Raw genomic sequence first — 72,089 nt, forward strand, 5'->3', positions numbered from 1 at the left:
GCTCACTCAGCTGCAGTCTCGCCATCCTTGCTTGGGGAGGAAGGGAGAGGAGGAGTTTGGATTTAATATCCCGCTTTATCACTACCCTAAGGAATCTCAAAGCAGCTAACGCTTCCCATTGGCATGTCTTGTTGGCCACTGTGAGAACAGAATGCAAGACTAGACAGGCCATTGGCCTGATGCAACGGGCTCTTCTTAAGATAGGTTTAGATAGATACTGTATTGGCCTGAATATAAGCCACACTTCCCCCCCAAATTCCGACCGCGAAAAGTCAAAATGCAGCTTAAATTCACGTACTTACAAAAAATGGCTTTTATGATATTGTTGCTGAAACAGGCATATGGTAAAATGGAACAAAGAAAAAAGTTTTCTTGCCAATTTGCAATTTTAGCGATTGTACATACTGTAACTTTTCCGGGTTTGCAAGATCAAAGGCTTATATGGTAAATGTTAAAATAAAATCACTATTTTATTCCCTGAATCTAATTTTTTTTCTTTTTCTCTCCAATTTTAAGGGAGCGGCTTATATTTGGAGATTGTCTTTTTCTTTTTCTCTCCTTGAATTTTAAAGGTATAGCTTATTTGCAGGTATGGCTTATATTCGGGCCAATATGGTAGATGATAGATAGATGATAGATCTTATAGAATTATTCAGAAACTGACCTAAAAGAATGGGACCACTTGAGATTCAGGGGCTTAAATATTTCCATTTGTTTACTGAATGTGTTTACAGACCTTAAAGAGGAGAACCAGGGGCAGGGATGTGTCTCCAATAACGAAGTCTCGCCTTTTGGGTTTGGTTGATTACTATTATTATTATTATGTTGCTGCCTATTATTTCCTGCTGTTAAATGGGCTGCAGAGACTTGGTTTGCAATGTTGAGAAAGAAATCAGGTCAGCTGCCACCAGTCAAATCAGGGAACCTCCAGTCTGTCCCTATTTCCAGGTGGTTTTCAATCGCAAGTGTCGGCAGATTCAGGTTACGCCATTATAATGGATAATTAGGCATCTTGCACAACAAACCTGCTTCCCCAACAGACAGCGACTTCTTGCTATCAGGAAAATGATAGGGAAATGCCCCAGAACATATGGGGAGATGCTTGCTTGATGCAAATGCAGTTTCACCTTCATGCAAACAAATGACGATGAATGCTGATTAAACAGTGAATGTTGTCTGATCTCTCAGTGAATAAATCAGAGTGGATGCTCACCTGTTTCTCTCAAGGTGATGGTGGCGGCGCTAGGTAAGCCTTAAACACATACAGTCCCATAATAGTGCGCTCTGATGGATGAGTGCCAATCATTTTGGAAGCAAGAAAGGGCTATCCAAAAATAAGGGAGTTATTTATGCAAACTTAGGAGTAGGGTACCCGTAGATACACAGTATATATGTTTGCAAATTTATTTGACAAGCACCTGTCAGGGGTAGACTTGCTAATCTTTCATAATATGGTGCCCTGGGTGAGCCCAAAATTTGAGGGCACAGAAATTTTTATATACATATATATCGTGGCGAGTTCCCGCCTTCCCCCGGTGTAAATAAAGACACATGACACAATTATTTAGGTTAATGGGCAAAAAATGGCCACAACTTTATTGGTTACAGGTGATGAGTGGTATTGGCTTAGGCATTGGTCCTAACCGATTATCTGGCTTCAGCCTGATTGCTTGAAGTCCGGGAAGGGTTAATCACCAGTAGGGGGAGTCCTGCTGATGCACATCAACTAGGAACTCCCCCGGGGTCACCGCTCCTGGGCGTGCCTTAGGCCCTCACCTCCATAGGCTTCGGACAGGGCCACGCCTCCTGGAATCCTTTATCGGACTACCCTTCTATATGCGGGGGAGGTGATGGCTCTTCCACCCCTCTTCCATCTACATAACAATACTAATACCAATGCCTAACTACCAATCCAAGGAAGTTGTGGCGATTTGCTACGAGGTAGGCGAAAAACCAAGTGGCTGTTGCCAATTTGCCAAGTGGAAAAAATCCTACCAGGCCCCTTAATGGTGACCAGCCGAGGTCCATAGCAAGGTCAAAGGAAAACCTTAAAGGGCGGGAGGGTGGGAAACCAGAGAAGCTGAAGTGGCAAAAGAGGGAGATCCCCGGTTGCGCCAGAGCTAAATAGCCCAGGCCACTCCCCCAGGCCAGCCGATTGGCTGGCCAGGGGATGACGCGACCGGGGATTCCCTCAATCATGCGGAGGTTGAGGGCCAGCCCCCATGCACGTGGAGGGGGCGTGAAGCCCGCAACTCCACCTCCTCTCTAGTTCGGAAGTGGCTTTATTAAATTTTCTGTTTTACAAGTTAAAATGCTCATTTTACAACCTTAAGATATCAGTGACTTCCCTTCTTCTCTTTCCATGCTTCATATCATAAATCACTGCATATTCACAAAAACTATACCATTCAGTATTCCATTATTGCATTCATCAAAACTTGTTTACACTGTCGAATTTATCTTAAAGCTGCCAGCGTTTTCAGCTGTACACAATTTCCCTCCTATATATTCAATAGACGTTTTCCAATCTTCTTTAAAGGTTAAGTTCTTCTTGTTGTCTTATTCTACATATTAAGTCTGCAAGCTGTGCATATTCTGTCAACTTAAGTTCCCATTCTTCTTTAGTTGGGACCTCGCTCGTTTTCCATTTTTGGGCTAACAGAACACGGGCTGCAGTAGCGGCATGCATAAATAACCTTTTTTGACCCCTGGGAATTTCTGTCTGAATTATCCCCAACAAAAAGGACTCTGTTTGTTGTTGTTGTTTGGAAAGTACTTTTAAACACACCCCCTCAAGTCATTATGGATCATTTCCCAGAACACAGGAGAGGTGTTGCTGTCATTTGCATATATTGAACTATGGAAGGAGGGAGTGATGGCCAGCAACTTTAATGGTTTTAAAAGAGGATTTGACAAATTCAAATAAGGCTACCCTTGACTACCAGCCACAATGGCTGTCCTCTGCCTCTACAGTCCAAGGCATAATGCGTCTGAGCACCAGTTGCTGGAAATCACAGTTGGGGAGAATATGAAAGTTCCAGTTTGTGATTGAATCTCTCCTGAAAAATACTCACAGTCTGCAGTAGGGTTTGGTGAGAAATTCAATTCAGATCACGTCTAAAGATGAGCTGTTAAATTTGCATTTTCCACAACAACATGAGAACCAAAATACAATCTTCCTCCAAATGGCCCAATTTTTCAAATTTTGCAGCGGAGTTCTCCAACCAACCCATCTTTTCAGAAATGTTTATGTATGTTTAAGTTAATGTTACCAGACGTTTCCTGGGGACAGTCCCAGGATTTACAAATCAGTCCCCTGACAAAATCCTATCATCCCTACTGAAGTTGAAAAATGTCCCCGGATTCACTGGAAAAAATCTGGTAACCTTAGTTTAAGTATGTTTATTATGTGAAATTTGCTGGTGAATTTTCACGAGGATTAACAATTACATCTCAAATAGCTTCAGAACTGAATTGAAGATTGGAAAAATGAGAATTGACAGAATTGACAGATCCTTCTTATCCCTAGCCTGGAGGCACCCTGGACTCCAAACCGTTCACAGGATTTGGAGAAGGCTCTGGGCCTCAGAGCTGGACAGAGCTGGTCTCTGGAGTTTTTGAAAGAAGTCTCAGAGCCAGGTCTTTGTGTGGTGGTACTTGCTTTGCTGATAATGCAAAAATGTGTTCTCAAGTAATTTAGTAAACACACCTGTAAGAAAAGGGAGTAGGTTGGGATGATTATGGAAATCACCCAGCAAAAGGAGGCCCAACCCATACTCTGAAGCTCACCTAAGCAACGTATTGGAAAAATGAAATTACACCTACAAAATCAAGAATGGCAGGTTAAACTGTTAGAATATCTGCAAAGGGCAAAAAATGACAGGGAGGGTAAGAGGGTATTCGACACAAAAAGTAAACCAAGAATGGATTATATTTAAGGAATATCTGAAAAATTACTATGACAGCAAAAACCTCCTGGCAGATCTTGAATGAGTCTTGCAATGTAAAGATAATTTAATGTAAATTTAATGTTTCTATTTAATTTCTCTCTTTTTTTTCTTTTTCCAAAAGACTTAAGAAGATAATATGATAATATGATACGGTGTAATATAACAAGTGTAATTTGGTTTTTTTGAGAACAATTGGAAGTCTATTTTAGGTCTTGTATTTTAAATTTTTTGCTATATGGGATGGGATACAAATTGTAATGTAGTATATTGTCGTATAATTTTGTGAAATATGTTTAATAAAGATTGTTGTGGTTTTTTTTATAAAAAGTGTTCTCAAGTATTTTGGTAAACACAGCTGTAAGAAAAGGGAGTAGATTGGGATTATTATGGAACTCGCCCAGCAAAAGGGGGCCCAACCCAGACTCTCACCTAAGCCAGAAATGAGAACCAGATGGGTGGTGACTTTCCTTACACTAATTGCCAAGTGATAAGCTCACAAAGGTCAACTCCCTTCCCTATCATCAGGGCTGGTCCCCACCCAACCAACGTTCATTCCCTGCCTCAGCACCTCCGTGACTTACATTAATATGTTCCCTTTTCATACTCCTCCCAAAGAGAACAGATTTCCTCATTTTAGGAGTGCTGATCCACTGTTCTGCAATGCCTTGGAGAGTGGGCGGGGCAGCAGGGATATGCCAATTTCAGTTTCTGACAAGTTCCTCAGTTTTCCATGCTTAAATTAAGTCATCTACATTTCAACACCAGTTTGCATTAAAAAAAGAGTCCTCATGAAAAATTAATCAACATTTTATCACAAATTTCTCCTAAACACAAATCTTTGTATACAGTTTTGTCACATATCTGTAACTATATTTACCGTATCTATATCCAGTGCTTTTTTTCCTGGGGGTACGCAGGGGTACGCATACCCCCAAACATTTTTTTGTTTCTTCTCTAGCACAGTGAATCATCAGTTCTGCTGCTACCCCCAATGGCGGCCTCATTTCCTGAGTCTCAGACAGAAGCTAGCGTTTAATGTGTGAAGCAGTGTGGAATGTGGATGTGTGGTGTTTTACAGAGGAATCGGGAAGATGTTAGTGCACACAACCTTGTGCCAATGTGGAAGTTACTGTGAGCTGTCAACTGTGTAATATGAGGTAAGGCATGTTCTTTGTATTTTTTTCCATATACTGTATTTATTTTCCCCGATTTGAACTATAAAATGGTGGTTTTCTTGAGTCAAAATGAGAGTACCCCTAAACATTTTTTAAAGAAAAAAAGCACTGCTATATCTATCTATAAAAAAATTGTCCAGTAGCACCTTATAGACCAGGGGTGGCCAGCTCTCACGAGGCTGCGATCTACTTTCAGAATTAAAAACTGGCAGTGATCTACTCCCATTTCTCGGGGGTTCAAAGTGTCTGAGCTTTTTTGAGGAAAGGAAAGCCCTTCACAAAAAGATCGCTGTGGATGAAAACAGCAGCACAGAGAAAGCTCTGTCTTCCCTTCCAGAGATCAAACAACAATGGAGGGCAGGGCGAGGGGTTAGTTTTAGTCAGTTTTAGTGACACTAGGGAAAGGGAGCCAGAGATCAACCATGATCTACCAAAACCTTGCAGTTGACCTGTTGGACATCCCTGTTATAGACCAACTAAGTTTGTTCTGATATCAGCTTTCGTGTGGGTGCATGCACACAGAAGCTTATACCAGAACAAACTTAGTTGGTCTATAAGGTGCTACCGGACAATTTATTTATTTGTTTGTTTATTTATTATTTCGACTGTGTCAGACCAACATGGCTACCTACCTGAATCAATATCTATCATTATCATCTATATCTAGCCTTCTGAGTTGGGGGGATTCAATTGTTGAAGTATCTAGACCAGCTTATTGGTGATTGCTCTTTGGGTGGGGGGTATTGTTTTTATTTTGATTTTATATATTGTGATCTTTTCTGTGAACCACCCTGAGACCTCCAGGTATAGGGCAGTATATAAATTCAATAAATAATAAAATAAAATAAATATCTGATTGGCCACTGTGAGAACAGGATGCTGGACTGAAGGGGCCATTGAGCTGACTTCCGGGTTGGCGCCATCGCCGAATGGCGGACTCCCTCCGAGCTCCGGAGGGAGTCTGCTCGGCAGGGGCTGGGTCCTACCGTGCCGGCGACGCGGGGACCCTTAAAAACCACGGGCACGGAGTCCGTGGACATGGGTGACTTGGCTTGCACCATTAGCGCCCTCCCGACTCGTGAAGGAGCCTTTTTAAAGGCTTCGGATCGGGTGCCGGGGAGCGGCGTGGTGCTTTGAGTCTTCTGCTTTCCCTGCCGAGCGCAGCCGCATGCCATTCGATGGAGAGCGCTGACTTCTTCCATTGAAAATTTGGACTATTAACAACAACCCGTGAGTAATTGGGAAATCGGGTTTAAAATTTCGGATTTGGCACGAGCGGGGGCGATTTAAAAAGGAAGTCAATCCCCCCCCCCTACTGTAAGCATTCCAAACAAGGACTGAGCAACCAAGGTCCAAAGGGAAGTATATTTCTGATAAAAATCATTAATTCCACGATGGGAAATTATAAGAACTGTGCTGGAGGAGAAGAGTGGAGGGGTAGAAGGAGAATGCAACCCCCCCCCGGGAACCGGGGCGATCCGCGGAGCCTGGTGAAGAGAGACGGAGACTTTGACAGCTGTCAAAGTAGCTGTCAAAGCTGGAGAATTTAAAGAGGACTTTGTTACAAGGACTTTGCTGGTTAATTTTGTTACATTTTGCTATAATATGGATACAAACTGTTGGAAAATAAGGAACAACAATTTGACTTTTGGATCAGAGGATACAAAGTTATTATAATCCCCCTAGAGGGGTATTGGGACATTACAAGAACGGTCGTAAGTGGAAAAATACTCCGGGATTTGCACAGGACTTGTTATCTTCTGGGAAAGCTGCAAAACTGAAATAGTATTTTGTCTACAGAGGTATTTACATTAAAGGAGACAATAGAATTTTCTATTGAAGAAAGGAAGGGACTGGACGTAAGTTTTTGTTCCTGAATAACAAACTTCTGTAGAGATACCAGATTTCTGAATAAGAAAGTTTTAGCAGCTGAACAGGACAAGAAACCTGAGAAAGTGAGGAATAAGAAGAACAAAGGACTGATTACGACACGGAAAGAACAATGGGAGGAGTGGTAAAGATCAAGGAAATTAAAGGCCTTTGTTAGATTGGACACTTGAAGTTAAATATCATCAAAATTAATAAATTAAAAGAAAACCGGCAAGATGGAATTGGGGAGAAATTTGGCCATGAATTGAGACTTCCAGGCTGATAATGTATAGACTGATGGACATGGGGAATTCAAACCGGGGAAGGGGGGGGGGAGATTTGGAATCCAAAGGCTGTGTAACAATCTTTTGAATTTTTTTTATATCTCTTATTTTCTATTTCTTTATATAACTTACGTATGTGTCAGAGTTGCCCTGACATCCATCCCCCCCTCGAAGCCCCCTCTTCCCCCCTCCCCTCCTTCCGGTGCGGGATCTGGGTGCTGCCGTGTCAGGGGGACGAATGTCGGATACAGTTCGCTTCCCGTGGCGGGCCGCCATCTGAAGTCTTCCGGTTCTTCCTCCCTGCTCTCGTTGACGACGGTCACCTCCGCTTCCATCTCTGTGCCGCCATGCTCGAAACCCGGGTCGTCCCCGAAAACGTCCATGTCCGTCTCTCCCTCGTTGCCTTCTGGAGACGTTGCTCGTCCTGGACCCTCCAGCCACTTTCTGCGGAACTGCTCCTCTGGTCGATCATCCCACCAATACGAGGGTTCTGAAGCAGATCCCGAGGGTGACCCCTCCGGGGAACGGGCGTCTCGTGTCAGTTCCTCGTCCGAGTCGAACCCCTGGAACGTGCTGGCTGAAAGCGTGGGCGTGAAAAGCCAGTCGTCGAAAAAGTCTGCTGGCATTGGCCTATGTGGGAAGAGGGCATGAAACTCTTCTTTGAGCAGAGGTTCGTCTAAAGCGTAGCCCGGCACCCAGCTGTTGGCACTGGCCGGGGTGCCCTCCTTGGCGAGAAGGTATTCTACCCCCTCTTCCCCCCATCTGGAGTCCAAAATCTCCGTGACTTCGTTGATGCGCTCCTCCCGTGCCACTCCCCCCTGCCCGGTTCTCTCTCGGAGCGGACCCGGTGCCGTTCCTGGTTCCTGAAACCTGTGAGGTGCCTTGTAGGGAGTGAGCACCGATCTGTGGAACACCGGATGCATTCTGGAACCCTCCGGAAGAGCCAGCCTGAAAGCCACCGGGTTGACCTGTTCTTCGACTTGGTAGGGCCCCAGTTGTTTATGCCCTAGTTTCTTCTTCGCCAACGACCTGGCCGGCACTGCGTGGGCTGCTAACCAGACCCAGTCTCCCACATGGATCTCTTCGCCAACCCTTCTGTGTTTGTCCGCTTGTACCTTGTATGCGTGTTTAGCCAGCTCCAGGTGCCGCCGCAGCTGATCGTGGACCTCCTGCAACTCCGACGCGAATGCATCTGCTGTCTGCGGCTCCCCCTCCCCCATTCTTTCCAGTCCCGGGAAGGTTCTGGGGTGCCTCCCGTTGTTGGCGAAGAACGGCGTGACCCCCGTGGACACGTGCTTCGTGTTGTTGTAGGCGAACTCGGCGAGAGGCAGGTAATCCACCCACGTCGCAGGCTGTTGATTCGCATAACATCTCAGGTACTGCTGCATGATGGCATTGACCCGCTCCGCTTGCCCGTTGGTCTGCGGGTGTCTAGCCGACGCCAGGTTGATCTTGACGTTCAGGAAGCCCATCAGCCTCTGCCAGAAGTTCGAGATGAACTGTCGCCCTCGGTCGGACAGAATAGACCGCGGCAGACCGTGAACCTTGAACACGTGGTCTATGAACAGTTTGGCGGTTTGTTCCGCCGTGGCCACCTTCGCACACGGAATGAAATGTGCCATCTTGGAGAACAAGTCCACCACCACCAGCACAGCCGTCTTGCCCCTCGAGCTGGGCAGATCCGTGACAAAGTCCAGGGCCACTCTCTCCCATGGTTCGAACGGAGTTTGCAGCGGTTCCAGCAGTCCGGCCGGCGGTCTGTGCACTGGTTTGGCCCTCTGGCAGGTGTCACACCTCGCCACGTAGTCCGCGACTTCCCCTCTCATTCCAGGCCACCAGAAGTCTCTGGCTACTAATTCCACCGTCTTCTCCTTGCCAAAGTGCCTGGCAGTGGGCGCGTCGTGCAGCTGCTGCAGTACCTTGGCGCGAAGTTCGTCTCCCGGCACATAGATGGCCCCTTTACGGATGAGCAAACCATCTCGCAGCTGGAACTCGTCGGTCGCTGCCGTGCCCCTGTGCACCTCTGCCATCTTTGCTTGCGCGAAGGAGTCATCCTGCAACGCTCGTCGCACCGCATCCAGGTCAACTGTTGCCGCCGCGCACGCCCACACTGTCGGTGCGAAGATGTGCATGGCGGCCGCTGGCGTTGCCTCCTCCAGATACTGTGGCTTACGGGAGAGAGCATCCACCATGATGTTGGTGTCCCCCGGGACATACTCTATTCGGAAGTCGAAATTCGCAAAGAACTCAGCCCAACGTATCTGCCTCTGGTTCAGGAACTGTGCCGTGCGCCAGTGCTCTAGATTCTTGTGGTCCGTGCAGACCTGCACCGTGTGCTTGGCACCGATCAGGAAGTGCCTCCACGCTTTGAACGCTGCATGAATGGCCAGCAACTCCCTGTCCCAGATGGTGTAGTTCTGTTCGGACTTGCTGAGCTTCCTTGAGTAAAACGCTCCCGGCCTCCAAACCCCCTGCGGGTCTTTCTGCAGCAGGACTGCTCCCACGGCTCTGTCCGAAGCGTCTGTCTCCACCCTCATCGGCCTGCTGGGGTTGACATGAAGCAGCTGCTCTTCCGACGCGAAGAGACGCTTGAGTGCCTGAAAGGACTGCTCCGCCTGCTCTGTCCAGATGAACTTCTTTTTCTTGGAGCTGAGCGTGTCCGTGATGGCCGCTGTCTGCATCGCAAAGCCTTTGATAAACTTGCGATAGAAGTTCGCGAAGCCGACAAACCGTTGGACCTCCTTCCGGTTGCGTGGGCTTTTCCAATCCAACACTGCTCGGACCTTGGCGCTGTCCATGGCGAGCCCTTTATCAGACAACTTGTAGCCCAGGAAATCCACCTCCGTCACGTCGAATTGGCACTTCTCCAGCTTGGCGTAAAGCCTATGTTGCTGTAGCCTGCTCAGCACTTCCTTGACGTGTCTGTCATGCTCCTGCTGCGATTCCGAAAAGATCAGGATGTCATCCAAGAAACAGACGCACGTCTTGTAGAGGAGCCCCGCCAACACGTGATGCATGAAAGCTTGAAAAACGTGGGAGCCATTTTGCAATCCAAAAGGCATAACTCTATATTCGTAGGTGCCCAGGGGCGTGAACATGGCTGTCTTCCACTCATCTCCTTCCCGCATGCGAATGAGGTTGTATGCCCCTCGCAGGTCCAACTTGGTGAACACTCTGCCCTTCCGTACCTTTGCGAGGAGGTCGTCGATTCGGGGCATGGGGAAGTTCGATGGCTTGGTCACACTGTTCAAGATGCGATAGTCCACTACAAGTCTTTTTTGGGGCGTGTCCCGCTTCTTAACAAAGAATACCGGACTGCCCCCCGCTGCCTTGGACTCTCGGATGAAACCGCGCTCCAAATTATGATCTATGAACTCTTTGAGTTCCTGCAGTTCGTCCTCAGACATGGAATACAGCTTCTCCTTGGGCAGCGCCGCCCCCGGCAGCAGGTCAATTTTGCAGTCATATGGTCTGTGGGGGGGTAGCCTGTCTGCCTCCTTCTCGCAGAAAACCTCCAAAAATTCTGCGTACTTGTGGGGAACCGCTTGCAGCGTGCCTAGCTGCAGCTGTGACTCCTCTTCCTCTCCTTCCTGCCGGGGCACGATGCAGTGTTCAGCGCAAAAGGAAGAGCCGAAGGTCAGCTGCCTCTGGTACCAAGCCAGCGTCGGGCTGTGCTTGTCCAGCCAACTCATGCCCAATACAATGGGCGTGTCCGATAGTTGAGTGACATTGAAGCTGATGATTTCCCTGTGATTCCCAAGTCGCATCACCATTGGTGGCGTCTGCTTCACCACTTGCCCCCCTAGCAGCTCCCTGCCATCCACCGTGACAACCTGCAGGGGCAGCATGGCAGGCAGCAACTGCATAGCGTGCCGGTCGACAAAGTCCTGCCCTATAAAGTCCGCATTGCTTCCTGAGTCAATGGTGATTGGCACGTCCATGGTGATTCCATTGGGCAGCTGGAGAGATGCGGTGAGCCTTACTACTGGTTTGGGCGGGAGGGGGTCCATGGGCTGTAAAATCTCTGGGGACTGCTTCACTGAGACGTCTGGCTGGCCCCCAGTGCCTCTTCCTCCAGCCAGACTCCGTCGTTTCCCTGCTGTGGTTCTCCTTGCTGCGTTGCTGCAGTTACCATTGCTGAGGCTGCAGTGTGCTTGTGGAGCCTCCGGGGACACTCTTTCGCCATATGCTGTGGATCATCGCAGATGTAACATTTCCTGTTCCCTCTAGGAGGCTTCGCTTTCACTGTTGCCGGTGCTAGGGCTCTGGCTGCTGACTGAGCCCTTGCACCTCCAACCTCCATAGGTTCCGCCCCTCCTCCTGGCGGAGGCGTGGATTGCGCACGCGCTGCTTCTCTGGGAAGGAAGGAGGAGCCCCTGGCTGGTTCGCGCCCTCCGCGCCCTTCGTCCCTGCTCCACGGACGTTCTTCCAGCCTCACCCCCACCGCCAACGCCCTCTGAACGATCTCCTGCGTGGTCCGGGGTCCCTCCCCCCTCGCAATTTCATCTTTAACCGAGCCGTGCAATCCCTCCCAAAACAGGTCTCTTACAGGAGCCGAATCTCTGTCCCATTCCAGGGCACTGACCAAAGCGAAAAAGCGGGCATGGTACTGCCTTACGCTGGCCCTCCCTTGCTTCAGTCCATGTATCTGCTGCCGAGCAAGATCCACGTCAATGCTTGATAAAAAGCACCCATCCATCGCTTTAATAAAGGCATCCGCATTTTGGAGCGCCGGATCCTTATCTCTCCACAAATTGCGCAGCCATGCTTTAGCATCTCCATGCAAATGGGACATGATGAATCCCACCTTCTCTTGCTCATCTCTAAAGTCATTGTTCAGCAGTTGCAGTGCACACATTACATCTGCTCTAAAGTTGGGGTACTGTTGCAAATTCCCATCGAAGTGAGAGACCAGACCGCCTGTTCGTCTCCCCAACCCAATCCCCTCCGGTTTGGGTGTCAGTTGCCCATGCTTCGTAAGCACTTCCAACCTGACCTGGAGATCCCTGTAGGCGGCAGCTGCATCCTCCTCTCTCTTCCTGGATGCAAGAGCCTCGGCATTCAGTCGTGACACTGCTTCTCTGAGTTCCGCTATCTGCTGTTCGGTCGTCATTTTGTCTGCCGTTCGTGAGCTCGCTAGTAGGCACCCGCTTTCTCTCCTCTCCGCGAGGCTGTAGATGCCCACAATTTAGGGGACGGAGCTTACTGTCAGAGTTGCTTCCAGATCCTAGCTCACAGAGGATCACGCTAGCCAGCGATCATTAAATAAAAGTCTTTATTGAGTTACAGTTTCCATTCTCAAGCTGCTGCGTGCAACCCTACGTCTAATGGTTAGATCGGCGAAGCTCCGTCTGAGTCTCCGCCCCTTGTACACCAACTTAATATCCTAGCCCTGCTCCACCTTTTCCGCCTGACTGTTCTTCTCTGGGTCCCTCTGCCCCCCGGGGTCTCTTCCTTCCGGGATTCCTCTGACGCTGACCCCCCTGACTCTTCTCCCTCCTTTCGGCGGGCTTTAGGACCTGGCTCCCTTTCCGGGCTGCCTACTGCGCCACCTTCCTGTGCATTTGACCTTGGCGCGCGCGCCCAACCTTCCACCTTCCGTCTGACCGTTTCTTCGCTCCCCGATGGAGGTGTGGCCACTCCTGACTCGTGCCCTCCCCCCTGTTGTGAGCTGCCAGCGCTTGATCCCTGGCGCCCTTCCTCTTCCCTGCTCTCTGGCGGTGACGCTGGTCCCGATTTCCAACTGCTCCCCTCTGAGTCCCCTCTGGCTCTATCTTCCTGGGGTGTCCCCCTAGGCTCCCCCCTTGCCCTGGCCACTGGTGCTCCTTTTTGTGAATCTTCTGATTCACTGGAAAGACTCGGAGATCTCGGGTCGTCGTCATCACTCATCTTTTCTTCTGCCTCCTCCCCCTCGCTCTCTGTTTCCTCCCTTGCCCTTGCCTCTGCTCCTGAACCCCTGACAGTATGTCATCTTATTTTGATTGGACGTGTTTAAAAAAAGGGAATTCGTGGAAGGAACTGGGGTGGATCTTGGGGAAAATCTTTTTTCTTTTTTTGTTAATGATGTGGGACGGTGTAAGATTTGTACAATTCAATTTGGATAGTGGGTTAAACAAATTAAGCTTCAAATTGGGAGTGAGAGCTTGTAGAACCAAATTAAGGAAAGGGGAATACAGTCGGGGGGGGAGGGGGGGAGTCCATGAAAGTAGGCAATGAAAGTAAGGTTTTAAATATTTTTTTTTTTCCTTTTCTTTTTTCTTTGTATTTCTATATCTTTGGAAACTTTAATAAATATGATTTTAAAAAAAAAAATGAAGGGGCCATTGAGCTGATCCAGCAGAATCTTCTTATGTTCTTATGTAGAAGAAGAAGAAGAGTTTGAATTTAATATCCCGCTTTATCACTACCTGAAGGAGTCTCAAAGCGGCTAACATTCTCCTTTCCCTTCCTCCCCCACAACAAACACTCTGTGAGGTGAGTGGGGCTGAGAGACATCAGAGAAGTGTGACTGGCCCAAGGTCACCCAGCAGCTGCATGTGGACGAGCAGGGAAGCGAACCTAGTTCACCAGATTACAAGTCTACCACTCTTAATCACTACACCACTTTGGCAGAAATTTGCTTATGGTCACAAGCAAGCAGAATTTAAATTAGTTTTATACATCAATGATTTATTTTTTTACTGTTTATTAGTACACCTGCAGCACCAATACTCAAATTAATAAAAATAACTAATACTTTAGGTAGAATTTCAAGCCATACGATTAATTGGACAAAATCTGGAATAATGGCACTGGGCAATTGTTTACCACCTAACTGTAACAAGCAACTTTTTTTGTACCTACAGGTCATATTCATATATTTTGGTTCTGAGATACATTTCTCAAATGCTTAAAATGAATTTGAATAGGCTGGTACTGGGGATTTCTTGTGGCTTGGAAAGATGGGCGCTACTTAAATATGTCCAGTCCAGAAGAGAATGGCTCCTGTCTTTCCCCAAAAAATTAACCACAAGAGGGCAGTGTTTGTTCTCACTTGGAACTTCTTGTTCAGGGTTGGGGAACCTGCGGCACTCCAAATGTTCGTGGACTCCCAAAATTGGTCACTTTGGCTGGGGATGATGAGTAATGTAATTCAACGACATCAGAAGGACCATCCATCATTGCTGTTTTGACCATCTCACCCTTTGTTTCCTATGGTAGCAACAATTTATATATTATAGAAATTCATTTCGCATCACTTTCACATAAACCAGCTTCAAAATTTGACCTTTGCTCAGTGAATCTGTTCTTTAAATCCTTTTTATAGATTGCATTTGATCGATGATTTTGAAACTGGTTGCCTACTAGGTTTTGTATTTTGCCATATATTTTAAAGCTTACATTCATTTTCATGGAAACTCCATATGTCTCTGTATAAAGCCCATTTAGATTGCATATTTGTTCCTTTATGTGCACAAGCCTCTATCAGTCATAGCAGGGTTTTGTATTTCAGGAGGTTTTGATTCCTCCTCCACACACACACCCAACAAACTCCTTATCTAATGATTAAGAAAATGTTTATGAACTTGGTCTTTGTCATACGACAGATATGAGTGCCACCAGCGCTGGATTTAGGTTTGATGAAGCCCTAAGCTGCTGAAGGTAATGGGACCCTTTATATGTCCAGCTGTCCTTTGTCAACAATAAATTGTCACTGTTTTTTGTGTTGAATATATGCTATATGGTAATTTATGGACCTAACAGATATCTAAAGCCATTTATTTACACGTAACAAATAGGAGCCTACACAACACGAAACACTGTTGCTGTATGTAGGTTTTATTTTATTTGTTTTTCATCTTATATTTTGGAAATGTACAACCAGTTTTTCCCCTCTTTTTTTTTTTTTTTTTTTTTTGGAGGGGGGGGGGACAAAAGAGTGGGTTTCTAAGCTATAGCTTGTTTAGCTTATATGTAAATCTGGCACTGAGTGCCACCCATATCTTCTGTCAAATCCTTCCAAATTGTATATGGTTCTTGTCCTTATTAGCCATGGTAGGAACAGAATCTCCATTCATGGAGAGAGTATATCTCGGATGTTGGGGGTAGGCAAAGAGGACGCCTGTTGACATTGTGCTCTGCTTATGGGCTTTCTTAAGGAATCTGGTAAGCTGATGCTGGTCACTAGATCCCCTTTGGCTTGATCCAGTAGGGCTCTCCTGATCCAATGTGTTGAGCCCTAAGTTGTACAAAGTTCTGACTCTGCATACACACACCTGAATAAATCCTATATGCAAACACCCCTACATTCATTATACTCCACCCTCTTGGCAACGATACCTGATTGCGAGGGCTGCAAACTCAGGGTGTAACAAAAAGAACAGCAGCTAGCAGTGTTGCAATGGGGGACGCACAATTAAATAATCGTTGGTATCCACCCAGTACAGAAAGGGCTGATATATAATAATTTTTACTTGGATTACTTTATTCCCCTCACCCTCTTTTGTACTGTGTCTATTAGACTGTAAACTATTATTTTAAATTAGAACATGTATTTTTAAAAACAACAATGTTGTAGCAAATAAAAAAAAGGTAAAGGTAAAGGACCCCTGGCAGTTAAGTCCAGTTTCAGATGACTCTGGGGTTGCGGCGCTCATCTCGCTTTACAGGCCGAGGGAGCCAGTGTTTGTCCGCAGACAGTTTTTCTGGGTCATGTGGCCAACATGACTAAGCTGCTTCTGGCGAAACCAGAGCAGCGCATGGAAATGCCATTTACCTTCCCGACGCAGTGATACCTATTTATCTACTTTCACTTTGATGTGCTTTCAAACTGCTAGGTTGGCAGGACATGGGACTGAGCAACAGGAGCTTACCATGTCGCAGGGATTCAAACCACCGACCTTTCGATCGGCAAGCCCAAGAGGCTCAGTGGCTGAGACCACAGCGCCACCCGCATCCCTGTTGTAGCAAATAAAAACTCTTAAAAATAAATCAACAAAACATTTAACCAATGCGTGCAATCCCTGCTTTGCAGCTGGTTCCATTACATCCCTGACCACTGGCCATGCTGGATGCTGAGTCCAACATCCTCTGTTGGGCAACAAGCTCTTCACCCCTGAGCTAAGGATCCCAACACTCAGGCTCCAGCACAGAGATCAGCACTTCTGAAATATTCCTCTGCAGCAGGAATAGGAAATCTCCGTTCCTCCAAGACGTTTCTGGGCCTGAACTCACATCATCCTTGACCATTGGCCAACACTGGCTAGGGGGATCTGGAGTCCAAGAACATTCTCAGACTACAACTCCCAACATCCCTGGACCAGGTGTGGCCTTTGGGCTCAGGGTTTGTTAAAAGCATGTTTTCCAGCTGCACAAATCCCCACCAGGCACCCCACACTTAAAATAAAAGCCTGAAGCCATGTGCTTTACACCCTGTGTAAGCAATCTGAAGTTCCATGGGAAGAGGTGTCAACTGCTAAGCCACTCTGAAAATTGTAGCTCTATGAAGGGAACAGGGATTTCATAGCAGCTCTCAGTACCCTTAACAAATGACAGTTCCCAGGATTCTTTGGGGGAAGTCATTACTGTTTTAAGTGGTGCAAGTTTTCAGCCATGAGATCTTTGAGATCTCTTAAAGTCAGCTTAGAGCCTCCTCTGTGCCCTGAACCTTTAAGACCTGTAAATGATCATAACTGCTCCTTTTGGAGAAAGGGAGCAACGCAGAAGTATTTAATAAATCAACCAACAAATGGAAGCTGTAAGGCAACATAGCATTTTAATCCACATGGGAACTGATCCAAGAAGAAGGAGGTCCTGGAGCCATTTTTGGACCATATGAAGGAGACTGTAAACAAAACTAGCATCCATTTTGGGCAAAGCAACTGGTGGCAGGCAAGGGTTTGAGAACTTTGAGCAAAGCTTTGAGAGGCATATTTTTATATCTAAAAAATGCTATGCTTTAGAAACAGCTATTAGCAGAACAATGCTATGCATTTTTACTCATAAATAAGTTCCACTCTGTTCCATGGGGACTTCCTCCCGGGTAAATGTGAATAGAATGACAGCTTCATTTTTGTACATAGCAAAGCTGTTCCTTTCCTTTCTGACCAAAAAAACCCGCCCCCATCCATAGTTTTAGTGTGTTTGGGTATATGAATGAATGCATAGGATTTGTTGTTCGAAGCTTCTGTAGCTACGATTATAAAACTAGAAGAATACTTTCCCCTTTCTACCTACATTTCTACCCCTTTCTACCATATAGCTAAAGACAATAGGAATTTGATTAGAACCCTCAAAGGCTTTTCAGATGTTCAAGCTGAATACACGTGGTTTGGGTAGAGGCCAGACTCACCCCTCCAACATACACCCATTGATTTTACAGTCTGAGTAGAACCCCTATTTGAAGAGCTTGAAATATACTGGTCCCTCTCTAGGTCAATGAGAACCTGCTTTCCCAGAGTTCCAGATCATGTGGATCAGGGTTCTAGATTATAAGGCCAGGGTTCAAGATTGCATGGATCATGATTCTGGGTTGCATGGAAGAGCCTGCATATGCACGGTTCTTCCCACACCGATAAATGTTTAGGTATATGTCAGGAGTGGAGTGGGCTACCACAACCCAACTTTCCCCACCAAATGCACACAACTTACATAATCTGAGGGTATGGAAAGAGCTCTGAATGTCTATTAGAACTGATAGACTACAGGGCCTGATGTCGTGTTCTAATGCACTCTTACTACAAAACGATTCCCCACCCACCCCAGGCCATTCTACTTGCAAACAAGGGCTTAGATCAAGATGTTGAGTTTCCTTCCAGATAGTGGCTGCACGGATCCCTACTTAGCATAGCATGATTTATAGGTTTTGGAGGCTGTGTACTGGTACATATTACGAGGTGGGAAGCATCTGGAGGAGGAGGGGAAGCCGCGTTGTGCTCCGAATTTTGGACCACATGACATGGGGTGCTTGGGCATTCCTGACTGCACAAGCATAGGAAAAGGACCTGGAAAAGGACCTGGAAAAGGACCTGACAGGTTGCATCTCTCAGGGTGGTGCTGCAGAGGATCTTTAGTGTTGCAGGTCTCATGACAGGGTTTGGTGCTTGGGGACATGCGCGGGGACGAACTTTTCTCAGCACATGCAGCGTCGCAAACCTCAGCACTCTTGGCCTCGGCAGGCACCGGGGATTTCGGGGTGCAGGGTTCAGGACACTGAATCTTGCACTTCAGATCACAGGGTTCCGGGCACCTTGCTGCAAATGGTGGGTGGTTCTTGATGCATGTTGAATGTTTCATCGCAAAGCACTGAGGTCCTGGGTTGACACATGGCCCTGAAGTTGGGAAGCTGTGCTGGATCCTGCAATGGTGGCTGTAGAAGGCCATATTTCTGCAATGCTGGGGATACTGGAAGGAAATATTTTGGGATAAAGGGTCAAAGCTGTGAACCAACACTGTCCAAGCATTAGGAAATTGACTGTTCCACACCTTCAAGAAACCTCTGCAAGGGAAATGGTTTGGAGCTCAATAATAATAATAATAATAATAATAATAATAATAATAATAATAATTTATTATTTATACCCTGCCCATCTGGCTGAGTTTCCCCAGCCACTCTGGGCGGCTCCCAATAGAGTGTTAAAAACAATAGAGCATTAAATATTAAAACTTCCCTAAATAGGGCTGCCTTCAGGTGTCTTTTAAAGATAGGATAGCTGCTTATTTCCTTCACATCTGAAGGGAGGGTGTTCCACACGGCGGGCGCCACTACCGAGAAGGCCCTCTGTCTGGTTTCCTGTAACCTCACTTCTTGCAATGAGGGAACCACCAGAAGGCCCTGGGCAGTGGATCTCAGTGTCCGGGCTGAACGATGGGAGTGGAGACGCTCCTTCAGGTATACAGGACCGAGGCCGTCCATGCATAACCCTGATCCCACTGAACACACAGAAGAAACCTGCATTGGTCCCAAGGCATCTGGAAGTGATGCCTCCAATGACCCTGTCTTGAGCCCCACCTTGATCCTGGCTTCTCTTCCAATCATCTCTGGACCTCAGGAGCAAAGGCTGATATATGATATATAATGAATTGAAAAAGGTATTTAAATATACCTTCTTGAAGAAACCAGAGGCCTTTCTCCTAGGCATAGTCGGCCAATTGGTGCCAAAGAAGGACAGAACTTTTTTTTATGTATGCCACAACAGCAGCAAGAATACTCATTGCAAAGTATTGGAAGACACAAGATCTACCCACTCTGGAAGAATGGCAGATGAAGCTGATGGACTATATGGAACTGGCAGAAATGACTGGCAGAATCTGAGACCAGGGAGAAGAGTTGGTGGAAGAAGATTGGAAGAAATTCAAAGACTATCTACAGAAATATTGTAAAATTAATGAATGTTAGAATGATGTTGGATAGAAATTAAGTGGTTTCCAGCTGTAATGCTTTAAGGGAATATGAAAAATGGGTTGTTAATAGGTAAAAATCTAACGTTACTATTTTAAGACCAAAGATTAGGATAAACAAAGAGGGTAAGGATTTGCTGAACCAACAAATTGAACTGGAATACAAAAAAGGGAGGTATGAGGAGGTCCGGGAAACAAGCTAAGGAAAAATAAGTAATGGAAAAATTGAGTGGTTTTTAATCATTTTTATTTTGTATTTTTTCTCTTTTTTTCCTTTTTTTCATTTTTATATTGTAACATTTGGAAAATCTCAATAAATATCTTTTAAAAAAAAAGGAGCAAAGGCTGCTCCCAAGGATCTGTGTGAAAGATATCAAATGCCACTGCTTTTCATTGCACTAATTTGTCGCTGGTGATGTCACAACAGCAGTGGTCACTGTACCAATGCCCAAACTCATCTCAGGTCTATCTGCATGCCCAGTACCCAACACAGCTGAAAGAAAGTAAAGGGACCATGGGTGCCATGCTCAAAGCAGCAGAGTAAGGATGAATAGAGACAGGCTTTTCAGATAATGAACAAGGATTTTCTCAATGACATTAATGCAGGGGACTCACTTTCACAATATCATCATCATCATTCACATTAGGCAATTTAAGAACACAAAGTAACCCAAGGAGAGTTCTGCTGGATCAGACCCCAGGTTCATCCAGTTCAGCATCCTCTTCCCCACAATACCCAACTAGATGTCCATAGGAAACCCACAACGAATTAAGGCAACAACCTTCCTCTCTCCTATGTCCCTGACACCTTTACAAGAAGGCTGGCTCTGAATTTGTGGGCTCCCTTTAGCTGCTGTGGCTAAGAACTGCTGACGGACCCATCAAAAGACACAAGAAGACCACTGATGGATCAGAATAATAACTAGTCAATTACCCTTTCTTAAAACAGTGGCCAACGAGTGCAAAGCCCACAAGCAGATCATGACAGCAACATCCCTCCTCTGATTGTCTCCACATCACCAAGTACAGTGGTACCTTGGGTTAAGAACTTAATTCGTTCTGGAGGTCTGTTCTTAACCTGAAACTGTTCTTAACCTGAAGCACCACTTTAGCTAATGGGGCCTCCTGCTGCCACTGTGCCGTCACTGCACAATTTCTGTTCTCATCCTGAAGCAAAGTTCCTAACCCGAGGTAATATTTCTGGGTTAGCGGACTCTGTAACCTAAAGCGTATGTAACCTGAGGTACCACTGTACCCAGAAGTAGATGGAGGTTCAGAAAATAGCAACCCAAATGACTAATGTGATGGAATAGAACAGCTCTATGAGGAACGGTTGTAGTATTTGGGACTCTAATCTAAAAAGGCAAGAAATAGGTGACTTTATAGAAGTTTAGACATGGTATGGAGAAAGTGGATAAAGAAAAGTCTCTCTCTCTCTCTCTCTCTCTCTCTCTCTCTCTCTCTCTCTCTCATAACATTAGAATTCAGGAATGCTGGAAGATTTGAGACAGATAAAAGAAAGGACCTCTTCATGCAGTGCATAGTTAAGCTATAGAACTCACTCCCCAAAGAGGATGACTTTAAAGGAAGACTGGACAGTTTCATGGAGGGTAAGGCTATCAATGGTTACTAGCTATGATGGCTATGCTCTGCCTCTCAGCATGCTCCATGCATTGTAACCATGCATGGTTGGAGGCAGTAATGCTGATAAATATCAGTTTCTGGAAGCCACAGGAAACAGGAGTGCTCTTGTGCCCTGGTCCTGCTTGCAGGTTTCCCATTGAGGTATCTGGTTGGCCACTATGAGAACAAGATGCTGGACTAGATGGACCATTGGTCTGCTCCAGCAGAGCTCTCTCTCTCTGTATGTCCCATACTACAAAACATCCCCACACAATTCACCCTTCCCTTCTAGGTTAGGGGCTCCAAACCCTCAATTAATTTTGTTTCCAACCTCTGCACCTCTTCCAGGTCTCCCACCACCAGAATGCACTTACCTTGTTCTCTTGGTAGAACACAATGAGCGTATCTTCTGAGATCAATGTGAAAGCTGGAGCAGTTATATATATGCTTTCTCAGTTAAAGCCAAGGCCAGCCTGAGCCACCCTTGGGGACTTGAGGTACTAATTACAGATTCTCTAAAAATACGCTTACTAGCATCTTTTCTTTTTCTGGCCTCTGATTTGGGGCTTGTGTTGCATTCAAGCACACAGCCCCCTATAAAAATGCGACGCCCGTTTAGCAAAGCACAGTAGTTCCTTTGATTTTTCTTTTAGGGAAGATGTTTTATAGAATACAGTCACTATTTTATGGGCTTCACAAGGAGGCTTGAACAGATCCTGCAACTTTTTCCTCTCTTTTGCATAGGCATATCTTTCAGTTCCATCTGCGATTAGCACAGTTCTGTACTGGTTTTGCAATCTTTAAAGAGTAAACATAAAAAGAGCACCATCACGAAAAAGCATTTAGTGTGCATTTTCCAACTCCTCGCCCAGGGCGGGTTACAACAACTAAGACACAGCACAGTGTTAAAAACATTTTAAAACAACTCACACCCCGGTATGGCTCCCATTTATCACATACACAGCCCAACAGGACAATGACAATAATCCACCAACAGCATACAAATCAATATGGCTAACCTGATCCAAAACACCCACCCACCTCACTCACACACGAAAACAAAGATCACCACAGCCAATCACAAGCAAACAATCACACCCTAGGCCAACCCCAACCTCTCTCACCACCAAAGGAACACAAGTGAACAACACAAGCAACGCTGACACCAAACTCTACATACATTAAACATAATAGAAACACCGCCACCCGACCCCACCCCCATCCATCTTCCCTCTCTCCACCCCCCTTTCTTTTTTCTTCTCCCCCTAATGCCTCAACAAATGAAATGGATTTGTAAAAATGTTACATAAAAAAAACAAAAAACGAGGCACTACACTTCTGTAAAACAAGAAAATCCTTAATAAAATATTAAAAAAAAAATAAAACAACTCACAGTCATAGAACTATACATACTTTTGTATGTGATTTTACGCAAGTTATTTCCCTTGATATGATGCCTTTTTGTATGTTATTTTTACGACGATATGCATTTTCACATGCAATTTCCCATATGTGTCGTTGTCGTCATCCCTGTCCTGTATTCAGATTAGATCAGGGGTCGGCAACCTAAGGCCCATGGGCCACAAGCGGCCCATGGACCCCTGCTGCCTGCTCAGGGACCCCCACTGCCCGTTCGGTTGGCTCCCGTGCGCTGCACTAAACTGCCACAGAGCAGAGTTGGGACCGCCTTCCATGATGCTGGCCAGCTTCCCATTGGCTGCAGGAAGCTCCTACAGCCAATGGGAAGCTGTGCACGCCTCCTCTGTGCTGGAAGGAGCGCCGAAAATAGTGTTTGCGCATGCGTGCGTGCGTACTCTGGCCCACCGCAGCATCTGTGGGACTGTGAACCGGCCCAAGCCACGAAAACTTTGCTGACCCCTGGATTAGACCCTTCCTAAGAATGTGTCCCCTTCAGTGGATAAATGGGCATCTCCTTGCGATTGAATTCATGTGTGACAGGGACCATTTGGTGACCTGCTTTCTGTGAGGATATACAACCAAACTAATGATTTTAAAACACTTTTAGGAGCCGCTCATAAACCCCTGGCAGTAATTGGAATGTGGATGCGATGTGTGCTTTGGAAACATTTACAAGTGCTTCAGATGCCTTTTAAAGCTATGCAACACCAAGATCTCCAGCAAAGGGAGTTTGCTCATTGGCACACATAAATTTAGAGTTGACTGGACCTTTCCATTTGGCTTTCTCCCTGTTTATAATTTGTCCAGGTGGTCTTGTAGTAAGGTTAAGGCTTACTGGGAAATGATATACAATGAAATGGAAAGGATGTCTAAAATGAAGTTTGTAAAAATAAAATGAAATAAATAACACCAGAAGCCTTTCTCTTGGGAAATATAGGGATAGAGCTACCTAAATTGTATAGAAACTTATTCATGTATGCAACCACACCGGCAAGAATGCTACTTGCCCAAAAATATAAAGAAGAAGAACGGATACAAAAACTTATGGAATATGCAGAAATGGCGAAACTTGCCGGTAGAACAAGAAATCAAGATAACAAACTTTTTATAAAAGAATGAAATTGTTTATTGAATAGTTACAGATAAACTGTAAACAGATAAAAACACTGGCAGGATTATTGTAATAACCTGCAGTTACATAAGAGTATATATTTAAAGAAGATAAATAAATGTGTAAGGTAAGATAATTTGGATATGCAGTAGATATTAAAAATAAATTTAAGAGGGGAAAGGAAGTCAAGTTTTAAAATGTCAAAATGATTGTAAAATGTATATGAAATGCATATATCTGAAAAGTATAAATAAAATTTAAATAATAACAATAATAATAATTTGCCCAGTCTTAATTTCAGTCCACCCCATTTCCACATCAATATGTGACCATTTACCCAAAGAAATCTGTTCTCAGGAAAGTACTGTTATGTGTTTAGGGGACCAGTCTGGATGATGCCAGGTAGGGCTGGGAAAGATCCCCAGCCCAAAACCTTTGAAAGCTGCTCCCAGTTGGTACTGGGCTAGATGAACCAATGGTTTCACCCAGCACTAGTTATTATTTTTGGCAGGAATGGGGAGCCTATGTCCATCCAGCTGTTGCTGGAGTCCAGGTCTCATCATCCCTGATCATGTCAGCTGCAGCTGATAGGAGCTGGGTGCCTAAAGACCCAGTGGTAGAGCACCTGCTTTCCATACAGAAGGTCCCACGTCTTCAGAATCTCCTGGCAGGTCTGAAACCCTGGTGAGAAACTGCCAGTCAGTGTAGGCCATACTGACCTGGAGAACCAGTAGCCTGATTAGGTATAAGTCAATTTCCTATGTTCCTAACGTCTGGAGGACACCATGTCCCCTACATCTTGCACAAGGGTTGATTTAAAGGGATGCTCCTAGGACATCCTTCTTCAACCTGTTGCTCTCCAGATATTTCTGGACTCCAACTCCCACCATCCCAGGCCATTGGCCATGCTGCCTGGGTTGATGGGGATGGGGGAGGACCCAAACTCAACCAATGAGGACTGAATATACTTAATTACATGACCAGGCACGACAACCCCAGCCCCCAGGGATCATAAGAAAGGAATAAAGATTCTGACAACGTTATGGAATGTAGGAAGACTTTGGCTTAGGCCTTGGGCGTGTATCCCTCCCAGCCCCCCCCCCCCAGCTGGGGGAACTGGGGCACATCAGGGTAAATGGGATATGGGGGTGCTCTGCGAGACGTAAGTGTAGCAGGCAGCCCAGCCCATATCCCCACATGCAGGGTAGTTCACTGACGACCTTTCAGTGTATGGTCAGTGACAGCCATTATATAGCCCCTTTAAGAGGGGGACCCTGGAATCGCCGCTGCAGAGGGGTGAATCACCACTTCACCCCCCCCCCCCCATATAGGGAAGAAAAGACTAAAGGATTCCACCCAAGGCCATAACCACCAAAGTTGTGACGAATTGCTACGGGGAAGACAAAACCTGCCAATGCAGGAAATTTTCTTCCTGGTCCTTCAACAGCAACCAGTCAAAGACCGTAGCAGCACCTGCTAAACAGGAAGAAAAAGTTAATCTGCAACAAGAAAGCATTAAACAAAGGGAGGGTAGGGAGGGTGAATCTCCAGAGCCAACTGCCTGGCTATTGTCAGCTCCACCCCCTATTTATGAATGGGGCTGGCCCCACCTCCCAGCAAGAAACTTGATTACAGTGGTACCTCGGGTTAAGAACTTAATTTGTTCTGGAGGTCTGTTTTTAACCTGAAACTGTTCTTAACTAGAGGCGTGCTTTCGCTAATGGGGCCTCCTGCTGCTGCTGTGCCAGTGGCGTGTGATTTTTGTTCTTATCCCGGGGCAAAGTTCTTAACCTGGAGCAACCACTTCCTGGTTAGCTGAGTTTGTAACCCAAAGCGTCTGTAACCCAAAGCGTCTGTAACCCGAGGTACCACTGAACTGAGGCTGGGCGTGAACCTTCAAATACAATGGTACCTCGGGTTACATACGCTTCAGGTTACATATGCTTCAGGTTACAGCCTCCGCTAACCCAAAAATAGTACCTCAGGTTCAGAACTTTGCTTCAGGATGAGAACAGAAATCGTGCTCCAGCGGCGCGGCAGCAGCAGGAGGCCCCATTAGCTAAAGTGGTGCTTCAGGTTAAGAAAAGTTTCAGGTTAGGAATGGACATCCGGAACGAAATAAGTACTTAACCCGAGGTACCACTGTAATAACACTGAGAGGCAAGCCAGCCCCCTCTGTACTAGTAAGTTCCCTGGGAACTGTAGCACCACACCCGATCCCACAAAGGGCACCCACATTTTAACGTGTGAGTGCTCATTACCATGAAATACTGAATGTATGTTACAGGGAAAGGGATGGTGATTGAATGGAGCTTCCTGCAATAGGACATGCCTGGCTGTGACCATGAGAGTGGAGCCTTCCGAACTGCTGGTCCAATTTCTCACCATATTCTCTTGGGACTATTTTGTACAGACATCGGTAGGTGTCAGCATTGCCTGCTGCCACAGAGACCTCACCTGTTTGCTTTGGCTCTTTTGAAAAGGCCAGGGAGAGGCTTGTTTTTTTGTGCTCCACCCACATCCTTCAGCTGTGCATCTAGAAAGGCTTTCACTCACCAGACCAGTGTAGCAACCTGGGCTAGACAGGTATGGCAGTTCCAGCCTGATTGTCTACATTCTGTGGGAATCCCCATGAACATAATGTAAGAAGAGCCTGCTGGATCCGGCCAAGGGCCCATCTCCAGGATCTTGTTCTCACAGTGGCCAACCAGATGCCCGTGGGAATCCCAAAAACAGGACCTGAACAAAAGAGCCTGCATGTTCAACCAAGTGGTATTCACAAGCATCACTGCCTCCAGCCATGGAAGTAGAACATACCCAGAATGACTATTAGCTGTTGACAGCCTTATTATCCACCATGAATTTGTCTAAGCCTTCTTTAAATCCATCCACATTTGTGGCCAAGTTTGTGGCCCCTGTGGGAGCCACTTCCATAGTTTCACTGTGCGTTGTGTGAAGAAGTGCTTTCTGTTTTGTGTCCTGAGTCTTCTGGAGAGAAAAACTTTTATCTATCTACTTTCTCCAACCCATGCTTAATTTTACAGACTTTTATCAGAACAGCCTTTACTCACATATTCTCTAAGTCATATTCTTCAGCTTCACCTCATGAGGGCAGACAAGGATTATATCTCTTAGCTCAAAATGATAGCAATGAAACAGGCAATCCCAGATAATTGTCCAACTCCTACAGAATAGTCCTCCAATGTTGGTTTTTTTGACTACGTGCCATTCTGTGCAGCTTCACACAGAGTCAATTAAGTGTTGGCCGAAAGCCAAGGATGACTGAGCAGAGATGACTGAGCCTGGAGATGAGGGACCTTGGATGCAGTTCAACTATTGGTTGAGGTCTCACACAGGCATGATGACTTATGACCTTACTGACTGGGAAGTTTGAGAGCCTGAGAGTCATTTGGAGTTTGTTAAGAGAGAGCTAGTTAAGATCCGTTTCTCTTCTGTTCTTGTATATAGTAACTTGAAGCCTGCTGGAAATCATAAACACCGATAAGTAATCAAGTTACTGGCAACATCGTTTTGTTCCTGCTTTGTCCATCCTGCCTGCAACTGATTGCTTTCTGGAACTCTGTGTATGCTCTGCTAAGGTCTGGCTAAGGTCCTGCAACAGGTCAAAGTTGCAAAACACCAATAGTCTCCAATGCAGATTTCAAATTATATCAAGTTAATTGCTGACAGGAATTCCATTGCACATACATTAATCTACTATATCTAGAGCAATGGGTGGGGGTAGCCCTACACAGATAAGGAGAAGGCCGACAGTTAAGGGGCAGTAGCTTGAATCTGGGGCAGGGGTGCCAACTTGAATAAAATATTGTTGGGGGCGGGGGACAAGTAAGTCCTGCCTCGCATAATTGATCACATGATGTGGTGCACACACACCATTTGAATGGCAACGCCCATCAGCTTTGGGGGCCCCTGGCCCCAAAGATATTATATTGGGGGGCAATGCCCCCTTGGCCCCTAGGAGTTGGCTCCTATGATCTGGGGTTTGGTGAGCCCAGGACCAGCCCAAGACATTTTGTTGGCTGAATTGAAGGGCAAGAAGGCATCCCCATTCCATGTACCACAGCTAATTAAAAAGCAATGTACCAATGACAATTAGCTGAATCTTGCTTCAGTAATGGTGATGATGCGATAGTATTCCCTGAAGGCACCAGGCTAGGGGTGTATTCAGACATGGAGGTTATTGTGTTGCTTTTCCTGATTATAATGGCAGCACTTCTGTCCTGTTTTCTAACACTCCTTTCATACTGCAGGACCTGTCGCATGATGATACTTTTTGACCAATGACTTTTTGACCAATATACCAGCATGTGCTAAATTTCATTCGCACCAGAGGACATGGTCTGACACAATGTCTCTATTCCCCCACCCCTTTCTTCGCATGCATTCTTTTGTTCTCCCATGATTTCCCATGAAAACGGCTTTGCACATGTAGTGTCCTAAGCTCATTGGGTCTGTCTGTTCTTCACTTTAAAAACTCATGCCTTGCCTGAGGCACAAATCTTTTAGCACAAACTAAAGAGCAAAACCATGGACTGCAAGAAGATCAAACCTATCCATTCTTAAGGAAATCAGCCCTGAGTGCTCAATGGAAGGACAGATCCTGAAGCTGAGGCTCCAATACTTTGGCCACCTCATGAGAAGAGAAGACTCCCTGGAAAAGACCCTGATGTTGGGAAAGATTGAGGGCACAAGGAGAAGGGGACGACAGAGGACGAGATGGTTGGACAGTGTTTTCGAAGCTACCAGCATGAGTTTGACCAAACTGCGGGAGGCAGTGGAAGACAGGAGTGCCTGGCGTGCTCTGGTCCAGGGGGTCACGAAGAGTCGGACACGACTAAACAACAACGGAGAAAAAACAGCCAGCAGAGACCTCCCTGGAGAGTCTGGGAGATCCTCCTTCTCCAAGGGCTCGTCGATCACTCCGCATTCAAGAACAGAGAATGCAAAGGTGTGACTCCTGGGACTTTCTGTGGGTACTCAATATGTTGTTGGGGAAGGTGCGATGGCCTGGGACTCTGGCTCAGACTCTGAACCAGAGGAGACTCAGTCTGCACCAGATTCTTTGCCTCAGACATCATCTGAACCAAGTCTGGGGCCTGATCCTGAAGAGTCCCACTCTGCACAGTCTCCCCTGCAACAAGCACCAGCTGGGCCGAGTCAGGGGCCTGAGCCTGCCCTGGCTCCAGATGCAGGGATTACCTCATTGCCTTCAGCTGGGCAATCACTTACAGCTGCTCCACTACCAGTTGGGTCAGGGGAGGCTGAGGCGACCTCTGGGTCTAGTAACCCGCCGACGTCTCCCGAGCTGCAGAGACTAAGGTCTGAGAGAAGAAGAGACCTGAGTACTCACAGGAGGAGTGCTCGCCTTCGGGCGAAACAGGGAGGTGAGTCGCCGGGGGATCAGGACCGGCCACTACCCCAACAAAGATAAAAGGCTGTTGGACCTCGCCCCAGGTTGCGGGAGCAACATTGCTGTATGCTAGAACCTGTTGGAGATCCTGTACCTGTCCTTGCCTGGTTTCCTGCCTCGTGTTCTACCTTGGCCCTGTTGGACTGACTCCCAGCGGAACCTTCAGATTCTGGACTGGACCTGGACCGTGTTTCACGGGTTACCCCCGGGCCCAGCACAGATGGAAGAGGAGGGACTCGGAGTAGGCAACGTCTCCTTTGCGTGGAGATGTGGATTCAGGTAAATGGCTCATCTAGTCCAGCATCCAGTTCTCACAGTGGCCAACCAGATGTCTCTATGGGGAACCCTCAAGCAGGACCTGAGCACAAGAGCACACTGCCCACCAGTGATTTCCAGTAACAAGTATTCAGAGAAATATAGCTTCCACCAATGCTGGTAGAACATAGTCATCATAGCTAGTTGCCACTGATAGCCTTGCCCTCCCTTGTCCAATTCCATAATAGGATGACGCTTGCCTGGTCGTATACTCCCTTCCCAATAAAGAATTTCTGGGAATGATACTGGGGCAACATGCACAAATATCCACAACAGTGTTACTAGCCATACTGAAAATCTATCTGCTTTCCACAATATTCCTCATATTAAGCTCATATTTCATTTTCGTTGTGGTGACAGTGGTGGAGCTTCATGCTCCGGCACTGGGGGGTGGAGAGCAGGCGGTGGCAGGGCTGGCGCGCATCCTGGAGGCGTAGTATACTGCCTGCGGGGGCATGGCACCCAGTGAGGGGGGGGGGGCAGCAGCAATGGCACCCCACTGGGATTGTGTTGCTGGGGGTGGCACACTCCCCCTCACTCCTCTTCCTCCACCAGGGGGTGGAGAAACTGATGCTACTCTAGATGTTTGTGGCACTCAATCTCACTCCAGAACATAAATCATCTGTATCAAAACTTACATCTTCCTAATATTTATATGGGGCAACAGAGGTTGCTGTCTTAAACAAAGTCAGATCATTGTTCCATCTAAACTCAATAATTCCTACATTGACTAGTGGTGGCTATCCAGGGTTTCAGGCAGGGGACATTTCCAACCCTACCTAAAGAAAATGGGATGGTATGTGGGACTTTTCTGCATACAATGTATGTACTCTACCATTATGTATGGGATGTTCCGCTAAAACACAGTTTGGGAAACTTGTGTCCCTTCAATTCACTTTCCCAAATATGCCTGGAGATTCTGGGAACTGAACCTGAGACCTTCTGCATGCAAAGCAGATGTTTTAGCACAGAGCTACAACCTTTTCCCAAGAACAGAAGGAGCATAAGAAGCTACTTGTAGAAAGGCAAGACATGGTTTCATATAGCTCAGTATTGTCTACACTGTCTAGAAGAGGCTACCCAGGGTTACTGGCAGAATGACTCACCTAGCATAATGTAGAGTATTTGGGGTTGAACCCTGAGATGTTCTGCATGAAAGCCAGACGCCCTGTCATTGAACTGTGGCCCTTCCTCAACAATTGTGCTTGCCTTAATGTTGGAGCACCTCAAAAATTGCTATCAATTCCTTTCTGAGGAAACTTCACGGAAGTGTTCACCCAACATTGCATTCATCATCTACGTGGTATGACGATATAATTGATAAACAGTATGTTAAAAATGAAGCAGAGAGAAAAAATCATTTGCTGTGCGGAAGGTTTTAATGACAGAAAAGAAGAGATGATTACAAGCTATTGACATGTTTGTAGGAAGCAACCATCCCCTTCCACAGTGGAGAGGGTTATGGCTTTACAATGAAGATATTTGAAAGTAAAGAGTGAATGATAAGAGCAGGAAAAGATACGAGGAAAATGCTGGCATAAAGGCAGAGAAAGACACTGCCAGGCAAAGTAGACACAGAGGCTGAGGACCCAGCAATCACACCAAGATGGAAAGAGTGGAAGGTGCTCAACCCTCTGAGAAGACAACCCTATTTTGCCCAGTAATGTTGCATTGTCTTCTTGCATGTTCAGTGATCCACAGATGATTCTTCATAATGGCTTAACATGGACCACAGCATGAATCACAGCATGAGCTGGCAACCCTACCACAGTGGGCAGTACTGCACAGGTAAGCTCCTGGCATGACCACATCATAGCCTGGGTAGCACATATCGACTCTCATGCCTGGACCAGAGCCCCCATTTCCACTCCCAGAAGATCCACAGGGTGGGCAGCATTCGGAAGCACACACACAGCGGCAAGACACTTGGGAGGTGCCGTGGGAGACAAGACGGGGTCCTGGAACCGTCAGGGAGCAACCGCCGGGTTGGACATGCACAGCTGAGGTGTTGCCAGTGTCAACCAACACTCCGCCACTGCCAGAACCAGATCCGCCGCCACATCCAGAACCGCACGAAGTTCCACAACAGGCCATCTTGAGTGTGAGAGAGGGATCTGAAACACACAACAGAATAACATTGAACATACAGGAGAGGATTGGATGGATGGACCTCAGGCATACTCCCAGGCAATCCATGAGTACATATACACAGTGTATGTGTGCGCATCACCTTTCCCTCTCACATAGTCCTGCCATACTAGTCTGATAATTAAACAATGGAGCTGAGAAATCAATGTACAGTGGTACCTTGGGTTAAGAACTTTGGAGGTCCACTCTTAACCAGAAACTGTTTTTAACCCGAAGCACCACTTTAGCTAATGGGGCCTCCTGCTGCTGCTGCGCCGGAGCACGATTTCTGTTCTCATCCTGAAGCAAAGTTATTAACCCGAGGTACTATTTCTGGGTTAGCGGAGTCTGTAACCTGAAGCGTATGTAACCCGAGGTACCATTGTACATCACTGAAGCAAGAAGGATTGCCTGCCAACCTTGCTACTCCTGGGAGATCTTTCAGCTTCTGGGAGTCGAACCCTCATAGAAGATGCACAAATGCAACAAGTACAGCTCCCCTCCACAATGTGGAAAGATCAAAGAAACAGAACACCTAGCTGTGCCAAACCATATAGCATAGGAAAGCTGAACAGTTGTATTCAATCGTACTCACTTGAGTTCAGTAGTTGCAGAGATGCTGTTGGAAGTCAGCAAATGTTGATGGTGGCACTTCATACTGCAGGCCTTTATATACGGTTCTAACTGGTCACATGGCTTTGTTATTTGAACATGACAAAGGTTTTAAATTAGTTCCTTGCAGAGATTGGCTTCAAGCCTTGCATCTAAAGCACATCTAATTGCTTTACTCACTGCTCATGATCTATTCTCAGGTTATTATACCCCATAAAAACCTTCCTTCTTGTACACTGATGGCTGTATTTTTGGTTGACTACTAAATCCTATTTGACAAAATATACATCAATGAAGCACATTGATTATGGGTGTCATCAACCCAAGCTTTTTTCTGGAGTCAAATTCAGATTAACAAAGTATGTGACACATGTATGTTATATTTGTCTTTAAGCATATATTTTTACTAAGAGCTTTTTCTCCTCTTTTGATTGGAGGTGAAATAGCTTAGTGGTAGAACATCAACTTTGCATGAAGAAGGTCCTACCTTCTCCAGGCAGAGCTAGGAAAGACCCTGTATGAAACCCCAGAGAGCTACTACCATTGTACACAATCCTGAGCTAGACAACTTGCTATAAGGCAGTTTCCTATGTTTGCTCCCATGCCTTTTTTTTTTTTTGAAAAAAAAAATTATTAAAATTTTCATGAACTACAGAGAACGTACATCCTTCACTTTTTTCGGGGGGGGGGGCGGGGATCAGATTATAAAGTATTTGGTTACGTTCAATGTAAAATGTAAAACAATATAATATCCAAAGGTAGGGGAAGAGGGTAGAGGTTGGGAAGTTATTCTTATACACTATCTTGTTTTGTCAACTTGGTACATACGTAGGGTTTTATGTCAGTTTCAATTGAGTAGGTTCTCTTTCTGTATATTTATTGGTTTACATTGATGATGAGAGGTGATTTGGGGGCACGCGTATTTATTTGCCTTTTATTGCCTCTCATGAACTAGCTCTCATGTCTTTTGATGGGTTTTCTTCTGCTCCAATTCTTGGCTGTCTCCCTGACACAATTCCTTAAACTCGGTTCCCGACTCTCCTGTCCCTGTTGCTGGAAACCCCCAACCCAAGACCTGAATTTGTTATGCAATATCTCCTGTGCTTCCAGTTCATAAAGTGCCACGTTCTATCTCAGTGTAGCCAAGCAATCCCTTTGAAATGTGTGGTGTTCTAATAAAAGCTAATTTGATTCCATGCGCTAGTTAACACTGAGTATAATCAACTATTTATATCACACGCAATCATTCTTTTGTCTTTAGAAATGTAGCTATTGCGTGATTGCTGTTGATTCTAAATGTGGAGGTCACACACCTGAACAGCAGTTACCTGGTCAAGACCTAGGGCAGACTTCCTCCAACTCGGCCCTCCAGATGTTTTGAGACTACAATTCCCATCATCCCTGACCACTGGTCCTCCTAGCTAGGGATCATGATGTGTTAGCTTACATCAAGGAGGTGTAACCCATGGGCCTTCTAGATGTTGCTGGGCTCCAACTCTCATCTGTCTCATGTATCTCTTTCACTTGCTATTCAGAGGCCTATTAGAACAGAATTTCCTCTTTCCCAACCATGCTTTCCCAACCATGTGGCCAGAGATCCAAACAAAATAAAAACAACAAAAAACAAGTAAAAATAAGAATATTGAAAGTACTTTAAGATGGGTTACAATCATAGAATTGTAGAGTTGGAAGAGATTCCAAAGGTGAACTTGTCCAACCCCACTGCAATGCAGGAATTGCAACTGTAGAATCCCAGACAGATGGCCATCCAACCTCTGCTCAAAAACCTCCAAGGAACAAGAGTCCACAACCTGCGGAGGGAGTCCATTGCACTGTTAAAGAGCTCTTACCACCGGAAAGGTTTTGTTAATGTTTAATTGGAATCCCTTTTCCTGTAATTTGACATTGTTGGTTTGAGTCCTACTCCTTTGAGTAGCAGGAAACAAGCTTGCTCCTTCTTCCATGTGATAGACCTTTAGATATTTGCAGATTACTATCCTATCACATCTCAGTCTCCTCTTTTCCAGGTTAAATATACACAATTCTCTCAAACGTTCCTCATGAGGTCTGGTTTGGAGACCCTTGATCATTATATAATATAGAGTTGTCATATTTCAAAAAGTGAAAATCCAGACACAAATGTTTTTGAGGGGTTTTTCTTGGGGGGGGGGGCAAAGTTGTCAAGCTATTTTAAAGGAACTACGCCAAAATGTCATACATCTGGATTTTCCCAGACATTTCAGTGATTTCCGCCTGCACACTGTTTCCAACAGCCTAATCTCGTTGATGTCTGGGATACTGAAGACGTATGGCGAATCTATTAATGTCAGAAAATCTATAACGCATCTAAATAAACTATTATATGTTAATATGTGGAAGTTTGAGGTAGGATAAAATAAATAACATAACCAGGTTTAGAAACCTGCAACCAGAGAAGATATGTTTAAACAAAGGAAATTTCTCCATGTTTTTGAGACAGATGGAGAAATGTAGCCACTGTCCATTTATCTGTATTCGGCACTAAGGCGAACATTGCTGGATCAGGCCAATGGCCCATTTAATCCAGAATTATCTGCCCACCATGGCCATTCAGATGCTTATAGGAGGGCCACAAACAGGGAATGGGTGGTATAGCTAGTTCCTGCTTTTGCTCGCCCAAAATACAGCTGCAAAAAAAATTACCAACACATGCTGTGGACAACGCAAATTCAATGTCTATCTGTCTACAAGTATCCACATTCTTTAAACTGCCCTCGTTGTCCTCATTTTCACTCTAGAAAGAAAGCTTGATTTGGTTACAACTAGAAGAAGTGTGCTCCACCAATCTATAAAAAGAAAATCTATGTGATATAATGTAGCCAACATACTAAATTTAGCTGAGAATAGATCATAAGTAGGGAGTAAAGCTATGAGATATATTTTAGGTGCAAGGCTTACAGCGAATGTCTGCAGGCAACTAATTGAATACCTTTGTCATGCCCCAATAACAAAGCCATGTGACCAGTTAGAACCGTATATAAAGGCCTGCAGTCTGAAGTGCAACCATCAACATTTGCTGACTTCCAGCAGCATCTCTACAACTACTGAACTCAAGTGAGTACGATTGAATACAACTGTTCAGCTTTCCTATGCTATATGGTTAGGCACAGCTACGTGTTCTGTTTCTTTGATCTTTCCACATTGTGGAGGGGAGCTGTACTTGTAGCATTTGTGCCTCTTCTATGAAGGTTTGACTCCCAGAAGCTTAAAGATCTCCCAGGAGTAGCTAGGTTGGCAGGCAATCCCTCTTTCTTCAATGGTATACATTGATTTCTCAGCTCCATTGCTTAATTTCTTAAGGATCAGACAAGTATGGCAGGACTATAGGGGAGGGGAGGGTGATGCACAACCATCCACTGTGTATATGTACTCATGGATTGCCTGGGAGTATGCCTGAGGTCCATCCATCCAATCCTCTCCTGTATGTTAAGTGTTATTCTGTTGTGTGTTTCAGATCCCTCTCTCACACTCAAGATGGCCTGTTGTGGAACTTCATGCGGTTCTGGATGTGGTGGCGGATCTGGTTCTGGCAGTGGCGGAGTGTTGGTTGACACTGGCAACACCTCAGCTGTGCATGTCCAACCTGGCGGTTGCTCCCTTACGGTTCCAGGACCCCGTCTTGTCTCCCACGGCAGCTCCCAAGTGTCTTGCCGCTGTGTGTGTGCTTCTGAATGCTGCCCACCCTGTGGATCTTCTGGGAGTGGACATGGGGGCTCTGGTCCAGGCATGAGAGTCGATATGGGCTACCCAGGCTATGATGTGATCATGCCAGGAGCTTACCTTTGCAGTACTGCCCACTGTGGTAGTGTCTCCAGCTCATGCTGTGATTCATGCTGTGGTCCATGTTAAGCCATTATGAAGCGTCATCTGTGGATCACCAAACATGCAAGAAGACCATGCAACATTACTGGGCAAAATAGGGTTGTCTTCTCAGAGGGTTGAGCACCTTCCACTCTTGCCATCTTGGTGGGATTGCTGGGTCCTCAGCCTCTGTGTCTACTTTGCCTGGCAATGTCTTTCTCTGCCTCTATTCCAACATTTTCCTCATTTCTTTTCCTGTTCTTTTCATTTACTCTTTTCTTTCAAATATCTTCATTGTAAAGCCATAACCTTCTCCACTGTGGAAGGGGATGGTTGCTTCCTACAAACATCTCAATAGATTGTCCTCATCTCTTCTTTTCTGTCATTAAAATCTTCAGCAAAGCAAATGATTTTTTCTCTCTGCTTCATTTTTAGCATACTATTTATCAATTATATCGTCATACCATGTAGACGATGAATGCAATTTTGGGTTCACATTTCCGTGAAATTTCCTCAGAAAGGAATTGATAGCAATTTTTGAGGTGCTCCAACATTAAGACAAGCACAATTGTTGAGGAAGGGCCACAGTTCAGTGACAGTGCATCTGGTTTTCATGCAGAACATCTCAGGGTTCAATCCCCAATATCTCCACATTATGCTAGGTGAGTCGTACTGCCAGTAACCCTGGATAGCCTCTTCCAGAGAGTGGAGACAAATACTGAGATAGATGAAACAATGTCTTTCATTTGTAAAAAGTAGCTTGTTATGCTCTGTGAGGGATCTGGGAGAGGGGTGGCTAATTTGTCCCTGTAGTGTCTGGCTCACATGACCCTGGCAAGCAAAGCACCCCTTCCCACAACAGAGGACATGGGGGAACTCCAACAGGTTACCAAGCCTATCGCCTGCCCTCTGAGTACTCTGGGGAGCACAAGCACCCAGCATGAGGTGCCTTGGGAATAGGTGGTTTCTGTGTGGGGGCCTTGGCAAGAGCTTCAGGGTAAAAGCAGGCAAATAGAAGACTCCTTTCTTCTGCCAAGCCCAGGCCCCGTCGAGAATTTGGCTTCAGGTATTAGGCAGCCAGCAATGCAGAGAACATCTCTCAATGGGAGATATTAGACGGAACCAACCTTTCTCTCCTTGGAAGTGCACATGACACTTCTCTCCCCCCCCCCCCCAACATGCCGGCCTGTAAGTCCAAAGTAAGAAGGAGGCTGCTGAAAAACTCTGGCTCTGGCTCATACTGGGTCAAACTAGCCCCAGCCAGGCTTCCTCCCTGCCCACTGAGGGGGCAGGCAGGCAGACTCTCTGGCTCTCCTTCAGATAGTTGTGTAGTGTGCTGGAGAGAACAAGGAGGGGGTAGCATGCTCCAACACCACACATGCAACTGGAGGTGGAAGATGGGCAAGAGAATGCAAGGTGAGGAGACACAATTTTCCCTTTCACCTCAGGCAGGAAAATTTCTTTGGTTCGCCTTCTCAGTAGCTGGGCATTTGCTTTTCATGCTGTCCCTGGTGTCTTGCCAAATACATGGCGGTTCTTTTAAAATGGGATTCAGAGGTGTTATAGGAATTCTAAGGCCATTCTGAAGCCATGTTGACTCTCCCAAATTGAACTCAAATATTTCTCTGCAAGGAGGAAGGAAAGGGGAAAAGCTTTGCAATTGTCTTTGGGCCGTAGGGGCTTACACCTCCCTGTAAATACAGTCTGGCAAGTATCTGTTAAGCTGAGCACACTACCAATATGTGTAAGACATTCAGGACCTAAGTACACCGGTACCTCGAGTTACAAACACCTCAGGTTACAAATGCTTTAGGTTACAAAGTCTGGAAGAGTTACCTCGAGTTGGGAACTCTGCCCCAGGATGAGAACGGAAATCGTGTGCCGGTGGCACAGCGGCAGCAAGAGGCCCCATTAGCGAAAGCATGCCTCTAGTTAAGAACAGTTTCAAGTTAAGAACGGACCTCTGGAATGAATTAAGTTCATAACTAGAAGTACGACTGTAAGGTATTGTTGGGTATCCTGGCAGACAGGAAGGAAGCAACACACTCAAATTTCTGCTGGGAGCCACCTCTTTCTGTGATGTATGTATGATGTTTCTGGGGGTGGTCTTGAGCTACAGCAGGGGTCAGCAAACTTTTTCAGCAGGGGGCCGGTCCACTATCCTTCACGCCTTGTGGGGGGCTGGACTATATTTTGGGAAGCTGGCCATGAAGCTCTGCCACTGTACACTGCACATATTGCATTTGTAGTGCACAAAAAACCGTGGAAAGCAATGCAATATTTAAAATGAAGAACAATTTTAATCAACATGAACTTATAAGTATTTCAATGGGAAGTATGGGCCTGTTTTTGGCCAACAATATGGTCAATATGATTAGTTTGCTAATAGGAGGGGTTGCCCCTCCTCCACAGCCAGCCTTGAAAAGCACACCACTAGCCTTTTAATAGGTTAATAAGAGCATCTGCAGGTTCATCATTTTTGCGGCCTTATTTACAATGCTGTATTTCTTCCTCAAAAAAAGACTGGAAATTATCAGTTTCCACTTTACTTCAGAGGCTTCTTACTCCATCAGTATACTATGCAGTTGCTCCCCCCCCCCCATAAAGTAAGTAAATAAAAATACTTAAAGTAGAAATTGTAGGAAGATTTTGACAGATTTTTTTCCTGAGCACTTGAGGTCAAAAGAAAGCAATTTAAAGCAACAGTTGTTGGGGCATTTCATTCTAAATCTTGTAGACAGAGCCTGCCAGCCAGAGGATGGTGACAACAGGTGGGTGTCCTGCCTGTTGGAATCTCCACTCGGCCAAGTTGATAAAGCCTCATCTTTGGGCTGAGTCTCCGGAATCGCCTCCGACGTATAATTAACGACCTCAAGCCTTTGATGAGGCTCCAAGGCACATTCTTCATCCAGCAGAGCTGCCAGCACAGGGAAGAGATGAAAGGTTTGGCTACATGCTATGCTTTATTTCTAAGCTACGCAGACAGCAAAAGAAAAGTACATCCTCTCTCTTCGAAAGCAGAGAGCAACTGAACAAAGGAACAAAGGAAACAGGAAACCACTAACGTCACATCCCGTCTCCCTTTCCCGTTAGACTGGAAGATCTCTGGAATGTAAACAGAGTCCTGTGACTCCAAGCAGCTGCTCAGTGGCAAAACAGAAACTAACACTGCCACCCACCAAACCCCAACATAAATCCTGAGATTGCGACTTGGTGGTTACTGTAGCAGAAAGGAGAATTTGGCCACTGTGTGTGTGTGTATCGGCTTATGTTGGGATGGTAGAAGAGCGAGGTAAATCTAAGGCGGCTCTACCAATGAAAAGACACATCGGTGTTTACCTAAGCACGGCATGGGAACTGACTGAGTGGGCACCGCGGTGAGGTAAATTGTGGGAATGGTGAAAGCACCCCCACCTCAGCATAAGAGAAGCCACAGCTTGTCTAGCCACCATGCCCACTTTCTGACCTTTTCTCCCTTGCAGAAAGCTTTGCTTAATGTTTCACTTGGCTAGAGCGTGATGGGTGGGTCAGACTTTGCCTAACGTCAAGGGAAGCACCTGTCTGACACGTGTATCACTAAAGCTGGAAATGTGCCTTGCTGGAAATATGTTAAGTTCAGGGTAGTTTCACTACTGTTTCCAATTGATGACTTGTGCTAATAAAAGAGGCTTGGCAAAGCTAGCCGGCAGCTTGCTTGCTCCTGCACAGCTCACATGCATTCAACTCCCGTGTCATCCTGCCTTATTTCTACAGTAAATGTTGAGGCGACCTTTCAGCCTTGGATTCTTGGTAGGTTCTCAAGTGGCCATGTGGTGCAGATTTGTGACCCTTTTGGGCTGCAGGCCGTAGTTTGCCGACCTATGAGCTACAGGGTAGGCAATTTAAAAATTCTATATAAGAGCTTGCACATCAATGTTCTGGGTTCCTCTCCTCCCTGGGTGGGGTGAGTGGGGGACATTCTGCAGGCTGTTGGTGGTCCCCCATGTCCCCTGTTGTGGGAAGAGGTGCTTTGCTTGCCAGGGTCATGTGAGCCCGACACTACAGGGACAAAAGACAACTTAGCCAACCCTCTCCCAGCTCCCTCACAGAGCATAAGAAGATACTTTCTACAAAGGCAAGACATTGTTCCATCTATCTCAGTATTTGTCTGCACTGTCTGGAAGCTGCTATCCAGAGTTTGTGGCAGAACAACTCACCTAGCATAATGTGGAGATATTGGGGATTGAACCCGGAGGTATTCTGCATGGAAACCAGATGCCTTGTCACTGAACTGCGGCCCTTCCTCAACATGTGTGCTTGTCTTAATGTTGGAGCACCTCAAAAGTTGCTATCAATTCCTTTCTGAGGAAATTTCACAGAAATGTGCACCCAACATTGCATTCATCGTCTACGTGGTATGACCATATAATTGATAAATAGTATGTTAAAAATGAAGCAGAGAGAAAAATTATTTGCTTTGCTGAAGATTTTAATGACAGAAAAGAAGAGATGAGTACAATCTACTGAGATGTTTGTACGCATAAATGAACTACGCATAAATGAACATCGATCACGGATCCGTAACAGAATACGAGAAGCCCCAATGGTGGAACATTATATACAACAAAAACACACGGAAGAGGATTTTGTCTTCTTTATTATTTGGAAACCAAAAGTAGATCTATATACCAGGAGAAATATTGATAGACTATTGTTACAACAGGAAGCACGATATATTCATTTGTTTGAAACGATGTCCCCCAAGGGCTTGAATGAACATCAAGACTACAGTTCTTTTCTCTAATAAACCACCATAGATGGCCTTGGACTTTAAATCCCTTCTCTGTTTACACCTTTAAGAAGGGAGAGCCTATCCTCCCTCTCCCACAGACACACATATAAGACAATGATTTCACTCCCTAATAGAAAACGCACAGAGAAACGCAAGAAAACTTGGATGCAATTATCTAAGGTGAGAAAACACTGAACTGATGTCCGTTTTTCACAAATAATTTGACTGGAAATAATAACTCTTGGAAATCCTTATTTCTAGACGCATGTCGAAATAGAAACATAAAAGAACTAAATGATACAGACTTCCAACAGATTTATAGTCGCCAAAAAACCGAGGTATGGAACCAAATATCATAATATGTGTTAACATACTTTAGAATGTATATAATTTATTATATTATTATCTATGGATTGAAGCACCTTGATCTACCTTGACATATTTTTTGATATTACCAGCTGAAGAAGGCGTGTACTCCAAAACAGGGCCCTGTCCTGGTTACCACCACTGAGCCGTACATCTGATTCACACTCCGGATACTCCTTTTTGGCCCCATTTGATCCTTCATTCTTTATTCTTTATTCTAATTTTATATAATGTGGACTCTTTTTGACTGCTATTGAGACTTGTATAAACAATTGTTGTGCACTGGTATTTCATGTACCTTTGTACTATATCATTGTATATTTGAAACGACATTATTTCTGCACTTAAACGTTGTATCCAAACTTACCATTACTTTAAAACTATCATACTTATACGTTGTGTTTAAATCTACTACTAGCTTCAGACTGTTATTCTTAGCAGAATACACACGTTTTTCATTTCAACTCTTGAGTTGGAATTATTCCTTATATTGAAACTTTTGGCCAGAGTTCTTGATATATCCTTTTCAGGGTAGTTTCAACAAGAACTCCAATTCCTTTAACGATTACTATGGCCAAATGGGCTGAGACCTTTTCGTATTCCGCTGATGAAAAAGAGAAGATATTTGGTTCCTTACCTTCCCTTACAAATGAAACTCCTATCAAACCTAACAATGATTGGAACACTTATCTAAATATTCTAAAAAGACAAACTAGATACAACCTACATGCCAGACTCATGGCCGATTACACTAAAGTTCAGAGGATACCCAGAGGATTACGCATTCAAAAAGCTCCAACTTTATTTTCCAATAATGAAGAATTTAAAATTAAATGGATGTCCATTCTAAATAGATGTTCTTTTGACCTGATGACTTTAATCACAGAATTTGCAATTAAAGAGACTGAACGTTTGGACAAAGAAGCTGTTGGAATCACTGAGGAATTACATAAACAATTTGATTTGGAGACGTTTGAATCTAAATTTAAACAATTACAAGTAGAACTTAAGAATTATTCGGATAATATAAAAATTGAGAAACTAAGGAAGTTTGAACGCGATCGTAGGGATTACGAATCAGATCACGTGTTCCCATGGATGCAGAAATCCATGAACACTAGTATTCAACCTAGATCAACAACTGAATTTTCATCCAGCAGTGCTGAATCTTCCGAACAGAGCGACTCACAGGAACAAATTCCACATCGACAGATAAGACAACCCAGACAATTAAGACAATACGATTTACGTCCACACACCATTGATTATTCCAGACAACAGGGTTTTCCCAAGCGCCGCAATCAACAACGACGTCTTTAGTTGTAAATTTATCCAAACGCACACTAACCCATGAAGAAGAGAGAATTTTAAATCTCGGACTGGGATTTGTTCCCACACCTAAATATAATGCGTTCCAGACAAGGGTGGACATCTTCAAACTTGTACGTCTTGTTAAATTAAGGTGCCACTTTGGCAATTTTCAGACTACACCATCGCCATTCCGCGTTCACTCATCATTTAACCCGCATGTAGATAATGCCCGCCTGAATGCATTCTATCAGGTTTTACTAGAAGACATTAATAAAATAGAAAAGAGAAGACCACCTCCACACAAAAGGAATTTTACCGCAAAGGATAGAGAAATCATTGCTAGCCTTCAATCGGATGAGAATATTGTGATAAAACCAGCAGATAAGGGCGGAGCCATAGTCATTATGAATACTCAGGATTATACCGCAGAAGTAAATAGACAACAGCAAAATAGCTATTTTTATAAACCATTGCCCAAAGACCCTACTGACGACGTATCCAGAATAATCAGGACCACCTTATCGGAAGGCATATCGTTTGGATACCTCGATAAGAAAACAACTGAATTTTTAGTCAATAAATATCCACGTACCCCAGTATTTTATATACTTCCAAAAATTCACAAATCACTTGATGCTCCACCAGGCAGACCGATTGTCTCAGGTAATGACTCTCTTTTGGAACCCCTTTGTCAGTATATGGAACATTATTTGCATCCATTCGCCATCGACACTCCGTCTTATATTCTGGATACGAAAACATTTATTGGACACGTTGAGAACACTACCATACCAAAGGAGGCCTCCCTTGTCACCCTGGATGTCGAGTCGCTGTATACAAATGTCCCATTACCTGAAGTCAGGTCGATTATAGAAACTCTTTTGGATTCCAGACTCACGAGAGAACCTCCAACACATTTTTTGCTCGATATTCTGGACATCATTTTGGATTATAACTTTTTTCGTTATTTAAAACAGTTCTATCTGCAAATCAAAGGCGTAGCGATGGGCTCTGCCTGTGCCCCTTCTATTGCGAATATTTACATGATACACTTTGAAAAAACTTTCATCCTTCATGACAACAATCCTCTTAGATCCAAAATAATCAAATATTATCGGTTTATAGATGATTTGTTCTTCGTTATACAGGATCAAGACACAGCAACACAATTCCTCCAATGGATCAACGACCAAGATCCAAATATACGATTGTCTGGTACCATTCATGATACATCAGTTAATTTTCTGGATGTTACAGTCTTTAAAGATCATTCCCAACAACTTAAGATCCGCCCATACCATAAACCGACTGATCGAAATTCATTATTACACGCTTCATCCTTCCACGCTCCACATTTATTGAATAATCTACCGTATGGACAGTACTTAAGACTAAAAAGAAATGCATCGTCCCAACATGACTACAAAATAGCGGCCTACCAACTCACACAGTCCTTATTACAACGAGGATACACATCACGGACTCTTGCTGCGGCTCAAGATAGAGCGGAAATGAAAAACAGGAAAGATCTTCTTGTTATAAAAACCTCGGATAAACCTAGAGAGGATCGTATTTGCACATCACTGCAATTTACACCACATACTTCTAGCATTAAGAAACTCATATATAAACATTGACATTTGTTATCCAACATCCCAGGATGTCAAAAACCACCTATAATTGGCCTAAAAAAAACCAAATCACTGAGGAATTATTTGGTGAAATCGGACCAACTTACATACCCGGAAGCATCAACTAAAGGCCATTACAAATGTGGTAGCTGCAATGTATGCAAATACGCACTACAAGTAAAGGAGTTCACCAACATACAGACTGGCTTCAAGTTTCAGATTGAACATTTTAGTAACTGTAACACGAAGAATAGCGTGTATGCATGGATATGCCCATGCCAAAAGATATATATAGGCAAAAGCACCAGACCAATTAAACTACGCATAAATGAACATTGATCACGGATCCGTAACAGAATACGAGAAGCCCCAATGGTGGAACATTATATACAACAAAAACACACGGAAGAGGATTTTGTCTTCTTTATTATTTGGAAACCAAAAGTAGATCTATATACCAGGAGAAATATTGATAGACTATTGTTACAACAGGAAGCACGATATATTCATTTGTTTGAAACGATGTCCCCCAAGGGCTTGAATGAACATCAAGACTACAGTTCTTTTCTCTAATAAACCACCATAGATGGCCTTGGACTTTAAATCCCTTCTCTGTTTACACCTTTAAGAAGGGAGAGCCTATCCTCCCTCTCCCACAGACACACATATAAGACAATGATTTCACTCCCTAATAGAAAACGCACAGAGAAACGCAAGAAAACTTGGATGCAATTATCTAAGGTGAGAAAACACTGAACTGATGTCCGTTTTTCACAAATAATTTGACTGGAAATAATAACTCTTGGAAATCCTTATTTCTAGACGCATGTCGAAATAGAAACATAAAAGAACTAAATGATACAGACTTCCAACAGATTTATAGTCGCCAAAAAACCGAGGTATGGAACCAAATATCATAATATGTGTTAACATACTTTAGAATGTATATAATTTATTATATTATTATCTATGGATTGAAGCACCTTGATCTACCTTGACATATTTTTTGATATTACCAGCTGAAGAAGGCGTGTACTCCAAAACAGGGCCCTGTCCTGGTTACCACCACTGAGCCGTACATCTGATTCACACTCCGGATACTCCTTTTTGGCCCCATTTGATCCTTCATTCTTTATTCTTTATTCTAATTTTATATAATGTGGACTCTTTTTGACTGCTATTGAGACTTGTATAAACAATTGTTGTGCACTGGTATTTCATGTACCTTTGTACTATATCATTGTATATTTGAAACGACATTATTTCTGCACTTAAACGTTGTATCCAAACTTACCATTACTTTAAAACTATCATACTTATACGTTGTGTTTAAATCTACTACTAGCTTCAAACTGTTATTCTTAGCAGAATACACACGTTTTTCATTTCAACTCTTGAGTAGGAATTATTCCTTATATTGAAACTTTTGGCCAGAGTTCTTGATATATCCTTTTCAGTGTAGTTTCAACAAGAACTCCAATTCCTTTGGCGGATCTGGTTCTGGCAGTGGCGGAGTGTTGGTTGTCACTGGCAACACCTCAGCTGTGCATGTCCAACCCGGCGGTTGCTCCCTGATGGTTCCAGGATCCCGTCTTGTCTCCCACGGCAGCTCCCAAGTGTCTTGCCGCACTGTGTGTGCTTCCGAATGCTGCCCACCCTCCTGCTGTGGATCTTCTGGGAGTGGACATGGGGGCTCTGGTCCAGGCATGAGAGTCGATATGTCCTACCCAGGCTATGATGTGATCATGCCAGCAGCTTACCTGTCAAGCACTGCCCACTGTCTCCAGCTCATGCTGCGAACCATGCTGTGGTCCATGTTAAGCCATTATGAAGCGTCATCTGTGGATCACTGAACATGCAAGAAGACCAAGCAACATTACTGGGCAAAATAGGGTTGTCTTCTCAGAAGGTTGAGCACCTTCCACTCTTGCCATCTTGGTGGGATTGCTGGGTCCTCAGCCTCTGTGTCTACTTTGCCTGGCAATGTCTTTCTCTGCCTCTATTCCAACATTTTCCTCATATCTTTTCCTGCTCTTATCATTTACTCTTTACTTTCAAATATCTTCATCGTAAAGCCATAACCCTCTCCACTGTGGAAGGGAATGGTTGCTTCTTACAAACATCTCAATAGCTTGTAATCATCTCTTTTTTTCTGTCATTAAAATCTTCAGCAAAGCAAATGATTTTTTCTCTCTGCTTCATTTTTAAAATACTATTTATCAATTATATTGTCATACCACGTAGACGATGAATGCAATGTTGGGTGAAGATTTCCGTGAAATTTTCTCAGAAAGGAATTGATAGCAATTTTTGAGGTGCTCCAACATTAGAGGCAAGCACAATTGTTGAGGAAGGGCTGCAGTTCAGTGACAACGCATCTCCTTTTCATGCAGAACATCTCAGGGTTCAATCCCCAATATCTCCTTATTATGCTAGGTGAGTCGTTCTGCCAGAAACCCTGGATAGCGTCTTCCAGACAGTGCAGACAAATACTGAGATAGATGGTACAATGTCTTGCCTTTGTAGAAAGTAGCTTCTTATGCACTATGAGGGACCTGGGAGAGGGGTGGCTAATTTGTCTTTTTTCACTGTAGTGTCTGGCTCACATGACCCTGGCAAGCAAAGCACCTCTTCCCACAACAGGGGAGATGAGGGACCACCAACAGCGTGCAGAAAGTCCCCTCTCACCCCACACAGGGAGGGAGGAGAGGAACCCAGAACATTGATGTGCAAGCTCTTATATAGAATTTTGAAATTGCCTACCCTGTAGCTCACAGGGCAGCAAACTATGGCCTGCGGGCCGGATGCAGCCCAAAGGGGTCAGGAATCTGGACCGCATGGCCACTTGAGAACCTACCAAGAATCCAAGGCTCAAAGGTCACCTCAACATTTACTGTAGAAATAAGGCAGGACAACACGGGAGTTGAATGCATGTGAGCTGTCCAGGAGCAAGCAAGCTGCCGGCTAGCCTTGCAGAGCCTCTTTTATTAGCAGAAGTCAACAATTGGAAACAGTAGTGAAACTACCCTGAACTTAACATATTTCCAGCAAGGCACATTTCCAGCATTAGTGATACACGTGTCAGACAGGCGCTTCCCTTGACGTTAGACAAAGTTTGACCCACTCATCACGCTCCAGCCAAGTGAAACATTAAGCAAAGCTTTCTGTGAGGTAGGCAAACGTCAGAGAGTGGGCATGGTGGCTAGACAAGTTGTGGCTTCTCTTATGCTGAGGTGGGGGTGTGCCCGCATGCTGCATTCGCCATTCCCACAATTTACCTCACCGCGGTGCCCGCTCAGTCATTCCCCGCGCCGTGCTTCGGTAAACACCGATGTGGCTTTTCATTGGTAGAGCCGCCTTAGATTTACCTCGCTCTTCTACCATCCCAACATAAGCCGATACACGCACACGCAGTGGCCAAATTCTCCTTTCCAGTCGTGCTACAGTAGCTGCCAAGTCTCAATCCGACCAGCGGTTTTCCCAACCACCGACCGACACACACACATACACACACACACACACACCCGCCCCATGGTCACGTGCCAGCAAGAGAAGGGACCAATCGGCATGCAAAGTAATTCAGGAGGGAACCTGCAAGATGGCGGCTAGGGAGCGGCAGCCCCACGCTGCTCTCTGAGGTTGCAGACAGTTACAGCTTAATATTGCTCGTTCCAAATGCCCTTGCCGTGCTTTTTAGAGCTTTTTAGAGATAGTAGTTTTAGAGCCAGTAGTTTTATTGCCTGTTAAGCTTTAGCTAACACCGACTTCGACTCCAGCCTGAGTGATTTATTACCTCCTTATCTTATTGACATTTGGCTGCTGGAGGTTTGCAGCCTCCAAGTGCAACTATAATAGAGGGAGAGGAAGAGAGAGGAAGAGAGAGTACTGAGCTTTACTTACACTTCGGAATTCCACGCAGCTGGTGGGGTACAGCGGGGGCAGTAAATTAATGTTAACATCACCGGAGGGCTTTCAACGCCGTCGGGGAGTATCACTACATAGTCTCTTCAGCAAGTAAGATGGCGGTTCAAGCCAGATTGGATTTCATCGCCCTCCTCCCCTCAACGTTTCATCTGCCACGGTCGTTGTAAGTAATGCCGCTGTAAAAATCTATTTTATCTATCCCCCTCTATCTCTGACCGCTAGATCGTGAACTGTCGGAAAGTCTGGCACGCAGTGGACCACAGCCACTTCTAATTAATTAACTAGACGTGGAGCTTCTGGGGAGAGCGTTATTTAACGAGAGGAGTGCTAATTCCAGCTTGTCTAACTGGGACTAAGCAGTGCTATCTTCACATCTACATATCCCACCTAGCTCCATATACTCTACGGAGATGGTGCTTACCAGACAGAAATGTAAAGTTCTGGGGATCTCCTCAACGCAGAGGGTTGAATCACCATCAGTAACCTCGCAGACGAAAATTTTGCATTATTTTAAGCCTAAAACAAAAACGCCCATAGGCTCCGAGTCCCCACTTCTCCACGATTGGTCTATTGACCGAACATGGTATGGGAAGGAACCTGATACTGGTGAGGAGAGAGAGGGGATCAGTCTGGCAATGGAGATGGCTCAGATAGTCTCCCAATCTAGTGCTACCGACACTCCCATAGAACATGATCAAGAACGAAATTTGAAACGCCTGGAAGTCACACTAGATGGATCAGTCAATGCAGCCAGCCCCAGCGAAAAGGCTAGGATGGAATCCTCAAGTGCGACGAGAACAGAGGAAAATCCAAGTCAGCTAAAAGGAGCCTGCTGGGACACAGATAGCAATATCTGTATCCTGATTGGGCTTTTCAATGAAATGATGAAAGAATGCCAAATGCACATAAGTAAAGAATTAGGACCAATTAGGAACTTTCTTACAGAATGCGTGGGTTTGCTAGTAAGCCTGACAGAGCTCATCAGGAAGGGAGCAATCTCACCCCCCCCCCACTCCAGCGGCTGAAATTCCAACAGAGCCCAGTATCTCAGAGAAGGTCCCAGAGGGAGCCACTCCCATGTCTACCAACAGTCGAGTCACACACTCCTCACCTAAAAAGAAGCATCGCCACCAAAGAATACACCCACTTCACAAGAAGAAGTCTAAAAACATAAAAGTGGGAAGGCGGACTAAGAGTCATACACGAACTAAGAAATTGAATTTTTCTAAGTTATTCAAGCTCCTGGAGAATCCCACAATAAAGGAATCAAATACAAAGAATACTAAACCCGTGACCCCAAAACAGAGCATTATCCAGCAACCCAAAGTGACAAGTGCATCACAATCCCCTAGCCCTCAATCAACGAAAGATCGGAACGAACAAATAGATAAAGACCGGCAAACCTCCTCTGCTACTGTGGAGACTAACACCCCCATTCGCAACAAGATAACTCAGAGCAATCAAACGCTGATCCTCAACAGAAGCAGATTGGTTATTTGCCCTATGTACAACCGTACAGAATTACATTCACTGGACCAATAAAGAACGTATATATTTTAAAAAATTGACTTAGTACTCAGAGGCCTCCTATTACAAGGTAACGTTACAAATGTAGATTTTCTCCCAAATGACAATAAGTATAATCGAGTGATGCTGACATTTAAAGATGACTCGACCGCAAAACAAATATTAATTAATAAGGAAAAGCTGCAAAGGGTGGGCCTGACAGTGACTCGCCTATTCGAAGTGCCCGGCCCCCCCTCGCACCTCATCAAATTAAATAAGAAAGTCATCTATTCAAAGGTGGTGGAAAACAATAAAGCTGAATATCAGAATAACCACCAGTCGCCTCACGAACTGGGCACCCTCCCACACAACTTCTCCTTTGAAGAAAATACCTTAATTAGTCATTTCTGGACATTCCCACCTTTAATACAAGCTGAAATTCTAGAAAGATTAGAAACGCTAAGAAACATGCTGGCTGGGAAAGACTTATATAAGGAAACTAAGGTGGACGTCCAAAGAAAGAGCAAGAGCCCTTCCAAAATGATCATCTCACAAGAACCCGATTCAGCGGCTCGTCGACCACGTAACCTTCAGATAAAGGCAGAGATTAATCTACCTGCAATCAAGAAAGTACAACTTACAAAGGAGAACAATGCATCGCTCCCTATAAGGAAAAACATGCCCAAGGAAACCTCACCAGGCTTTTGGTCCAAAATGAGATACTTAGATGAAGCGGAATTAGGCTACAACCAGGTAGAATATCCCCAGGAGGAGGCCTTGTATAGCAAAGGCCCAGTGTCTATCAATGTGAGCACTCTATATTTACCATCTGACACCATAGAACACCTGGGCAGCTCTCCATGTAAGGATGACAGACGGCTGCCACGCAGAATGGTAAACTCCAACAGTACCTTGGAAGATAATTGACAAGGAGTGGATTTTGGTAAAGCCAACCTTAGCTTTTTATCATGGAATATCGCAGGATGGCAAAAAAAGGCAGCTGACCCATCCTTTGTTAAATTTATCCAAGGCTACGATATAGTATTTTTACAGGAGACATGGCTCACAGGAGACCTAGAAGTTAACGGCTTTTCCTCAATGTCCCTCACAGGATCCCCAAGCACTAAAGGGGGGAGAGTCAAGGGTGGCCTAGGCATTTTAATATCTACAAGGTTGAGGGCGTCCTTAGTAAAGCTAGAGACACTGAAACACCTGGCTATGGCCTTACTAGTGAAAAGTAGATTCTTCACCCTGCTACTGATTAATGTATATCTTCCCCCCCAAAGAGGCAAGCAGCAGATTAAAAACACCTGGCATGGGCTGGAAACATACATTGATGGTTTGATGACTCAAACCCCTGCAGCTTCAGTGCTAGTGGCTGGTGATCTTAATGCCAGAATTGGCCAATCTGACGAAGCACTATATGCACACTTCCACGACTCGCCACCCATCGTGGAAGAAAACCACCTTATACCCACCAGACTCTCAAAAGACAAGGGATGTAATTATGCAGGTCTGTGCCTATTGCGTCTTTCTAACAAGCTGGACCTGGTCATACTAAATGGGCGCAAGAATGGGGAGACCTGTGGGGAATTTACTTTTATATCAAATGCAGGAGCTTCCACTATCGACTATGTTATGGTATCATTTAATCTCCTAAATAGAGCCCTTGAGTGCAAAGTGGAGGAGAGGGTTGATAGTGATCATTTACCGCTCTGCCTCCTCCTGGATGCAAGAAAAGACTTATTTTGCAACGATAAACTTGAAGCCCCCAGGTCCTCCAACATGGAGTTGAGATACTCACGTATTAGATGGTCCGAAAAGCTGAATGCCGAAACATCTGAAAGGCTATACTCGGACATATTCCTCATGAGAAGAGATAATCTCTTAAACCCACCATGTTCTGAATCTAGAATAATCTTGTTTCAGGATCTGATCTCACTTTTGCAACCCCACCTGATTCAAAAAAAGACATCGCGCCAACCTATATTCCCCAACAAATCCAAACCCTGGTTTGATCAGGAATGCATTGCTACAAAGCGTTCTTTGCTGGATAAGTACAGGAATTACAAATCAGCGAACTTACCCTTGCTTCCCGCGGAATGGTTCGAAGCCAAACGTAAATATAAAGATCTGATTAAAAAGAAAAAGCTTCAGGCCCAAAGGGGGGAGTGGCAACGTTTATTAGAGGCCTCTCGAAGGAAAGACTCGCCACCTTTTGGAAAATAGTCGCGAAAAGTTGGCAAGACTCCCCGATTGAAATTGATTATACTATACCAGTTGGGATTTGGGAGGCTTACTTTCTATCTTTATATACATCAAATCAACATCTGCAGGCCCTGCCCCCAGCTCCGAGTGATATTGGCGCCGAATGGCCCCCAGTAGCAACTGAAGAGATCTATAGGCTCATCCAATCCCTTAAACCTGGAAAAGCACCCGGCGTAGACAACATTACACCGGAACTCCTTAAGGCTAATGTTGAATGGTGGGCCCCTGTGTTAGCTGCCCTATTTACCAGCATAGACCAATCGGCCACTATCCCTGAGGACTGGGGATTAGCAATCATCATCCCTTTATTCAAGAAAGGGAGCCGATCAGATCCGGCTAATTACAGGCCAATCAGCCTCCTAAGTATCATTAGCAAATTGTACGCTGCCCACCTATGCGGCAAATTAGTGGACTGGTTGGAACAAGACCACATTCTTTCAGAAGCACAGGCTGGTTTTAGGGCAAATCGGTCAACCTTAGACCAGGGCCTTGTTCTCCAACATCTTGCGGAGAAATATACATCAAGAAAAGGAGGTTCCCTATACGTGGCCTTTATAGATTTCAAATCTGCTTTTGATTTAATACCGAGGGACAGGCTTGGGGGAAAGCTAAGCGCCGCAAATATAAACAAACGCCTACTGTATCTCATCCACAGTCTATATGAAAATACACGGATCCGGGTAAGGTGTGACTGACAGGGCCACCTATCCAAGGAAATCCAAATCCATCAGGGGGTCAGGCAAGGGTGTGTCCTTGCGCCTACTTTATTTAACTTCTATATCAACTCGCTAGTAGGAAATATGGAGAAAGAAAATGCCCATCCCCCCAAATTGGCTGGTACGCCCCTCCCGGTCCTTTTATATGCGGATGACACAGTTTTAATTTCTTTTTCTTGTGTTGGATTAAGAAAACTTTTGAGATCTTTCACCAAATACTGCAGCATCGAACAATTAACAATTAACTACAACAAATCCAAAGTCATGGTGTTCTCTAAAAAAAGGAGGAGGCACAAATGGAGAATAGACAATCGCTTAATAGAACAGGTAGCAACCTTTAAATACCTGGGTGTAACCTTCCAGGAAAGGGGCTCCTGGCGCTTTCAGATTAATAATACTATTGCAAATGCAGAAAGATCTACCAAAGCGTTAATAAGATTCTTCTATGGGAAAGGGGGCCAATACATACCGGCAGCCTCCCAGGTCTTTGCTGCCAAAATACTACCACAATTGTTATATGGATCCCAGATCTGCAGCTTTAAAAACCTTACTCTCTTAGAGGCATTTCAAACTAAGTTTTTCCGCTGCCTGCTGGGGATCCCCTCTTGCGTATCCAACATAGCGGTCCGTTTGGAGGTTGGGCAAATTCCTATCAGTACTCGGATATGGATATTGAAGATCCATTATTGGCTAAAGCTTATTTTCTTCCCGGTTGGGCTGGCACCTTTAACCTTATTGGATACCTACCAATCCAAATGGAAAGCTACACTGCTGGAAAAGCTTAAAGGCTTGGGGATCCCACAGCAGACCCTGATAGCGACAGGCTTCGAGAAAGCTAGGACTACAATTCGCCAGTGTATCTGGGACGTAGAATTACAATGCCACATGAGCGAAATGAACAAACATCCAGCAATAAGGGACCATGAGAGAGGTTTCTCTCCAGCTAACTATCTGTCAGGTCTTCAGGTACCCAAATACAGACGGTCTTTTACCCTCGCCAGATTCAACGTTCTCCCTTCTACCTTACCTCAGGGCAGATTTGAGGGTAAACCATACACAGCACGGGTTTGCCCCTGTGGCTCGTTGGAAGTTGAAACTGCTTCACATGTACTATTACGTTGTCGTCTTTATGAGGATATACGTTTGACTTTTATTACACCTGTTTTGCAAAAGTCCAGGAAAGAATCGGAACACCATAGTTTAAAACTACTGCTAGAGGACAAGAATCCCAAGACTACATTAAATGTAGCCAAATTGTGTGCGTCTGCAATTAATCACAGGAAGCAAGCGGTATCCCATAATGACCAAACCCCCAAATGTTAATTACAGGGGGCACGCTAATAATTAATTTTAATTTTTTATATCTAAATTCTTGTTATACTCATATTGTCCTCTGTATTTCTGATATATATATATATTTTTAATGATCTGTGATATTGTTACAGATAGGTAGCCGTGTTGGTCTGCCATAGTCAAAATAAAAAAAATCCTTCCAGTAGCACCTTTAAGACCAACTAAGTTAGTTCTTGGTATGAGCTTTCGTGTGCAAGCACACTTCTTCAGATTGGTATCTGAAGAAGTGTGCTTGCACACGAAAGCTCATACCAAGAACTAACTTAGTTGGTCTTAAAGGTGCTACTGGAAGGATTTTTTTTACTGTGATATTGTGTGTGTTGACGCTGGTCTGTGACCGTATTAATAAATTCATTCATTCATTCAAAGTGATTCAAGAAGTTGTGGTCACGCACGCAGAAGGCTCGGCAGTTGGCAGCTTTTGCTCGGTGTAGAAGCACTGTTTCCTATCCTCCCTTTGCTCCTCCGCTTGCACTGGTAATGAGGGGAAACGGCAGTTTGGAGTTGGTGGGCCACCAGACGTTGCTGTGGAGTCAAGCGAGGAGCACAGGCGTGGCAGATAAAGAGGCTTGATGTGAGGAGTTTTTTGAGTGGGTGGCAGGGGGCCCCGGTGATGGTGGCCACAGAAGGGGAAGCGGGTGGCAGCCTGAGGCGGGTCGGGGGAAAGAATTGGTGGGGAAGATGTGGCATTCCCAACGATGCTCCTTCCCACCCAGCTCTCCTGGCTTTTAAATAAGTGCAGGCTGTGTGTGACTGTTCTGCTTGTCTCTGGGCTGTTTCCCCTTGAAGGAGACCGTGCAAAGGAGTACAGCATTGCCCCTCTCCCATCTTCCCGAACAGCGAGGAAGATCTGCTACCTATCAGGTGCAGGTGGTGGTCACACGGTTGTCTGTACCCTCCCTGAGACCTAGTACACACGTGTGTGTGTGTGTGTGTGTGTGTGTGTGTGTGTATTCACAGATGCATATATGGGGAGAGATAAAAGTTCATGCAATTGCTTGTGGGTGCATCTCTCTCCATGGGCGTAGCCAGGATTTATGTTGGGGTTGGGTGGGTGACAGTGTTAGTTTCTGTTTTGCCACTCAGCAGCTGCTTGGAGTCACGGGACTCTGTTTACATTCCAGAGATCTTCCAGTATCACGGGAAAGGGAGACGGGATGTGACGTTAGTGGTTTCCTGTTTCCTTTGTTCCTTTGTTCCTTTGTTCAGTTGCTCTCTGCTTTCGAAGAGAGAGGATGTACTTTGCTGTCTGCGTAGCTCAGAAATAAAGCATAGCATGTAGCCAAACCTCTCGTCTCTTCCCTGTGCTGGGAACTCTGCTGGATGAAAAATGTGCCTTGGAGCCTCATCAAAGGCTTGAGGTCGTTAATTATTCATTTGAGGCGATTCCGGAGACTCGGCCCAAAAATGAGGCTTTATCAACTTGGCTGAGTGGAGATTCCAACAGGCAGGACACCCACCTGTCGTCATCATCCTCTGGAAGGCAGGCTCTGTCTAGCAGATTTAGAATGAAATGCCCAAACAACTGTTGCTTTAAATTGCTTTCTTTTGACCTCAACTGCTCAGGAAAAAAATCTGTCAAAATCTTCCTACAATTTCTACTTTAAGTATTTTTATTTATTTACTTTATGGGGGGGGGAGCAACTGCATAGTATACTGATGGAGTAAGAAGACTCTGAAGTAAAGTGGAAACTGGTAATTTCCAGTCTTTTTTTGAGGAAGAAATACAGCATTGTAAATAAGGCTGCAAAAATGATGAACCTGCAGATGCTCTTATTAACCTACTAAGAGGCTAGTGGTGTGCTTTTCCAGGCTGGCTGTAGAGGAGGGGCAACCCCTCCTATTAGCAAACTAATAATATTGACCATCTCGTTAGCCAAAAACAGGCCCATACTTCCCACTGAAATACTTATAAGTTCATGTTGATTAAAATTGTTCTTCATTTTAAATATTGCACTGCTTTCCACGGTTTTTTGTGCACTACAAATGCAATAACTGCAGTGTACAGTGGCGGAGCTTCATGCTCCAGCACCAGGGGGGGGAGAGCAGGTGGGGTGGGGCTGGTGCTCATCCCGTGGGCGTGGCATGTCTCCTGGGGGTGTGCAGCCTAGCTCAGGTGGGGGAGCAGCTGTGATAGCACCCGACTGGGATCACGCCACCGGTGGCGGTGCCCTCCCCCCCTCCTCTTCCTCCACCAGTGGCAATGTGCATAGGAATTTGTTTATTATTATTTTTTCCCCAAAATATAGTCCAGCCCTAGACAAGGCGTGAAGGATAGTGGACCGGCCCCCTGCTGAAAAAGTTTGCTGACCCCTGCTGTAGCTCAAGACCACCCCCAGAAACTGTTGGAATTCTGCCTGGGTCAGAGGAATGTGCCACAGCGTAGGCACCGGCAGATATTCCTGTCGACCTCCCCGCGTCTCCACTCTGCTGATAAGCAGGCGAGGTCCGGCGATTCTTCTCAGATGTATGAGAGGAACACACCGTTCTTCCTCTCTCCCCTTTGGTGTCCCCAGGGAGGGGAAAGAAGCAGACAGAAAACTATTTACATCATTTATTTCTGCCTCTTACATCAGTACAGAGAATCATGTCTGCACTCAACAACAGCAAGAAGAAACTCCTCCCAAGTACATCCAGTACGGGTCATATGACACACACACACTGAGCTAACATCCGGTGCTCAGTACAGAATGGACTGCCCCTTTGTTCCCATGGCAACAGTCACAAACATCCTGTCTGGCTTTCCAGCCACAAGCAGCTGGCTGAGCTGCTAGAGCCTTTGCTTGCTGCAGCATTGGTGCTTTATGGTAACATACTCCCCCTAAAGTATCAATGTGTGCTGCGAGCAAAGCGTCATCCAGAGAAGAAAACAAACAGTTGTTATATTTATAACATTCCCCTGTTGTTTCAGTTCCACCCTTGGAACTACCCGCCACTGGTTTAACCAATGTACCTCTCTGGTTGTGTGACTTTGTCTCTGACTCAGACACAGCTTCAATCTGTCCTTGGTCGTTTACAATAGCAACATATGCAAGGTTAGCAAACTCCTTTGAATACCTCTTGGGTGGTACACCCTTCGTTGCTCTCTCAGACCTACGTATGAGGTTCTGATCCTCTGTGCTCACTGGTTCAACCTTTGGACTCTCTGGAGAACCAGTACTAAGCTTAATCAATGGTTCATCCTCCTCTTCTGAGGGTCTAGTCATTATGTGAGATTTCCTCTCAATGACTGTGACAACTGAGCTGTCTGAGCTATCGCTGTCATCATCAGTACTACTGAACTCAATAAGATCAAACTCATCATCATCATCATCATCAGAATCCTCTGTGGGAAATGCGTGAACAATCAACCTCTCCTGTTCAGGAGCACTCTCTAGAAACTTTGTGAGAATCACCTGACCAGATTCAGACAAAATTACTCTGTAGAGACCTTTTTCATAACCCACAAAAATGCCTCTGGCATTCTTTACTCCACCTGGAGCTTCTGTTCTCACATGAGACCCGAAAAGCTTAAAATAGGCAACAGAAGGTTTTCTATTGAACAGCTTCTCAAAAGGAGAAATTCCCAAGTCTTTTGAGACCTTTCTCAACCACACGTGAACATAGGACATTAACGACTCCGCCCAATATTCATGTGGCAAATGTGAACTCAGCAATTGCGCATTCATCCCCTTTTGCAATTCTTTGTTCACCCTCACACAGACCCCCCTGTTCCACGCTTCTTGCGAAACTGCAACTTTGTGGTCTATCCCTTTTCCATCCAGGAACTTCTGAAACTTCTGTAACAGAAAAACTTGCTTCTCATCTGTGAAAAGACAATCAATGTTAGCATCATGCATATTTTTAACCTTGTCACAAAACTCCTGAAACTTTTCTAAAGTTTCTTGCGGTTTCTCCATCATATAAACCCAAGAATAATTAGTGAAACAATCCACACACAAAAGGTAATACTTTGCACTGCCTCTAGATGGTTCTAGAGGACCAATCACATCAGCATACACCCGCTGAAATGCTCTGTCGACCTTCTTGGTGAGCTTCCTGGTGCTCACACTGGTCACACCTGCAAGAGAGATTTCGTTAGAAACAGAAGAATTACATTTCATGTAATCACTTTGATCAAAAGTCAACAAATACAGTCCATCTTTCTCTTTGGCAGTAAGAAACAGTTCTCCATCTTTGTAGATCTTGCAGCTTTTAGCATCATAGGACAGTTTCAGTCCTTTCTTTGCAATCTGCGACACGCTCAGCAGATTAAATCTCAGTTCTGGAACCAGGTAAACATCACTTATAGTCAAGTTCAGACTCTCAAGATACACAGTCCCAATTCCAGTCGCTTCCAACTCCTGACCGTTGGCCTGTTTCACAGTGAAGCTTTGCTTCTTCAACGTCGAAAACAGTTCTCTGTGCGGGCACATATGAACCGTTGCGCCCGTGTCAATTATGAACGAGTTCCCAACATCTGGCGTGGTTCCTTTCGCCATCATAGCCTTTGCAGGTTTCACCTGGCACTTGGTACGGCTTTTGCCTGACGCCTGAGGCTTCGTAGAGCTGCTCTTTGCTCCTCTTGACTGGCGCGGCTTCTTACAGTTTCGCTGTAGATGTCCAGTCTGTCCACAATTGTAGCATCGGACAGCACTCAATGCTACACCATGCTCTCCAGTAGCATCAGCAGTGGGGGAATTAGAACTCTGTTCTTCCCTCCCCCTGTCTTTTTCTTCCAGTGCAGCAAGTCTGTCGTGTTCATTCAGGACCACAGCACAAACTCTCTCCGTGGTCAGCTGCGCGGCCGGTAGGGAACCAAGCTGACTGGCAACAACCTTGTAGGTGCGGCTAAGGCTGTTTATCATCATGAAGCAAAACACTTCCTCCTGAAGACGGAAATTGCGTTCCACCATCTGTTGACGCAGAAACTTCATTTCTGTCAGGTGCGCTTGAACATCTCCATCAGGCGCAAGTCTCAGATTGGTCAATTTCTCAAAATACAGCAACGCTGAAGAACCAGCATCTCTCTGATACGTTGTACGCAGCGTGTCCCATACCTCTTTCGCATTTTCTAAATGCTGAACATGCACCAACTGATCATCTGAGACACACAGAATTATAGCAGTCCTGGCCCTTACATTCTGTGACTCCCAACCTCTGGTTGGTGCTGCAGGGATGGGGTTTTCAATTACATCAAAAAGCCTCTGATTCTGCAGCAGGGCCTTCATCTTTACAGACCAAGAGGAATAATTGTCATTGGTTAAGGGAGGTGGGCAAGGCAAACCTCCCCCTTTCTTGGCATCCATCTTGAAGCCAAGCCTCTCTCACACTGTCAAACAAACTGTAAAATCCAACAGTTGTTTTTTCCTTTCTTTCGCAGCAAACTGCAAATTGTTTACGCTCTTTGCACCTGGCAGCTAAACTCAGGCTGCTATTGAAAAGTCCCTTCCAAGAGCTCGTAAACTTGTAGCCAAAACATTCTCTGGTTTTGTTTCGCTTTCCCAGGCTTACACGCAGAGTCCAGCCCCTTTGCCAGTAACTTTCCAGGACCGTTACCTAGCAACAATGCATTTCAATAAGACATCTTATCTACCACAAAAATTTGTGGAATGCAGGCTTCAGCCTTCAAGCTGCAGGCCTCTTCTCCCGGAGCTCTTGTTTTCTTTGAAACGCAGCTCCGTGAACCAGGGAATTAATCTTCCTGCGTTCACACTTTTAGCCCGAAATGCAGCATACCTTGAACTTTGTTGCTCTGGAAAACACCTCTTCTTTCCACCAGCTGTCTGTGGAGCCTCTGGCTTCTTTCAGACGCTTTTCTTCCTCCTTGGAGCAGAGGAGGACAATCCACCAGCCTCTCATGCAGATGTCCGATGAATCGCAACCATCCGAAGGCTGCCACTGTTGGAATTCTGCCTGGGTCAGAGGAATGTGCCACAGCGTAGGCACCGGCAGATATTCCTGTCGACCTCCCCGCGTCTCCACTCTGCTGATAAGCAGGCGAGGTCCGGCGATTCTTCTCAGATGTATGAGAGGAACACACCGTTCTTCCTCTCTCCCCTTTGGTGTCCCCAGGGAGGGGAAAGAAGCAGACAGAAAACTATTTACATCATTTATTTCTGCCTCTTACATCAGTACAGAGAATCATGTCTGCACTCAACAACAGCAAGAAGAAACTCCTCCCAAGTACATCCAGTACGGGTCATATGACACACACACACTGAGCTAACATCCGGTGCTCAGTACAGAATGGACTGCCCCTTTGTTCCCATGGCAACAGTCACAAACATCCTGTCTGGCTTTCCAGCCACAAGCAGCTGGCTGAGCTGCTAGAGCCTTTGCTTGCTGCAGCATTGGTGCTTTATGGTAACAGAAACATCATACATACATCACAGAAAGAGGTGGTTCCCAGCAGAAATTTGAGTGTGTTGCTTCCTTCCTGTCTGCCAGGATACCCAACAATACCTTACAGTGGTACTTCTAGTTATGAACTTAATTCATTCCAGAGGTCCGTTCTTAACCTGAAACTGTTCTTAACTAGAGGCATGCTTTCGCTAATGGGGCCTCTTGCTGCCGCTGTGCCACTGGCACACGATTTCCGTTCTCATCCTGGGGCAGAGTTCCCAACTCGAGGTAACTCTTCCAGGTTAGCAGAGTTTGTAACCTAAAGCATTTGTAACCTGAGGTGTTTGTAACTCGAGGTACCGGTGTACTTAGTTCCTGAATGTCTTACACATATTGGTAGTGTGCTCAGCTTAACACATACTTGCCAGACTGTATTTACAGGGAGCTGTAAGCCCCTACGGTCCAAAGACAATTGGAAAGCTTTTCCTCTTTCCTTCCTCCTTGCTGAGAAATATTTGAAGTCAATATGGGAGAGTCAAAATGGCTTCAGAATGGCCTTAGAATTCCTATAACACCCGTGAATCCCATTTTAAAAGAACCACCATGTATTTGGCAAGACACCAGGGACAGCATGAAAAGCAAATGCACTGCTACTGAGAAGGCCGGCCAAAGAAATTTTGCTATCTGAGCGGAATGGGAAAATTGTGTCTCCTCACCTTGCATCCTCTTTCCCATCTTACACCTCCAGTTGCATGTGTGGTGTTGGAGCATTCTACCTCCTCCTTGTTCTCTCCAGCACACTACACAACCATCTGAAGGAGAGCCAGAGAGTCTGCCTGCCTGCCTCCTCAGTGGGCAGGGAGGAAGCCTGGCTGGGGCTAGCTTGACCCAGCATGAGCCAGAGCCAGAGTTTTTCAGCAGCCTCCTTCTTACTTTGGACTTACAGGCCGGCATGTTGGGGGGGGGGGAGAAGTGCCATGTGCACTTCCAAGGAGAGAAAGGCTGGTTCCGTCTAATATCTCCCATTGATTGATGTTCTCTGCATTGCTGGCTGCCTAATACCTGAAGCCAAATTCTTGACGGGGCCTGGGCTTGGCAGAAGAAAGGAGTCTTGTATCTGCCTGCATTCACCCTGAAGCTCCTGCCAAGGCCCCCACACAGAAACCGCTTATTCCCAAGGCACCTCATGCTGGGTGCTTGTGCTCCCCAGAATACTCAGAGCGCAGGTGCTAGGCTTGGTAACCTGTTGGTGTTCCCCCATGTCCTCTGTTGTGGGAAGGGGTGCTTTGCTTGCCAGGGTCATGAGAGCCAGACACTACAGGGACAAATTAGCCACCCCTCTCCCAGATCCCTCACAGAGCATAAGAAGCTACTTTCTACAAGGGAAAGACATTTTCCCATCTATCTCAGTATTTGTCTACACTGTCTGGAAGAGTCTATCCAGGGTTACTGGCAGTACGACTCACCTGGCATAATGTGGAGATATTGGGGATTGAACCCTGAGATCTTCTGCATGAAAAGCAGATGCACTGTCACTGAACTGTGGCCCTTCCTCAACAATTGTGCTTGTCTTAATGTTGGAGCACCTCAAAAATTGCTATCAATTCCTTTCTGAGAAAATTTCACGGAAATCTTCACCCAACATTGCATTCATCGTCTACGTGGTATGACGATATAATTGATAAATAGTATGTTAAAAATGAAGCAGAGAGAAAAAATCATTTGCTTTGCTGAAGATTTTAATGACAGAAAAGAAGTGATGAGTACAATCTATTGAGATGTTTGTAGGAAGCAACCATCCCCTTCCACAGTGGAGAGGGTTATGGCTTTACAGTGAAGATAGTTGAAAGAAAAGAGTGAATGATAAGAGCAGGAAAAGATACAAGGAAAATGTTGGAATAGAGGCAGAGAAAGACATTGCCAGGCAAAGTAGACACAGAGGCTGAGGACCCAGCAATCCCACCAAGATGGCAAGAGTGGAAGGTGCTCAACCCTCTGAGAAAACAACCCTATTTTGCCCAGTAATGTTCCATGGTCTTCTTGCACGTTCGGTGATCCAGAGATGACTCTCCATAATGCCTTAACATGGACCACAGCATGAATCACAGCATGAGCTGGAGACCCTACCACAGTGGGCAGTGCTTGAGAGGTAAGCTGCTGGCATGATCACATCATAGCCTGGGTAGGACATATCGACTCTCATGCCTGGACCAGAGCCCCCATGTCCACTCCCAGAAGATCCACAGCAGGAGGGTGGGCAGCATTCGGAAGCACACACAGTGCGGCAAGACACTTGGGAGCTGCCGTGGGAGACAAGACGGGGTCCTGGAACCGTCAGGGAGCAACCGCCAGGTTGGACATGCACAGCTGAGGTGTTGCCAGTGTCAACCAACACTCCGCCACTGCCGGAACCAGATCCGCCACCACATCCAGAACCGCACGAACTTCCACAACAGGCCATCTTGAGTGAGAGAGAGGGATCTGAAACACACAACAGAATAACACTTAACATACAGGAGGGGATTGGATGGATGGACCTCAGGCATACTCCCAGGCAATCCATGAGTACATATACACAGTGTATGGTTGTGAATCACCCTCCCCTCCCCGATAGTCCTGCCATACTTGTCTGATCCTTAAGAAATTAAGCAATGGAGCTGAGAAATCAATGTACACCATTGAAGAAAGAGGGATTGCCTGCCAACCTTGCTACTCCTGGGAGATCTTTAAGCTTCTGGGAGTCGAACCTTCATAGAAGAGGCACAAATGCAACAAGTACAGCTCCCCTCCACAATGTGGGAAGACCAAAGAAACAGAACACCTAGCTATGCCTAACCATATAGCATATGAAAGCTGGGCAGATTGTATTCAATCATACTCACTTGAGTTCAGTAGTTGTAGAGATGCTGTTGGAAGTCAGCAAATGTTGATGGTGGCACTTCAGACTGTAGGCCTTTATATACGGTTCTAACTGGTCACATGGCTTTGTTATTGGGGCATGACAAAGGTCTTAAATTAGTTGCTGGCAAAGATTGGCTTCAAGCCTTGCATCTAAAACACATCTAATTGCTTTACTCACTGCTCATGATCTATTCTCAGGTTATTATACCCCATAAAAACCTTCCTTCTTGTACATTGATGGCCGTATTCTTGGTTGACTGCTAAATCCTATTTGACAAAAAATAAATCAATGAAGCGCATTGATTATGGGTGTCATCAAACCAAGCTTTTTTTCTGGAGTCAGATTCAGATTTAAAAAGTTCGTGAAGAATGTATTTTATATTTGTCTTTAAGTATATATGTTTACTAAGAGCTTTTTCTCCTCTTTTGATTGGAGGTGAAATAGTTTAGTGGGAGAACATCAGTTTTGCATGCAGAAGGTCCTACCTTCTCCAGGTAGAGCTAGGAAAAACCCTGTATGAAACCCCAGAGAGCTACTACCATTGTACACAATCCTGAGCTAGACAACTTGCTATAAGGCAGTTTCCTATGTTTGCTTCCATGCCTTTTTTTTAAAAAAAAATATTTTTTATTAAAGATTTTCATGAACTAAAAAGAATGTGTAACATATCTCACCTTTATTGGGGGGGGGGGTCAGATTATAAAGTAATTTTGGTTACGTTCAATGTAAAATGTAAAACAATATAATATCCAAAGGTAGGGGAAGAGGGTAGAGGGTGGGAATTTATTCTTATACAATATCTTGTTGTGTCAACTTGGTACATACGTAGGGTTTAATGTCAGTTTCAGTTGAGTAGGTTCTCTTTAGGTATATTTATTGGTTTACATTGACGATGAGAGAATTAAGGAATGTTAAAGGGATGTTGGACTGAAAGTAAATGGTTTCCAGCTGCACAGGTTAAAGTTAATGATAGATTAAGATTAAAGATCAAGATTAAAGATGTTTAAAGAAATGGAAATTTGATATTAAAAGGGAAAATTTTAAAGTTATATGACATTAAGATCAAGGATTAGGTTTAAAAAAGTTGAAGTTATATATTTTAACATTTTATTAAGTTAAAGATTGGGATTAAAAAAGTGGAAAAGAAACTGCTGGACAAATAATGTAGATTGGAATACAAAAGAGGGAGGTATGAGGAAGACTAGAAAATAAGTATTTTAAATTTGGAAATGGAAAAGAGAGTTTATTTTTAATTGTTATGTTTTGTGTTTTTTATTGTTGAGTTTTATACTGTTTTTTGTGTGTGTTGTTTTCTTTTTCTTTTGTTGTTTAAAACTTTAATAAAAAATTATAATAAAAAAAAATACATTGACGATGAGAGAAGATTTGGGGGCACGCGTATTTATTTGCCTTTTATTACCTCTCATGAACTAGCTCTCATGTCTTTTGATGGGTTTTCTTCTGCTCTGATTCTTGGCTGTCTCCCTGACACAATTCCTTACACTTGGTTCCCGACTCTCCTTTCATTGTTGCTGGAAACCCCAACCCAAGACCTGAATTCAGTATGCAATCTCTCCTGTGCTTCCAGTTCATAAAGTGCCATGTTCTATCTCAGTGTAGCCAAGCAATCCCTTTGAAACATGTGCTGTTCTAATAAAAGCTTATTTGATTCCATGTGCTAGTTAACACTGAGTATAGTCAACTATTTATATCACACGCAATCATTCTTTTGTCTTTAGAAATGTAGCTATTGCATGATTGTTGCTTCTAAATGTGGAGCTCACACATCTGCACTGCAGTTACATGGACAAGACCTCCAACTTGGCCCCCCAGATGTTTTTGGCCTACAACTCCCATGATCCCTAGCTAGCAGGACCACTGGTCAGGGATGATGGGAATTGTAGTTTCAAAACATCTTGAGGGCCGAGTTTGAAGAAGCCTGACCTAGGGTATTGCATTGGCTTACATAAAGGAGGATCTAACATCTGGGTCTTCCAGATGTTGCTGGGCTCCAACTCTCATCTGTCCCATGTATCTCTTTCACTTGCTGTTCAAAGGTGTATTAGCACAGAATTTCATCTTTCCCAACCATGCTTTTTATTATGTGGCCAGAGACCCAAACTCTGGGTTTGCGGTGCTCCTCTTGCTTTATAGGCTGAGGGAGCCAGCGTTTGTCCACAGACAGTTTTTCTGGGTCACGTGGCCAGCATGACTAAGCCACTTCTGGCGCAACCAGAGCAGCACACATAAACGCTGTTTACCTTCCCGCCGGAGTGGTACCTATTTATCTACTTCTACTTCGTGCTTTCGAACTGCTAGGTTGGCAGGAGCAGGGACTGAGCAACAGGAGCTCACCCCGTTGTGCGGATTCGAACCGCCAACCTTCTGATCAGCAAGCCCAAGAGGCTCAGTGGTTTATACCACAGAGCCACCCATGTCTCCTAAGATGGGTTACAATCAGAGAGTTGTAGAGTTGGAAGAGATTCCTAAGGTGAACTTGTCCAACCCCACTGTAATGCAGGAATCGCAGTGTAGAATCCCAGACGGATGGCCATCCAACCTCTGCTCAAAAACCTCCAAGGAACAAGAGTCCACAACCTGCGGAGGGAGTCCATTCCACTGTTAAAGAGCTCTTACCACCAGAAAGTTTTTGTTAATGTTTAATTGGAATCCCTCATCCTGTAATTTGACATTGTTAGTTTGAGTCCTACTCCTTGGAGTAGCAGGAAACAAGCTTGATCCATCTTCCATGTGATAGACCTTTAGATATTTGCAGATCCTATCTGCATCTCCTATCACATCTCCTATCACATCTCAGTCTCCTCTTTTCCAGGTTAAATATACACAATTCTCTCAAACGTTCCTCATGAGGCCTGGTTTGGAGACCCTTGATCATTATATAATATAGAGTTGTCATATTTCAAAGAGTGAAAATCCAGACACAAATGTTTTTGAAGGGTTTTTCTTGGGGGGGAGGGCAAAGTTGTCAAGCTATTTTAAAGGAAATACACCAAAATGTCATACATCTGGATTTTCCCAGACATTTCAGTGATTTCCGCATGCACACTGTTTCCAACGGCCTAATCTCGTTGATGTCTGGGATATTGAAGACGTATGGCGAATCTATTCATGTCAGAAAATCTATAACACATCTAAATACTATTATATGTTAATATGAGGAAGTTTGAGGTAGGATAAAATAAATAACATAACCAGGTTAAAAAAAGAAACCTGCAACCAGAGAAGATATGTTTAAACAAAGGAAATTTCTCCATGTTTTTGAGACAGATGGAGAAATGGAGCCACTGTCCATTTATCTGTATTTGGCACTAAGGCGAACATTGCTCGATCAGGCCAATGGCCCATTTAATCCAGAATTATCTGCCCACCATGGCCATTCAGATGCTTATAGGAGGGCCACAAACAGGGAATGGGTGCTATAGCTAGTTCCTGCTTTTGCTCGCCCAAAATTCAGCTGCAAAAAAAATCACCAACACATGCTGTGGACAGCCCAAATTCAATGTCTTTCTGTCCACAAGTATCCACATTTTTTAACCTGCCCTCGTTGTCCTCATTTTCACTCTAGAAAGAAAACTTGATTTGGTTACACCTAGAAGAAGTGTGCTCCACCAATCTATAAAAAGAAAATCTACGTGATATAATATAGCCAACACACTAAATTTAGCTGAGAATAGATCATAACTAGGGAGTAAAGCTATTAGATGTATTTTAGGTGCAAGGCTTACAGCAAATGTCTGCAGGCAACTAATTGAAGACCTTTGTCATGACCCAATAACAAAGCCATGTGACCAGTTAGAACCGTATATAAAGGCCTGCAGTCTGAAGTGCCACCATCAACATTTGCTGACTTCCAACAGCATCTCTACAACTACTGAAATCAAGTGAGTATGATTGAATACAATCTGCTCAGCTTTCATATGCCATATGGTTAGGCATAGCTAGGTGTTCTGTTTCTTTGATCTTTCCACATTGTGGAGGGGAGCTGTACTTGTTGCATTTGTGCCTCTTCTATGAAGGTTTGACTCCGAGAAGCTTAAAGATCTCCCAGGAGTAGCAAGGTTGGCAGGCAATCCCTCTTTCTTCAATGGTATACATTGATTTCTCAGCTCCATTGCTTAATTTCTTAAGGATCAGACAAGTATGGCAGGACTATAGGGGAGGGGAGGGTGATGCACAACCATCCACTGTGTATATGTACTCATGGATTGCCTGGGAGTATGCCTGAGGTCCATCCATCCAATCCTCTCCTGTATGTTAAGTGTTATTCTGTTGTGTGTTTCAGATCCCTCTCTCACACTCAAGATGGCCTGTTGTGGAACTTCATGCGGTTCTGGATGTGGTGGCGGATCTGGTTCTGGCAGTGGCGGAGTGTTGGTTGACACTGGCAACAGCTCAGCTGTGCATGTCCAACCCGGCGGTTGCTCCCTGACGGTTCCAGGACCCCGTCTTGTCTCCCACGGCAGCTCCCAAGTGTCTTGCCGCTGTGTGTGTGCTTCCGAATGCTGCCCACCCTGTGGATCTTCTGGGAGTGGACATGGGGGCTCTGGTCCAGGCATGAGAGTCGATATGGGCTACCCAGGCTATGATGTGATCATGCCAGGAGCTTACCTTTGCAGTACTGCCCACTGTGGTAGTGTCTCCAGCTCATGCTGTGATTCATGCTGTGGTCCATGTTAAGCCATTATGAAGCGTCATCTGTGGATCACCAAACATGCAAGAAGACCATGCAACATTACTGGGCAAAATAGGGTTGTCTTCTCAGAGGGTTGAGCACCTTCCACTCTTGCCATCTTGGTGGGATTGCTGGGTCCTCAGCCTCTGTGTCTACTTTGCCTGGCAATGTCTTTCTCTGCCTCTATTCCAACATTTTCCTCATTTCTTTTCCTGTTCTTTTCATTTACTCTTTACTTTCAAATATCTTCATTGTAAAGCCATAACCTTCTCCACTGTGGAAGGGGATGGTTGCTTCCTACAAACATCTCAATAGATTGTACTCATCTCTTCTTTTCTGTCATTAAAATCTTCAGCAAAGCAAATGATTTTTTCTCTCTGCTTCATTTTTAGCATACTATTTATCAATTATATCGTCATACCATGTAGACGATGAATGCAATTTTGGGTTCACATTTCCGTGAAATTTCCTCAGAAAGGAATTGATAGCAATTTTTGAGGTGCTCCAACATTAAGACAAGCACAATTGTTGAGGAAGGGCCACAGTTCAGTGACAGTGCATCTGCTTTTCATGCAGAACATCTCAGGGTTCAATCCCCAATATCTCCACATTATGCTAGGTGAGTCGTACTGCCAGTAACCCTGGATAGCCTCTTCCAGAGAGTGGAGACAAATACTGAGATAGATGAAACAATGTCTTTCGTTTGTAAAAAGTAGCTTGTTATGCTCTGTGAGGGATCTGGGAGAGGGGTGGCTAATTTGTCCCTGTAGTGTCTGGCTCACATGACCCTGGCAAGCAAAGCACCCCTTCCCACAACAGAGGACATGGGGGAACTCCAACAGGTTACCAAGCCTATCGCCTGCCCTCTGAGTACTCTGGGGAGCACAAGCACCCAGCATGAGGTGCCTTGGGAATAGGTGGTTTCTGTGTGGGGGCCTTGGCAAGAGCTTCAGGGTAAAAGCAGGCAAATAGAAGACTCCTTTCTTCTGCCAAGCCCAGGCCCCGTCGAGAATTTGGCTTCAGGTATTAGGCAGCCAGCAATGCAGAGAACATCTCTCAATGGGAGATATTAGACGGAACCAACCTTTCTCTCCTTGGAAGTGCACATGACACTTCTCTCCCCCCCCCCCCAACATGCCGGCCTGTAAGTCCAAAGTAAGAAGGAGGCTGCTGAAAAACTCTGGCTCTGGCTCATACTGGGTCAAACTAGCCCCAGCCAGGCTTCCTCCCTGCCCACTGAGGGGGCAGGCAGGCAGACTCTCTGGCTCTCCTTCAGATAGTTGTGTAGTGTGCTGGAGAGAACAAGGAGGGGGTAGCATGCTCCAACACCACACATGCAACTGGAGGTGGAAGATGGGCAAGAGAATGCAAGGTGAGGAGACACAATTTTCCCTTTCACCTCAGGCAGGAAAATTTCTTTGGTTCGCCTTCTCAGTAGCTGGGCATTTGCTTTTCATGCTGTCCCTGGAGGCTTGCCAAATACATGGCGGTTCTTTTAAAATGGGATTCAGAGGTGTTATAGGAATTCTAAGGCCATTCTGAAGCCATGTTGACTCTCCCAAATTGACCTCAAATATTTCTCTGCAAGGAGGAAGGAAAGGGGAAAAGCTTTGCAATTGTCTTTGGGCCGTAGGGGCTTACACCTCCCTGTAAATACAGTCTGGCAAGTATGTGTTAAGCTGAGCACACTATCAATATGTGTAAGACATTCAGGAACTAAGTACACCGGTACCTCGAGTTACAAACACCTCAGGTTACAAATGCTTTAGGTTACAAAGTCTGGAAGAGTTACCTCGAGTTGGGAACTCTGCCCCAGGATGAGAACGGAAATCGTGTGCCGGTGGCACAGCGGCAGCAAGAGGCCCCATTAGCGAAAGCATGCCTCTAGTTAAGAACAGTTTCAAGTTAAGAACGGACCTCTGGAATGAATTAAGTTCATAACTAGAAGTACGACTGTAAGGTATTGTTGGGTATCCTGGCAGACAGGAAGGAAGCAACACACTCAAATTTCTGCTGGGAGCCACCTCTTTCTGTGATGTATGTATGATGTTTCTGGGGGTGGTCTTGAGCTACAGCAGGGGTCAGCAAACTTTTTCAGCAGGGGGCCGGTCCACTATCCTTCACGCCTTGTGGGGGGCTGGACTATATTTTGGGAAGCTGGCCATGAAGCTCTGCCACTGTACACTGCACATATTGCATTTGTAGTGCACAAAAAACCGTGGAAAGCAATGCAATATTTAAAATGAAGAACAATTTTAATCAACATGAACTTATAAGTATTTCAATGGGAAGTATGGGCCTGTTTTTGGCCAACAATATGGTCAATATGATTAGTTTGCTAATAGGAGGGGTTGCCCCTCCTCCACAGCCAGCCTTGAAAAGCACACCACTAGCCTTTTAATAGGTTAATAAGAGCATCTGCACATTAGCCATTTTTGCGGCCTTATTTACAATGCTGTATTTCTTCCTCAAAAAAAGACTGGAAATTACCAGTTTCCACTTTACTTCAGAGGCTTCTTACTCCATCAGTACACTATGCAGTTGCTCCCCCCCCCCATAAAGTAAATAAATGAAAATACTTAAAGTAGAAATTGTAGGAAGATTTTGACAGATTTTTTTCCTGAGCACTTGAGGTCAAAAGAAAGCAATTTAAAGCAACAGTTGTTGGGGCATTTCATTCTAAATCTTGTAGACAGAGCCTGCCAGCCAGAGGATGGTGACGACAGGTGGGTGTCCTGCCTGTTGGAATCTCCACTCGGCCAAGTTGATAAAGCCTCATCTTTGGGCTGAGTCTCCGGAATCGCCTCCGACGTATAATTAACGACCTCAAGCCTTTGATGAGGCTCCAAGGCACATTCTTCATCCAGCAGAGCTGCCAGCACAGGGAAGAGACGAAAGGTTTGGCTACATGCTATGCTTTATTTCTAAGCTACGCAGACAGCAAAAGAAAAGTACATCCTCTCTCTTTGAAAGCAGAGAGCAACTGGACAAAGGAACAAAGGAAACAGGAAACCACTAACGTCACATCCCGTCTCCCTTTCCCGTGAGACTGGAAGGTCTCTGGAATGTAAACAGAGTCCTGTGACTCCAAGCAGCTGCTCAGTGGCAAAACAGAAACTAACACTGCCACCCACCAAACCCCAACATAAATCCTGAGATTGCGACTTGGTGGTTACTGTAGCAGAAAGGAGAATTTGGCCACTGTGTGTGCGTGTATCGGCTTATGTTGGGATGGTAGAAGAGCGAGGTAAATCTAAGGCGGCTCTACCAATGAAAAGCCACATCGGTGTTTACCTAAGCACGGCATGGGAACTGACTGAGTGGGCACCGCGGTGAGGTAAATTGTGGGAATGGCGAAGGCACCCCCACCTCAGCATAAGAGAAGCCACAGCTTGTCTAGCCACCATGCCCACTTTCTGACCTTTTCTCCCTTGCAGAAAGCTTTGCTTAATGTTTCACTTGGCTGGAGCGTGATGGGTGGGTCAGACTTTGCCTAACGTCAAGCACCTCTCTGACACGTGTATCACTAAAGCTGGAAATGTGCCTTGCTGGAATTATGTTAAGTTCAGGGTAGTTTCACTACTGTTTCCAATTGATGACTTGTGCTAATAAAAGAGGCTTGGCAAAGCTAGCCGGCAGCTTGCTTGCTCCTGCACAGCTCACATGCATTCAACTCCCGTGTCGTCCTGCCTTATTTCTACAGTAAATGTGGAGGCGACCTTTCAGCCTTGGATTCTTGGTAGGTTCTCAAGTGGCCATGTGGTGCAGATTCGTGACCCTTTTGGGCTGCAGGCCGTAGTTTGCCAACCTATGAGCTACAGGGTAGGCAATTTAAAAATTCTATATAAGAGCTTGCACATCAATGTTCTGGATTCCTCTCCTCCCTGGGTGGGGTGAGCGGGGGACGTTCTGCAGGCTGTTGGTGGTCCCCCATGTCCCCTGTTGTGGGAAGAGGTGCTTTGCTTGCCAGGGTCATGTGAGCCCGACACTACAGGGACAAAAGACAACTTAGCCAACCCTCTCCCAGCTCTCTCACAGAGCAGAAGAAGATACTTTCTACAAAGGCAAGACATTGTTCCATCTATCTCAGTATTTGTTTGCACTGTCTGAAAGCTGCTATCCAGGGTTTCTGGCAGAACAACTCACCTAGCATAATGTGGAGATATTGGGGATTGAACCCTGAGGTATTC

General features: G+C 45.1%; 1 long non-coding RNA gene across 1 annotated transcript; it reads left to right on the forward strand.

Annotated features, from left to right (window-relative positions):
* Positions 1-449: 449 nt before the first annotated feature.
* LOC308465192 lies at positions 450-23,968 on the forward strand. Its single transcript, XR_013980337.1, has 6 exons — positions 450-1,246; positions 4,909-5,107; positions 14,865-14,919; positions 21,138-21,266; positions 21,628-21,776; positions 23,306-23,968. It is a non-coding gene; the product is annotated as an uncharacterized lncRNA (long non-coding RNA).
* The last annotated feature ends 48,121 nt before the right edge of the window (positions 23,969-72,089 follow it).

Source organism: Podarcis pityusensis, assembly GCF_964106645.2.
Source record: "Podarcis pityusensis genome assembly, chromosome: 16".
Classification (NCBI taxonomy): domain Eukaryota; kingdom Metazoa; phylum Chordata; class Lepidosauria; order Squamata; family Lacertidae; genus Podarcis; species Podarcis pityusensis.